Source organism: Rutidosis leptorrhynchoides, chromosome 1, assembly GCF_046630445.1.
Source record: "Rutidosis leptorrhynchoides isolate AG116_Rl617_1_P2 chromosome 1, CSIRO_AGI_Rlap_v1, whole genome shotgun sequence".
NCBI lineage: Eukaryota > Viridiplantae > Streptophyta > Magnoliopsida > Asterales > Asteraceae > Rutidosis > Rutidosis leptorrhynchoides.
In genome coordinates, this window is record NC_092333.1 from 15,952,990 (window position 1) to 16,025,078 (window position 72,089).

At 33.4% G+C, this 72,089-nt stretch overlaps 2 protein-coding genes and 1 long non-coding RNA gene across 21 annotated transcripts; 2 read left to right on the forward strand and 1 right to left on the reverse strand.

The window, feature by feature from the left end:
• Positions 1–21,882: 21,882 nt before the first annotated feature.
• Positions 21,883–28,948, reverse strand: LOC139856933 (dnaJ protein ERDJ2A-like). 3 transcript variants are annotated; one of them, XM_071845658.1, is made up of 12 exons: positions 28,821–28,869; positions 28,586–28,637; positions 26,869–27,098; positions 26,687–26,782; positions 26,026–26,146; positions 25,821–25,927; positions 25,502–25,719; positions 24,833–25,010; positions 24,618–24,737; positions 24,004–24,090; positions 23,163–23,273; positions 21,883–22,897 (listed from the first exon to the last, which is right to left on the reverse strand). In XM_071845658.1, exons 3-12 carry the CDS (start codon positions 27,052–27,054, stop codon positions 22,103–22,105), a joined length of 2,019 nt encoding a protein of 672 aa, XP_071701759.1. In that variant the 5' UTR covers positions 27,055–27,098; positions 28,586–28,637; positions 28,821–28,869; the 3' UTR covers positions 21,883–22,102. The 3 variants fall into 3 exon arrangements, with proteins under 3 accessions (XP_071701759.1, XP_071701745.1, XP_071701753.1); XM_071845644.1 differs by lacking the exon at positions 28,586–28,637 and having other exon boundaries at positions 28,821–28,948; XM_071845652.1 differs by lacking the exon at positions 28,821–28,869 and having other exon boundaries at positions 28,478–28,602.
• A 788-nt stretch (positions 28,949–29,736) lies between these two features.
• Positions 29,737–34,707, forward strand: LOC139856950 (uncharacterized). Of its 16 annotated transcripts, none has more exons than XR_011762258.1 (11): positions 29,737–30,412; positions 30,549–30,602; positions 30,707–30,734; positions 30,972–31,042; positions 31,424–31,509; positions 31,676–31,826; positions 31,919–31,971; positions 32,081–32,140; positions 32,421–32,509; positions 33,509–33,656; positions 34,347–34,707. XR_011762258.1 is itself a non-coding variant. In XM_071845691.1 (6 exons), the coding sequence occupies exons 1-5, from the start codon at positions 30,225–30,227 to the stop codon at positions 31,467–31,469; spliced, it is 387 nt and encodes a 128-aa protein (XP_071701792.1). In that variant the 5' UTR covers positions 29,737–30,224; the 3' UTR covers positions 31,470–31,509; positions 31,676–31,903. The 16 variants fall into 16 exon arrangements, 2 of the variants coding, with proteins under 2 accessions (XP_071701792.1, XP_071701799.1); XR_011762261.1 differs by having other exon boundaries at positions 31,925–31,971; XR_011762272.1 differs by having other exon boundaries at positions 31,676–31,814.
• A 1,959-nt stretch (positions 34,708–36,666) lies between these two features.
• Positions 36,667–39,348, forward strand: LOC139857003 (uncharacterized). Of its 2 annotated transcripts, none has more exons than XR_011762294.1 (9): positions 36,667–36,814; positions 36,914–37,019; positions 37,108–37,227; positions 37,608–37,651; positions 37,801–38,014; positions 38,106–38,185; positions 38,731–38,808; positions 38,887–38,979; positions 39,198–39,348. It is a non-coding gene; the product is annotated as an uncharacterized lncRNA (long non-coding RNA). The 2 variants fall into 2 exon arrangements; XR_011762292.1 differs by having other exon boundaries at positions 38,892–38,979.
• The last annotated feature ends 32,741 nt before the right edge of the window (positions 39,349–72,089 follow it).

A 72,089-nucleotide genomic window follows, 5' to 3' on the forward strand; every position in this document is an offset into this window, starting at 1 on the left:
TCGGCATACGACTTTTGTCTATCTTGAGCCTTTTTCAAATGATCCCGAATCATATCAATCTTGCTATTCGTCTCTAAAACCAAATCGGTACTCCCGATTTCTCTTTGACCAATTTCATCCCAACAAATCGGAGTTCGGCACCTCCGCCCATAAAGCATCTCATAAGGTGGCATCCCGATACTAGTGTGATAACTATTATTGTACGAGAATTCCACCAAAGGCAAATGCTCGTCCCAACTACCACCAAAGTCAATGATGCACGCCCGTAACATATCCTCCAAAGTTTGATTCGTACATTCGGTTTGACCGTCCGTTTGAGGATGATACGCCGTGCTTAATTTTAATTGCGTACCCATATCTTCATGAAACTTTTCCCAAAACCGAGATGTAAAACGAGTATCTCGATCCGAAACAATAGATATAGGAACCTCATGTCGCGAGACCACTTCCTTGATAAACAACTTAGCCAAGGCCTCCGACGATATTACTTCTTTAATGGGAAGAAACAAAGCACTTTTCGTCAATCTATCAACTATCACCCAAATCGAATCAAATTGGGTTCTCGCCATTTTAGGTAACTTCGTGATGAAATCCATGGTAATGTGCTCCCATTTCCACTTCGGAATTTCTAACGGTTGTAACTTACCATACGGCTTTTGGTGTTCGGATTTTACTTGCAAACACGTGACGCATTGCTCAACATACTTCACAACATCACGTTTCATGCCCGGCCACCAATAATCCTTCCTCAAATCGTGATACATTTTCGTCGCGCCCGGATGAATGGAATACTTTGATTTATGTGCTTCATCAAGTAGCACCAATCGGAAATCACCCATCTTAGGCACCCACACCCTTCCTTGAAAAGACAACAACCCACGCGAACCCATAATAATGAATTCTGATTGCCCCACAATTCGTTCCGCATGCTTGTTGTGAACGTAAGCCTCTATTTGAATCACACCAAGTTTTTCAAGAAAATCGTTAGTAATAATCATACGTAACAATCCCAATCGTAACGCCGGGTGATTACTCTTTCGACTTAACGCATCCGCGACCACATTCGCCTTGCCCGGATGATAAAGTATTTCACAATCATAATCTTTCACCACATCCATCCACCTACGTTGGCGATAATTCAAATCTCGTTGATTGAAGAGGTGTTTCAAACTCTTATGATCCGAATAAATCGTACTCTTGACACCATACAAGTAATGGCGCCAAATTTTCAACGCATGCACAACCGCCGCCAACTCAAGATCATGAGTCGGATATCTCGTTTCGTGTTCCTTTAATTGTCGCGAGGCGTAAGCAATGACTTTACCTCTTTGCATTAGAACACACCCGAGCCCATTTAACGAAGCATCACAATAAACCGTCATGTCTTCCACTCCTTCCGGTAATACTAACACCGGAGCTTGACACAACTTCTCTTTTAACAATTGAAAAGCAATTTCTTGTTCGTTCTCCCAATTAAATCTCGCGTTCTTTCTCGTCAATTTCGTCAATGAAGAAGCGGTCTTAGAAAAGTCTTGGATAAACCGACGATAATAACCGGCCAATCCGAGAAAACTTCGGATTTCCGTAGGCGTAGTCGGTCGTCCCCAACTCTTCACCGTTTCTATCTTCCCCGGATCTACTTGAATGCCGTCTTTGTTCACAATGTGGCCAAGGAATTGAACCTCCCTTAGCCAAAATTCACATTTGGAGAACTTAGCATACAACTTCTCCTTTCGTAACGTCTTCAATACTTCACGCAAATGACGTTCATGTTCGTTCATACTTTTCGAGTAGACTAGTATGTCGTCAATGAACACAATCACCGACTTGTCCAACATAGGTTGGCACACTCGGTTCATAAGATCCATGAATGCCGCCGGTGCATTCGTAAGACCAAAAGGCATAACTACGAATTCAAAATGTCCATAACGCGTTCGAAAAGCCGTTTTCTCGATATCTTCCTCACGGACCCGCATTTGGTGATAGCCGGACCGTAGGTCAATCTTTGAGAAATACGTTCCACCTTGGAGTTGGTCAAACAAATCGTCAATCCGAGGTAATGGATAACGATTCTTGATCGTCACTTTATTTAACTCCCGATAATCAATGCACATCCGCATACTTCCATCCTTCTTTTTCACGAATAAAACCGGAGCGCCCCATGGCGAAGCACTAGGTCGAATAAAACCCTTCTCAAGCAACTCTTGGGTTTGATTTAACAACTCTTGCATTTCCGTCGGCGCTAAACGATAAGGAGTTTTAGCAATGGGAGTAGCTCCCGGAACCAACTCAATGCGAAATTCAACTTGTCTTTCCGCCGGAACACCCGGTAACTCGTCCGGAAAAACATCTTCGAATTCACTAACCACCGGAATTTCACGAATAGGTGGTGGCTCATCACGAGTATCAACAACATGGGTAAGAAAAGCCATGCCACCACTAACAAGGAAACGACGTGCCCGTGCAAAAGTGCATATCGGCACAAGTCTTCTCCGTTTATCACCGTGAATAATTAACTCTCCCCCACTTGGGGTCTTCACACGAATAAATTTTTCATGGCATACAATATCGGCTCTATTATGATCGAGCCAATCCATACCAACCACGATATCAAAATCACCCAAAGTCATCGGGATAAGATCAATCTTAAAGTTTTCGGCACCAAAAATGACGTCACAATTCTTACACACATCAACCACTAGCACCGTCTTGCCGTCCGCTATTTCGACTTCTACCAGACGACTTAACTTAGCTAACGGTCTATTATGTTTAGGCACAAATTTTGGAGACACAAACGACAAATTTGCACCGCTATCAAATAGAATCCTTGCCGGATTAGAATTAACCATAAAAGTACCTGAGACAACCTCGTTCGATTGTTTGGCTTCATCATTGGTCATCAAATAGTTGCGACCCCTATCCGTACCCGCCGCCTTCTCTAGACGCTTAACATTATCGTTTCGCAAGTCGGGACACTCCGGCTTCTTATGCCCTTCTTTACCGCAATTAAAACAGGTGAGCTTGTTTCCGGAAGATGGTTTCGGACAATCACGAGCCATATGACCCGGTTGCCCACAATTGTAGCACGAAAAAGAAAAACCACCGGAAGCGCCCTTCTTCACGCTATTGACACTTTCGGAACCCTTCTTGTTCTTGTTCTTCTTGTTTGAAAAGTTAGAATGACTAGAACCTTCAAACTTTCTTTTAGAAAAAGTGAAATCACTTCTCCTTGGAACCTCCGGCTCAAAACCCCGAGCCAATTCAAATAACTCTTCAAAGGACTTAGCCGCTCCTCGACTAATCTTACCCTTATACTCATCATTCATGGTACGGTAGAAATCTTTCATTAGCTTGTGATCGTCACCCACATATTCCGGACAAAAACGAGTCTTTGCCAAGAAGGTAGACTTGAGAGTAACCAAGTCCATTGAACCTTGTTGCAAATTGTGCAACTCGTCCCGGATTCTATCAAGATCGGAAGAAGTTCGGTATTCTTTGAAAAATTCCTTCTTAAACTCTTCCCACGTCAAACTCATACATTGCTCCTCAACGTACAAATTGATTTTATCATCCCACCACAACTTAGCTTCTTCCTGCAACATACTAGAACCATACCTCGCCTTCTTCTCGGGAGGACATTCCGCGGTACGGAAAGCTCCCTCGATATCGGAGATCCAACATGTACTTTTTAACGGATCTCGCACCCCATTAAACATCGGGGGTTGAGCATCCTTAAAATTTTTGAAATGGAAGTCCCGCCTTCCATTCCCACCGTTACCATCACCCCCTTCACCACGAGGACGAATGTTTCTAGCTTCTAATGCCTCTTCGATCGCGGCATTCATTCGCTCATTTATCATTTCCGTCACTTGCCCATCAACCGACTCTTGGAAAACCTTTCGAACATCGTCGAGAAAATCCTTCTTTAGCCTCTTAAAGGTGGCCTCAACCTTGGCCGTGAGTTCAACATCCTCACTCGTACTTCCGTCATTGGTGTCGTGTCCATTTCTCATCTTCATTCTATAAAACGAAGTAAATTAAACAACGAAACGAAAGGACTTAACACATATGCATAATCATATATACTACACTATCCCATCTTGCTCAACAATCGTCGTACATCGCTCGTTTGACACGATTTGAACCCGTAACAATGGTAGCTAATCATTGTTACGCGAGCACGTCGCATTAACTTGCTAGTACAACGCCTATCTCGCTTGATGATTGCTAAAACAACACACAACAATTAGTGCAAGGTTAATTCACATAAACCCTAGCACTAACAATTCCCGTTCCGACCCAAAGTCCTACAAGTCCCGCATAAAGCGCACATACAATAAAGTCTAAGTCTAGGCACCTATCTCAAGTTGCCTAAATCCCTTAGACCATGCTCTGATACCACTTGTAACATCCCAACCCGTATGCAATCAAAATATGCAAAAAAAAAAAAAAAATTTGTTGTACAGCATATTGGCGCGGCGCGCCATATACCTGCGCGGCGCGCCAAATGGGCCTGTCCAACTTTTTCCTTTTTGCGAAAAAGATCGCCCACTTCCCGACATATTTAGACAAAACGCTTTTAACAACATATTCCCATAAGTAAAACTAACACGATTCAAACATAAAATAAGTTTTACAAAGCGGGGCCCACATCGGCCGTTTTACGAGTTTAATACATAACGAGAGTTTCGACCGCAAAAGTTTAAATACCAAACGACCCTACGAGCATGGTGTTTGGGGTTAAACTACCCAAGTTTCGGTCAAACTCCAAAAGCTAACACAATCCAAAAAGCGTCCCCTAACAATAAGCGGGATCTCTAATCCAACCGTATGCCCTTACCCTTGTCCACGCCGGAACCTATAAAATGGTAAACAACGAGAGGGTAAGCTAACGCTTAGTGAATGCAATAATTATACACATACATATATAATATATTTACTTGCAAACACTTACACGCATACCGTATACATGCTAGCAAACACAATTAGCTTATCGTCATAAATACAAGCTATAACCTCCAATAACCAAGCTAGCATAAAAATAGCATATTTAACTTGAACAAATATAATATGCTTACACTACAACACAATAACCATGGTTAACCAATCGTATAAGGGAATGGCGCCCGTGAAAGGCCATCGGAGTTCACAACATCCATTAGTATACTTAGCACCTCGTATAACTAACCCCCGGGTGGCATCTTAACACCTCGATACTTCACCCTCGGGTGGCGTCTTAACACCTCGACACTTCACCCTTTATTATGGAGTGGCGTCTTAACACCTCGACACTTCACTCCTAGGTGGCATCTTAACACCTCGATGCTTCACCTCGAGTGGCATCTTAACACCTCGATGCTTCACTCGTCACGTGAAACGTGGTGTCTTAACACCTCGACACTTCACATCTCACGCTACAACAAATAAATACATTATATACCTACGCATATAATTATTCCACTCACCTTAGAGTCTTTTGCGAAAGATAACCGAGCTTGCAACTTCAATGTAACGTACCTATCACATTTAGCACATAATCAATCACAACACAAGTTGGTCAACCAACTTACTCCCCATTCTAGTGCCATTTTGACCCAAGATGCAATTCTGACCCATTTGCACCCCTAACCCTAATGTTTGGGTCAACACCAACAAAACCCTAACACTAGTCAAATATGGTCTTAAACACTTTATAATCACAAGTTTAGTGTGTTCTCATACACATTTAACAACCTAGGTCGCCCGAGACCCATTTGACCCATTTCGAGGTCAACACTCCCATTTGGGTCACCCACAACCCAATGACACCCACTATCATTAACTACAAAAGTGCTAGTGATTTACTAAGCCTTTAAGACCCATTTACACACTTTAACTTTTCAAAACCCTAGGTTAGTCATCTTTTGGGTCTTCATGACCCAAACTTACCCAAAACCCTCAAATCACTAACAAATGGGTTTTAAGTGCAACACTAACCCAAACCCTAACCCTTAACACAATTTAATTAAAGAAATTAGGTTTTAAAACTTACCAACACAATCACCACGTAGCTAGCGACTAGATGAACAACTTTAGAACTCGCACTAATACCCGATTCAACCTCTTTCTTCCTTTAATGGAGCTCTCTCACTCTAGAACCTCCTCTCTCTCTAGGATTTAATGGAAGATGATAAAGTAGATGGAAAAGGAGTAAATGAGGCTCCACCAACTGATCTAGAGCCTTTAATTCGGGTCTCCATGTGTAATTACCAAAAAGCCCTCAAAATATCTAATTTAAAAAGGAAATGAGCTGTCACAGACCATCGGCGCGGCGCGCCAAAATCCAGCGCGGCGCGCAAAATGCCCAGGTCAGATTTCTTCTTCTTTTTAAATTATATAAAATGAAACCCACAAATCAAGCATCCTATTTACACATATGTACGATGAAATATTTGGGTCTTACATTTCCGTCGTACATCGGGGGTTTAGTCCTCATGAAGCTCTTAAGACAATGCTCCATTTCACCACTACTCCGAGATTCGGAATACTTCTTATCCATTTCTTCTCGAAACACGCCCATTTGCTCCGCAACGGCGGCCGCAACTCTAGCGTTAAACTCTACGTCGTTCGTCTCGATCCCGTTTCCCGTCGCCATTCTAAGGAATGTAAAGCGATTAGATCACGAACGTATATAACACACACACAATACCGCCCTATCTTGCTAAACACTCCTCGTACATCACTTGCTAGACACGATTTGCACCCGTAATAAGGTTTGCAAGTCCTTATTACGCATACACGCCGTATCGGCTCGTTAGTACAACGACCGCCTCGCTCGATGATATATGCAAACGCAAACATAAACAAAACACAACGCAATCACATATTAATAATATCCACATATTAATATAAACGTTAGTCCTCCTACAAACAAGGCACTAACTATAACCCATTCCGACCCGTAATCCTACATGTCCCGCACAAAATTAAGCACACACAAAAGTCTAAGTCTAGGCACCTATCTCAAGTCACCTAAATCCCTTAGACCATGCTCTGATACCACTTGTAACTGTAACGACCCGGAAATTTCCGACCAAATTTAAACTTAATCTTTATATGAATTCGACACGATAAGCAAAGTCTGTTATGTTGCGTCTCAAAATTTTTGAACTATTTTTATATATTCAATTGACCTTCGACCAGTTCCGACGATTCACGAACCACTAATTGTAAATAGATACATATATATTTAAATATATATATAATAATTTGAAATATTATTTGAAATAATAAATGATTAAATTGTTGGAAATAAATATGTAAAATAATATGCGATGTAATGAAAATTATTATTATAAATATATAGATATATATATAAAAGAATATGTATACAAATATTATTTGTAAATATATTAAATTATATTAAATCTAATTGTTTAAATTTTTATAACATATATTTATGTGGTAAGACTTGTTATTTAAAAACTGATTATATATATAGAGAGAGAAAATGGAAAATGAATGATTTCGAGCTTAATTGATAAACGTCAGAAACACTCGGTTGTCATTTCTTTAGTGTTCGTATAGATATAATACATATATACGAAGTATTAAAATAAAAGTTGGACTGTAAATCGATTACGAAGATTTTAGGTTTGATAAGAATATTTTTTACCTTTTTAGATTAAATTTTAGTACTCCGTACATATTAATTGGAACAGAAAATAAATAATAGACGAACCTTTTTGATCAGGTTTCAAACAGTTAATGACCAAAATAAATAAATGAATATAATATAAAAATTTAGAATTTTTAGGAAGACTTTTAGATATTAAATGTTTAGCAATGTACCACGATATAACACCCGGCTAAAAGTGTCGGCAGTGTAATAGTTTCATACCCGTGATATTAAAATTATGAACCATGTATACTGTGCATTCTTTGTTTCTTTCCACTAAAAGAATCCACTAAAAGAAGTTATTTATATACTTACATTTACATTTCTGCATTTAAGAATTATCACATCAAACAAATTAACACCTTCTAACCCCATGATCCCCTAGCTCCACCGCTGATAACCCTTACCATCCATCGGCCAACAACAACCGAAAACAACCATCACCTTGATCACACTCACCGCCACCTGCTACTTGCTTCATCGTGTTTCTATTCTTGCTTGAACGTTAATCATCACCATGGAAGTATCACAAACCATCGACAATTCCTGCAGCTACTGCTGCATCATAAGTGTTTCTGTTATACTTAAACCAACCGTCGATAAACCCATTTTAAAACACTAAGCAGCTGCACGTTTTTTTTTCTGTTTTTATTACAATCTTAAACGAAGGAGAAAACGATAAGCATGATGAAGATGAAGAGAGCACAGTATGTTGATAACGATTAAGATGATGTTGATGATTATAAATGGTGACAGTAAATGGTGATGTACGATGATGGTAAGTTGATGATGATGTGAAGATGGTGATGACACAGTAACGTAATGATGGTGAAGACATTGATGGTGATGCTTTAATGATGATGACGGATGATAAAGATGATGATGAGGTTGAAGACGATAACGATGATGATCAAGATGATAGTGAGACGATGAGATATGGATAATGATTGTGACATTTCTGTTGCAATATATTTTTTTTTCTCGAAGGTAAGATGATAATCATAATGATGATTATGATAAGGACGATGTATGGATGATGAAACGAAATGAAGAATGATGCTACTCTTAAACGATTACGAATATGATGATGTGATCGTAATGGTTGAAGAGATGATGATGATATAAATGAAGATGGTGATGGTGGAATGAAGATTAATGATGATGACGAAGAAGACGATGAATAGTGTTCAGTTATGATGATGCTATGTGGATGCCGTATGATGATGAAGGATCGAGCTATTTCTCTTTATCTTTCTGTCGAACTCTACAACCCCCACTTGCTATGATTCGGTTCGTTTTTTTTATTTATTTATTTATTAAACCGTAAACCCTTTTGGTTTTAAAACAAGCTGGGTCTTTAAACTGTAAATTAAAGTGGGCTGATTGATCAAACTATCGAAGTGGGTTGAGGTGGGTTGAAATGAGTTATGGCCCAACATCAACTGATAGTTATACGGGTAATATACTTTAGTCGGAAATATAATTCTGAAATGAAACAAACAGATGGATGGTTGGAGAGTTAGCGGGTGAGCGAGAGGTCTTGGGTTCGAGCTCGTGCAACGACAATTTTTTTGAGATTATTACTCTAAAGGTAGTATTATTTGTATTACTATAATTATTATTATTATTATTATTATTATTATTATTATTATGATTAAATATTATTAAAGTAATACAATAACATGATAATTATAATACAAAATAGATCAAAGACATAAATTTAGAACAATATAATATGGCTATAGCTATTATAATAAAAACGACGATATAATAATATTGCTAAGATACTAGGATAATTATGATTATGGTCATGATCATTAAAAAAAATATATATTAAATATAAATATATGAAACTCTTTATTATTATTATTATTATTATTATTATTATTATTATTATTATTATTATTATTATTAATATTATTATTATTATTATTATTATTATTATTTATTAGTATTATTATTATTTTCATTAACATAATTTTTATATAATTTAATTTACATTATCATTATTATTATCATTAATATTATTATTATTACAGTATTATTATTACTACAAATAAAATGGCTATTATTATTATCAAAATTATTATTTTCATTATCACTATTAAGATTATTATTATTAATTTACTAAATAAATATTATATAAATATATTTATTACATATAACATAACTATATTGATATTTTTATAATAAATACTAATTATTTACCTAATGTATATAAAATAAATATAGTTAATTAAGTTATTAATGAAACATATAAGTTAATAAAATAACAATTAATAATAATATATAAATTGTTCGGTCACGATTATATGTGTTAATACATATATAAATGATATAGGTTCGTGAATCCGAGGCCAACCCTGCATTGTTCAATTTCGTCGTATGAATATTTTTACTACAAAATATCGTACAGTGAGTTCATTTGCTCCCTTTTACTCTTTACATTTTTGAGCTGAGAATACATGCAAAGTTTTAATAACTGTTTTACATGATTTATATGCGTGAGTTCATTTTCTCCCTTTTACTCTTTACATTTTTGGGCTGAGAATACATGCGCTGTTTTATAACTGTTTTACAACTGCTTTATTAAATGCTTTTGCGATCTATATTTTTGAGATACATGAAATGCTTTTATAAATGTTTGACGGGATAGACACAAGCAAAACATTCCTCGAATGAATTATTATACAGACTGCGGTTCTGTGGATTATTATTGAATTAGTTGGACGTGATAATTGCCACTAATTGTTGTGAATATTTTCCCCTGATTATTATTGCTTGGTAACCTAAGAATTAGAATCGGGTATGGCCCTAATTCACGCGAATCCGAAAGATAGCTACCGGGTTTAACACCCCCACCCAGAATGTTCACTAGACGGAAGAGCTAGTGGGCGTGGTGTTTAGTACTTCGAAGTTTATATGATTATTATACAGACGAGATGTTCTATTTTGGGGATATTATTGATGCGCATTATATGTTAAGGTCGGTTACCATGTTGAGCAATAAAATCGTAATGAATGTTGTGTATCGAGAGAATGATTTTATACGCAGGTTATGTGTATGTTATTTTGTACACGAGATATGTGTACGGTTATTAAAATTCGCAAGGCAACCTACGGGGGAGAAAAGGGTACGTCCCTCCTCTGCCAAGCATTTATGAAAAATGATTTCGTACACGAGATAGGTGTACTGTATTTAAAAATCTTGTGGTCTATCAAAATCACTGAATTTTATTGTTTACAATAAACCTATGAACTCACCAACCTTTTGGTTGACACTTTTAAGCATGTTTATTCTCAGGTATTAAAGAAATCTTCCGCTGTGCATTTGCTCATTTTAAGGACTTTACTTGGAGTCGTTCGTCAGTACCTCGCACTGGGACCAAATGTTGATGTGTTCGTCCAGGTGGATTAGGACGGGCCACGACAGTTGGTATCAGAGCGGTGGTCTTAGCGAACCAGGTCTTGCCTTAGTATGTCTAACTGATAGTTGTTAGGATGCCTTAGCAAGTCTGGACTTCGACCTTAGTTGCCTATTATAAGTTTTGCTTATCATTTCTTGTCGGAAGTTACCTGCTTATCATTCTTTAGTCTAGACACGTCTTACTGCCTTAGTTGCATAGATAGTGTATAGACAAATTCATACCTTAGCGTATCTGTTAAATCATATCTTAGCGTATCTATTACTGTAAACTTTGCCTGATAACTTTCGAAAGTTCCTCCGTAATCTACGGGATCTTTTGTACTATATATATAGGTATTCTATGTAATTAGAATATCATCCGATAGCCGAAAATCATTTCATATCGAAAAATCCTTTATTCAATCGTACGAAATGGAACTCGCCGCTAGTTCGAATTCCTCGGATTCCGACAGCTATTCCGACATGGATGTCCACCTGAGCTCTGAAAGCAGTGTAACCGGAATGAATCAACCAATTAGCCATCATCAATTCTGGATGAATTGGGGATGGGTTCGAACTCGACTTAATCAATGGAGACGCGAAGAAGGCGATCCTTTCCACCAACCAAATTCACCTCTTGGCGAAGAACCCGAAGCGCTTACCGGCGAACCTGTCTGAAACACTATTTTCACCCTCATTGCCAGGATATCACGCAACGATTATATGATATCCAAAATCCTAAACCTTATTCATCCGCTCGTTCCAACCGCCAATTATCCCGGGGTAATAGAAGAAGTCAATGAACTTCGTGCTCGAGTAATTAATTTGGAGAATATGGTGCAAAACTTACCAGCTTCAGCAACATCACCATCACCAACAGTACCATCAACACCACACGCCTCAACATCTCATTCTGTACCTCGAGCATAATCATCGTTCTACGTACCGTTCTAACTACTTTATCTTCCTTCTATATCGCTTACCTTCGTTCTGCTTGGCGATTATGTAATTTCTAAAGTTTTAGAGATTATATATCCTCGTTCTAACGTTAAATCAAATGAGATTAATATAATATTAACTCATTAAATCCATGATTACATCTGAAGAAAATATATATGTATGTGTATTTTCATAAAGATTGTGATTAAAAATTCTTTTGTACAAACTGTTAATGGTGAAAATATTTTAACGAGTAGGTAATACCCGAGGAATATTTAGATTTCACATTAATAAGTTACATTGTACATTCTTCCAATATGATTCAACAGTCATTTACTATCCTACTTACATCCACAGATATACGTATCCGTTCACCGCGGAATAACCATTTTCATTCAATTTCATATTTGGATTTTGACATATCAGAATCCAACAAGTGGCATAATGAAGAAAACATTGGACAAAATAAAATTTGTTAGAAACAAACCAATTAACTATGAGAAATTTTGTTAAGAATCCACGCTAACAAAATCCTAGCTAACTGTTCCTATATCCGTATTGACTATTTCCTTATTACATTTTATTTATTGTCATTTTAATTATCGCAATTTATTTATCGCAATTTTAATTCTCGCAATTTTATTTATCGTCATTTATTTACTGTTATTTATTTTACGCACTTTAAATACGTCAGATCAATCATAAGACACATTGTACACAATACGTTGAGATCACTTCAAAGACAATAGTTGTACAATGGGTTGTGATTGAATCTTAGACAATATATATACAATATGTCGAATAAATCGTAAGACACATTGTACACAATACGTTGAGATTACTTCAAAGACAATAGTTGTACAATGGGTTAAGATTGAGTCCTAGTCAATATAATATGAATTATTGGACTATATTTGGACTACTAACATTGGACAATTAAAATATATTAAAATATTGATTATAACATATGAAACTAAACATTTCTTCAAGTTTGCCACTTGATGTCATCTTAAACCTCATTTGTATCTTGACGATTACAATCTTCGTTCAAAACCTTCAAATTCTTGAAAACACCTCGGATTGATAACCAATAATTCAGATTCGTTAACCTTGAGAATGCTGACGAAGCAGCAAAAGCTATAGATGGTCTTAATGGTCAAAAGCTTGATAATAAGGAATGACGTATTGGAAAAGCTCAATTTTGGTATTGAAGAACAAATTGAGCAAACCATGAAGGAGACTGTGGACAAATTCCACGGACTAAACTCGTACATAAAGAATCCAGATAATTCTATATCCGATGAAATCTCTAGCGAATATCTTGCTCCTTAATGATTCTAAATCCTTGCGGAAAAGTTTCTGCATCATCCTTTGATTCTATCTGTTCTAAAATTCTAGGTTATCATCGTATCTTTCGTTATAAATATCCTCGATATTTCTGAAGATATCTTCATAACTACTCTTGTCCGAAATTATTTATCTATTCGCGCTATCTGTGTTACATCATAAAGGAAACTGTTTTAGTTTCTAAATTTCTATAAAATTCGAGTTTAAATTATGAATGGTATCTGGAGAAGTGTTGGGAATTGAAGCAAGAGTTAGTATAATATAATGACGCCTGGCCAACGTGGTTATATTACAGTAAGTCATGCTGAATTTCTAATGGAACGTGATGATGGATCACAGATCACACCCTCATCATGTGCCATGTTACATAACTCTTTCATTCTATTTAGCCTCTAAACATATCAAGAAAATATTTTCTTGATGATTCTGTCTATTCCGTAACTTCTGGTAATCTAACAAATCAAATCGTGCTATTACAATTCCTTCCTGCTTAGAACATTAATTATGTTCATTTCGAAACTTCATACTTACGAATTCTGGACCATTATTCGCTTGAAGGAATGGTGAAAATTATGGAACGGAAGAAGTTAATTTATAGTGAAATATCAGACAAATAAATCGAGGCGGGTTATCGCATTTAATCAAAATTTCTCTAATCATATCTTTTATAGATTTCAAAGATTTCTCAAAACCCCTTGAATCCCGGAAATCAATCGTGACTACGTCAAAAGTTAATACAAAACTTTATTTCTTCAATTCACTCTTTTGTGATAGTTTCACCCATACTCTTCGAGTAATCGAATTGTTTATCCATATTACTCGATGATGTTAAAACTCTATTTATCAACTCATATTCGTCATAAAAACAATTTTATTGTTAACCATGACGATCTCACTCAAATTTCGGGACGAAATTTCTTTAACGGGTAGATACTGTAACGACCCGGAAATTTCCGACCAAATTTAAACTTAATCTTTATATGAATTCGACACGATAAGCAAAGTCTGTTATGTTGCGTCTCAAAATTTTTGAACTATTTTTATATATTCAATTGACCTTCGACCAGTTCCGACGATTCACGAACCACTAATTGTAAATAGATACATATATATTTAAATATATATATAATAATTTGAAATATTATTTGAAATAATAAATGATTAAATTGTTGGAAATAAATATGTAAAATAATATGCGATGTAATGAAAATTATTATTATAAATATATAGATATATATATAAAAGAATATGTATACAAATATTATTTGTAAATATATTAAATTATATTAAATCTAATTGTTTAAATTTTTATAACATATATTTATGTGGTAAGACTTGTTATTTAAAAACTGATTATATATATAGAGAGAGAAAATGGAAAATGAATGATTTCGAGCTTAATTGATAAACGTCAGAAACACTCGGTTGTCATTTCTTTAGTGTTCGTATAGATATAATACATATATATGAAGTATTAAAATAAAAGTTGGACTGTAAATCGATTACGAAGATTTTAGGTTTGATAAGAATATTTTTTACCTTTTTAGATTAAATTTTAGTACTCCGTACATATTAATTAGAACAGAAAATAAATAATAGACGAACCTTTTTGATCAGGTTTCAAACAGTTAATGACCAAAATAAATAAATGAATATAATATAAAAATTTAGAATTTTTAGGAAGACTTTTAGATATTAAATGTTTAGCAATGTACCACGATATAACACCCGGCTAAAAGTGTCGGCAGTGTAATAGTTTCGTACCCGTGATATTAAAATTATGAACCATGTATACTGTGCATTCTTTGTTTCTTTCCACTAAAAGAATCCACTAAAAGAAGTTATTTATATACTTACATATACATCTCTGCATTTAAGAATTATCACATCAAACAAATTAACACCTTCTAACCCCATGATCCCCTAGCTCCACCGCTGATAACCCTTACCATCCATCGGCCAACAACAACCAAAAACAACCATCACCTTGATCACACTCACCGCCACCTGCTACTTGCTTCATCGTGTTTCTGTTCTTGCTTGAACGTTAATCATCACCATGGAAGTATCACAAACCATCGACAATTCCTGTAGCTACTGCTGCATCATAAGTGTTTCTGTTATACTTAAACCAACCGTCGATAAACCCATTTTAAAACACTAAGCAGCTGCACGTTTTTTTTTCTGTTTTTATTACAATCTTAAACGAAGGAGAAAACGATAAGCATGATGAAGATGAAGAGAGCACAGTATGTTGATAACGATTAAGATGATGTTGATGATTATAAATGGTGACAGTAAATGGTGATGTACGATGATGGTAAGTTGATGATGATGTGAAGATGGTGATGACACAGTAACGTAATGATGGTGATGCTTTAATGATGATGACGGATGATAAAGATGATGATGAGGTTGAAGACGATAACGATGATGATCAAGATGATAGTGAGACGATGAGATATGGATAATGATTGTGACATTTCTGTTGCAATATATTTTTTTTTCTCGAAGGTAAGATGATAATCATAATGATGATTATGATAAGGACGATGTATGGATGATGAAACGAAATGAAGAATGATGCTACTCTTAAACGATTACGAATATGATGATGTGATCGTAATGATTGAAGAGATGATGATGATATAAATGAAGATGGTGATGGTGGAATGAAGATTAATGATGATGACGAAGAAGACGATGAATAGTGTTCGGTTATGATGATGCTATGTGGATGCCGTATGATGATGAAGGATCGAGCTATTTCTCTTTATCTTTCTGTCGAACTCTACAACCCCCACTTGCTATGATTCGGTTCGTTTTTTTTTTATTTATTTATTTATTAAACCGTAAACCCTTTTGGTTTTAAAACAAGCTGGGTCTTTAAACTGTAAATTAAAGTGGGCTGATTGATCAAACTATCGAAGTGGGTTGAGGTGGGTTGAAATGAGTTATGGCCCAACATCAACTGATAGTTATACGGGTAATATACTTTAGTCGGAAATATAATTCTGAAATGAAACAAACAGATGGATGGTTGGAGAGTTAGCGGGTGAGCGAGAGGTCTTGGGTTCGAGCTCGTGCAACGACAATTTTTTTGAGATTATTACTCTAAAGGTAGTATTATTTGTATTACTATTATTATTATTATTATTATTATTATTATTATTATTATGATTAAATATTATTAAAGTAATACAATAACATGATAATTATAATACAAAATAGATCAAAGACATAAATTTAGAACAATATAATATGGCTATAGCTATTATAATAAAAACGACGATATAATAATATTGCTAAGATACTAGGATAATTATGATTATGGTCATGATCATTAAAAAAAATATATATTAAATATAAATATATGAAACTCTTTATTATTAGTATTATTATTATTATTATTATTATTATTATTATTATTATTATTATTATTATTATTATTATTATTATTATTATTATTATTATTATTATTATTATTATTATTATTATTATTTATTATTAGTATTATTATTATTTTCATTAACATAATTTTTATATAATTTAATTTACATTATCATTATTATTATCATTAATATTATTATTATTACAGTATTATTATTACTACAAATAAAATGGCTATTATTATTATCAAAATTATTATTTTCATTATCACTATTAAGATTATTATTATTAATTTACTAAATAAATATTATATAAATATATTTATTACATATAACATAACTATATTGATATTTTTATAATAAATACTAATTATTTACCTAATGTATATAAAATAAATATAGTTAATTAAGTTATTAATGAAACATATAAGTTAATAAAATAACAATTAATAATAATATATAAATTGTTCGGTCACGATTATATGTGTTAATACATATATAAATGATATAGGTTCGTGAATCCGAGGCCAACCCTGCATTGTTCAATTTCGTCGTATGAATATTTTTACTACAAAATATCGTACAGTGAGTTCATTTGCACCCTTTTACTCTTTACATTTTTGGGCTGAGAATACATGCAAAGTTTTAATAACTGTTTTACATGATTTATATGCGTGAGTTCATTTGCTCCCTTTTACTCTTTACATTTTTGGGCTGAGAATACATGCGCTGTTTTATAACTGTTTTACAACTGCTTTATTAAATGCTTTTGCGATCTATATTTTTGAGATACATGAAATGCTTTTATAAATGTTTGACGGGATAGACACAAGCAAAACATTCCTCGAATGAATTATTATACAGACTGCGGTTCTGTGGATTATTATTGAATTAGTTGGACGTGATAATTGCCACTAATTGTTGTGAATATTTTCCCCTCATTATTATTGCTTGGTAACCTAAGAATTAGAATCGGGTATGGCCCTAATTCACGCGAATCCTAAAGGTAGCTACCGGGTTTAACACCCCCACCCAGAATGTTCACTAGACGGAAGAGCTAGTGGGCGTGGTGTTTAGTACTTCGAAGTTTATATGATTATTATACAGACGAGATGTTCTGTTCTGGGGATATTATTGATGCGCATTATATGTTAAGGACGGTTACCATGTTGAGCAATAAAATCGTAATGAATGTTGTGTATCGAGAGAATGATTTTATACGCAGGTTATGTGTATGTTATTTTGTACACGAGATATGTGTACGGTTATTAAAATTCGCAAGGCAACCTACGGGGGAGAAAAGGGTACGTCCCTCCTCTGCCAAGCATTTATGAAAAATGATTTCGTACACGAGATAGGTGTACTGTATTTAAAAATCTTGTGGTCTATCAAAATCACTGAATTTTATTGTTTACAATAAACCTATGAACTCACCAACCTTTTGGTTGACACTTTTAAGCATGTTTATTCTCAGGTATTAAAGAAATCTTCCGCTGTGCATTTGCTCATTTTAAGGACTTTACTTGGAGTCGTTCGTCAGTACCTCGCACTGGGACCAGATGTTGATGTGTTCGTCCAGGTGGATTAGGACGGGCCACAACAGTAACGACCCAACCCGTTAACCAACCAAAAATGCGAAATAAAATTTTTTTTTTTTTATAGGAAGGGTGCGCGGCGCGCACCACCCCTTGTGCGCCGCACAAGGCCTGATCAGTTCTGATCAAAATGTCGTTTTCCACGCGAAAAGATCTCCCGCTTCTCGACACTTTTAGACGAAACAAATTATCATAACACGTCAATATTAGTAAAACTAAGAGTTTCCAACAATAAAACGAGTTTTACGACACCGGGCCCACATCGGCCCGTTTTACGAAGTACGTATAAAATACCATTCTCGACCATATGATTTTAATACAAAATAAAGACCGAGCATGGTGATTGGGGATACGCTACCCAATCCTAAACAATCCAAAAGTACGTCTTCTAAAGCAACTACACAAGTCCACTACTTCCCACGCATACCCGAGCCACCGCGTCTATGCAAATCTATAAAAATGTAAACAACGAGAGGGTAAGCTAACGCTTAGTGAGTGAGAATATACTACATACATATATATGTATAAAATGGACACGCCACACAAATAATCAAATAACGCATACCGGAGCATCCAAGCATAAAGGCAAGCTAATCTAAGCATACCGTACGATCACTAATCAACAAGCTAACAACAATAAGGTAAGTTCACCAACGACGATGTGAACAACGCCAATAAGCTACACCCGGAGGGTTAGCTACATCACAACAATATCAATAACATATATATATATATATATATAATATTCAACGAACCTACAACCCAAGGTTAACCACTTAACCTTAAACATACGAAGGTTGGCCGAACAACCCGAGCCTTAGTGAATTCGCACAACCCGAGATTCACTTCTTCACTATTTCAACAACCGAGGTTGGCCGAACTACCCGTGCCTTAGTGAATTCGTACTACCCGAGATTCACTACCTCATCAATAAGATGACCGAACAACCGAGTCATCGTGAATACGCGCAAACCGATATTCACTACCTCCAAAATAAGATGACCGAACAACCGAGTCATCGTGAATACGCGCAAACCGATATTCACTACCACAACAATAAGATGACCGAACAACCGAGTCATCGTGAATACGCGCAAACCGATATTCACTACCACAACAATAAGATGACCGAACAACCGAGTCATCGTGAATACGCGCAAACCGATATTCACTACCACAACAATAAGATGACCGAACAACCGAGTCATCGTGAATACGCGCAAACCGATATTCACTACCCCGAGGGTGGTAACCCAAAACGCATAAGCGTACACCAAGACTCAAAACTCCAAGAGTCCATCATCCACCTATATGTGAAGTGATCTCTATAACCGAGAACCGCTTCACCCGACCCGCACCCATCCTACACATACATATGCACATAGGATATTAACATTCACCTTGTCGCCTTGATGAATGCTACCGAAAACCGCAACTCGTCAAATGGAAAGTACCTATTCCATTATCACAAATACAACAACAATAAACCCGATTACTAGCATCACTAAACTCACTTCAAGAGTTTAAATGAGTTTCTCTACAATTCAAGTTCAAACCCTAACTTGAATATCAAAATCAAACAATGAAATTCGGAGTTTGAACTTACTAATACTACCACAACGTAGCCGTGAACGAGGTGAACAACTTTAAAACCCGAGCTTTTGATCAATTTGAGCTTCTTCTTCTCCAAATGGAGCTTCCTCTCTCTAGAACCCTTCCTCTCTCTCTAGATAGTTGAGAGTGTGATTGTGGATGTGAAAATGATCCAACAATGGATCCAATCCCAGCTGATAAGACCTCAAATCCAGCCTCAAGTGAAAAGACCAAAATGCCCTTCATTTAACTCAAAAAGAAAAAGTCAGAATTCTGTCGCAGGCATAGTGCGCGGCGCGCTCACCTTATGGTGCGCGGCGTGCACACTGGTCTGTGCAGATTCTGAGCTTTTCGATTTACGCTACGCTTTACCCACTATACGTACATCATTTAAACTCTAATGTACAATAAATATTTGGGTGTTACACTCTACATTCATGTGGTTAATTGTGTAATATTCATTTGATCTTCATGCATATTCGTATCCCAGGGGTCTCACATTTGATATAAGAGCCTATCATACAATGAAACGTATGAAGATCCTTGAATATGTACGCATTTGTATGAAGATTCCTCCCAAAATCTTCAAATCTATATCATCTTCATCATGAAGATATGAAGATCTTCGTAGGTTTTACCAAAAATTTTTACAGAAAATCATAAAATTCCAAACGCACAAAATCTTCAAATCTTAATCCAAAACACAAAATATATCCGAATAACATTTTCATCCGAAAATCCATCCGAAATTTTTTATCATTCGGATTCCGAAAACACAACACCAATTCCGATTTATATTCATTTTACATTCTATTCAAAATCAGAATCAAACAAATATTATTTCAGATTAATATGTACACCAATATCATTCTCGTTTCATCTTCATTACATGAACTCAATTTCTCAAATCTTCATGTGATGTTCAAAACAAGATCTGAACATAGGTCATAGTTCAACAACTAAATCCTAACTGATGCAGAATATGGTCCCATTAATACTAATAATGGGTTTTGTAGTATTGGGCCAATTTTGTTGAATAATTATTTTGGAGAGACAGGAGTTGGGCCACCTATTGGGCTCATGGTGTGACTATTGCATGAAGTCAACAAAACAGATAAGCTGCCGACTTGCAATTTGATTAGGATGATTTTTTAAATTTCATGTTTATCTTCTATTTCTTAGTGTTTATCTCTTTTTATCTTTAGCATATAAATCGTTTTAGTTGAAACGAATTATTCAGTTGATATTTGGTTATTATTATTTACGTGAAATAATAAGCCGTTTGGCTTCTTGTTTTATTTCTATCCAATTGTTATTTTCTGTTTGGCCACGATCTTTTACATTACTAACATTCGTGCATAATCATATCTCATTAACATCAACATGCTTTGGGCAATTTGGAGATTCAGCAAGAACCGAATTATTGCTTCAGTCATCACTATGCTTTGGGCGATTTGGATGAACAACATTGTTTTTAATGATTCTTTTTGTTCTAGAAGTAGTCTTTTTGATGTTATTAGATTACTTACTTTTCGTTGAATTAAGAATAGAGGTCATTTAGTTTCCAATTGGTACTTATGGCTTGGTATGCCTTTGTAATTTCTCTCTTAGCGCCTTACTAGGGAGCGTTTTATAACATAATCATTCTTTGGCCATTAAAAAACACATCAACATAATCAAGCAGATTTGATCCGTGTTCTTCGCATAACCTAAGGGGTAGCATAACCTACAACTAGGGTTAACTACCCATCTACCCAACATGTCTCAGGTTCAAACCATAAGAAGGTATAATTTATCTGCAAAACAAGTTGCCCCTTTGCGGCCATGGAGGTTCACGCACGATTACGGACAACTCACAAAGCGAGTAGTAAGTAGTTCACATAGCAAGTTGAATCAATCCGGACGAAAGGGGAAAAATAAAGGTTTAACCCGTCAACGTTTTCAAGCAATACAAGATGGATGTCTCAAAGACTTAAAAGAGTATCTTTTATTTTGGAGCACAACATATTATTTGTAAATGTTTTCAACATATTTCTATCAAATTTTAAGAGTCAAACAAAATAAACTCATATGAGTTGTAAAAAAGGAGAATCTAATTATGTAAACACAAAATATAACTTATAGCTAAAATAGTACAAGTTAAAGTAAGAAAAGCAAGTACAAAAGGAAGCTAACTCTAATCATCTTTGTTGTCAGAATCATCATCATCACCATTTTCTTGAGCTTCTTCATGTTCAACATCATCTTCATCATCACTATATTCACTCTCATCATCATATTCATCTTCCTCCACATCTTCTTCTTCAACCCCATCTTCATTCCCTGCACCCTCATCCACCTGAACGCCACCCCTTGTCCCAGCTCTTGTACGTTTCAAAACCTTTAACTTGATATTCATCTTCGTATCACACCCAAGCCACGAGTCACTCAAGCAATACAAGGTCAGATTATAAGTACCCTCTTCAGGAGCCATAAACCGACCTATAACCAATCTCGAACCGTTCCTCACTTTCTCAATTGCTTCCTTAACAGCATAATTAAGTTCCTTTGGGCTAGCTCCGGCCCATTCCTTTGATTCACGGATCACTTTTGGAGCAGCGATTAAAGCTGCAGATTCATCCATGAAGCTGACTTTTTGTGATATCCAGACACTGTTGGAATTTGGGTCGGCTAAAAGTAACCAAAAGTTTTCTTCTTTGTGAAAAGGGTAATCAGGGCAATGTGGTAGGGCTCGAACCTTGTGGTTGTTACGGTTAAGTGTGACCCAACCTCGCATTGTAACTATGTCACCCTCTTGTATTGCTTCTTCACCTTCGGTTTCACATTTGATGTCAAATGTGATGGATGGCATCATTTCTAGAACTGTTTCTACGTCTTGGGATTGGGATACCGAAAATCCGGCAACCTTTGTTAGTAATTCTGCACGCTCTTGTTGGTTTAAGTCTCGGAAATCCTCAAAAGTACGCACTTTCTGCTAGCGAAGAAAGGATAATGAGAGATTACAACCAAAGATATATGATACGTGTGGCGAAATAGGCAGGTAAACATAGTTTAAGTCAGAACGGGGAATCCTTTTTAAATTTTTTGAAAAGACGATGTCTTAAATATGAGAAGGAGACAAGTCTTTCTTATTAAAATAATAAGATAATAATTTTTAAATAAAGAATTGTCTAAATAATTAAAAAATATCCTTTAAATAAAAAAGTTTAAGATATAGTTTCATGTTTAAAAAATACCTTTCTAGCAAGCTTTTTAAGGACAGTCTCACTGAAATGTGGTAATTGCAAAAAAGGGGCTATTCCTTCAACAGACCCTCCAACAGGTTTTCTTGCACTGAGTGGCACTGCCTACATGTAACATCGAGAAAATAATAAACAATTGCAATGGAAAAGCTGAAATAAATTATAAATAAATAAGACTATAAGATAGAAACAAAAGATCTTATTTTTTTCTACAGTAAGTTTCAAATGAAATGTAAAGGACAAGGACATAAGAAGTGTCACATCGTTTGGCATCATTACCAACTAAGAGTGCTATAAACACCATGTCAGATACAGAGTTATATAAAATGAGAGTTATATAATCACTAAGTCATCTTGGTGATGGTACGACAAATGAACAGATTCAATAAATTATTAGTATAATTTTTGAACAACTAAAGGTGTAAACTTACAATGAGTATAAGTTTACTTTTGTACAAGTATAACTTTCGACAAACTATGTATAGGATGTTATGTAACCAATCGTTTTATATAACCATCTCTATTAGAGCAAAAGATGCAACTACTTTAACGTTAATAAAATCTCTCTTTGTAGATATCAAACTGCTAACCAAGAAAATGTAGACAGCAGACAAACTTAATTGTTTGAAAACTGAATCTTTCAGGTAATCTGCCCTTCATTCAGTTGTCGTTTTTATATATTTCTGAACTATGTTTTATATTAAAACTGGCGTGGCCTTCTTTGCTTTTCTTTGCAACTACAGAATAAGCTTCATTATAACGGTCGGTAACTAGATAGGTGTGATATTTCTATTTGTTATTTGGAAATAAGAACAAAAGTGTAAGCAAACACCACCTGTATGATACACTGTGAGAGCTCGACCACTCCGATTGCAGGTCTCAGCCACCCATGACCATGTGGGGGCCGCTGTAAAACTGCCATCTACAACAAGAAAGATATACCTTCAATTATAAAAAATTGCCACAAGATTTAACCATAGATATATAGCATCTTAATATGCAATAATAGGAAAAACGATACCCATAAAAAAAAGGTGAATAAATATTGGAACTTTCAAACATTAATGATCTTAGTATATCATTTTTACTTGACACATAAGGTAACCCGGGATTTTTGCTGATGTGGCAGATATAAACCTTGCCATGGCATCTGCCACATCATCAAAACTAGATATCACCAGTTTACATGTGATAAGAGGTCATCAACACCAGTGCCACGTTAGATACATACAAAAGCATTAATCAAGAGTTCAATACACAATTAGAAATTAATAAATTTTGGTACATATGGGTCAAGTTCGATGCATTTCAAACACTTAACCTTGAAAGAATTCTAAAAGGATGAAAATTCTTTGTTGGCTATTGTTATCACGTCATGTTAAATTGTAAATGAAACATAAGAAAGACATCACATGACCTTTTTCAAAGATACAGAAAAAGTAGACAAACCTTCATTAACTCTTCAAGAAGGCGAGGAGCAACCTCAAGTATACGTCTAAAATCCTGCTGCAAGGATGGAGATAGACATCCTGTCTCACGGGTTAGTTGAGCTTGAACTAATAGCTCGGTCTGTAGTCAAAAGTTTGTAAGCAATGTTAATAGCAAGTATCAAATATTTTATAACACACAAAGAGGGCTAACGATAGACAAAAATGAAAAATAACCTTCACTAAAGCTGGATGTTGTTTCCAAAACTTAGCTTGTTCTTGCTTAATGTTTTTAAGATCCAAATTCAATTCACTTCTGACAAGGACAAATAGTCTCTGAAGGGGTTCTCCATCGCTTCTACGAACTGGAATTTCCATGTATTCGGCGGCTTTTATAAAAACATCCATGACTTTGCTGTAAACAAAAAAAAAAAAGCAAATTAAAGCTAAATGTAGACATTGAATTAGATTGTACATTTCAAAAACATACGAAATCAAATAACCATATGTTCGAGCGTGAAAAATTCTAACTATTATAGGCATTAAAGATACATACGTCCAAAATGACATCTTTATTAAGAAATTGAGACACTTTTTACATGAGAATTAACAAAACCTACCAAATTATGTTAAAAGAACATGTAAAAAAGTCAATTTATGCTACATAGTTACACAATCAATTTTGTTGCAGCTGTAATGAAACTGAGTATTCAAAACTGAGTATCTAGCCCCAATACAATCAGATGACTAGAAAAAATAAACATGTTAATCCAAACATTTAGAGCTGATTTCTGTGAATTTTAGGTCACAATAAGATATGATATTATATATCCATATGAAAATACAAGCACCACCAAGTCAGGAACCGTCTAATTGTAAAGTATGAGAGTCATAAGTAATTAGTACCTAGGAGCCAAAGACGGCTTCATAAGATAGAAATATGCAGATAATGTGTGCTTCAAGACATAGTTTCCGGTATATTTGGATGACCTAGATAGGTACATAACAGCAATCACCAGGGGCAAAATAATGCAAACCCCAACTATCCCAAGTAGATTTATTGCGCCTGACTTCCCATCAATGTTCAGTAGAAACTGAGGGAGGGCAATACCCATTTGAAGCCCCTGTAAACATAAGCATAAACAATTATGATCAAAACAACTTATCATATATACCCAATCTTAGAATTCAATAAGAATTATAAAAAGAAGTCAACAAGTTATACCTGTCTACCATCAGGATGACCATATTTCTCAAAATTCTCGCGTGATATTGGGTCAGTTAGAGCCTGATAAGCCTTCGATATGAAATCCACGAAATATTTGTGGGCCTCTACAGAAGCAAAAAGAAAATTTTATCAACTTTATGTCAATAACATCAAGAAATGTTTCCAGAATGGATAATTTCAAAAACTAAGAAGACCCGTCAACCTGGATCCGGATTTTTATCTGGATGGTACTGAATGGAAAGTCTCCGATACGCCTTCTTGATTTCGGAATCCGTAGCTCCATATTCTAATCCAAGAATACTGAATGGTTCAAAAATTTCTACCTGTCAAACAAGAAAAAGGACGAATATGGATATTTAATGGCATGAACATAAAATGACTTAAAAAAAAGCTCCCTCATTCAGCACTTATAGATATCCATGCTATAATAGAATACTAGTTTACCACTTCGTAATGCAGCGTGTGTTTTCAATAAAAAGATATATGCATATTAGCTTTAAATCAATAATGTGTCTACAGACAATATGAATGTTAACCTTTTTTAAACAAACATAAACAATGTAAATAATAAATAATATATAAAAATAAATAAATATCTCAAATAATTATATAAAGATTATCTTGACAATATCGTTAAACAATAATCTTATTCTTGTTATAAACTTATATAATACTAGAACAACACTTGATAACATTAATAATATGTCAATATTTCATTTTAATGGCAATTAGAAATGTTGTACTTAAATATATATTCATTCTCCGTAAATATATTTAAGACTGATTACCTATTGATCGCTAATATAATTTAGATTAGGGGTTTTCAGCTTCACGAGTGTCACTGTGAATAGTTTTCAGATTACCTCATGGCTGCTACTTATTATGTGATAGGCCAACATCACCATGATCACCCAAAGCAAAACAAGAGTCAAGTTGCTATATGTTGAAAAGTTCGATATCTGTTAACACAACCAATAAAAAAAATCAGGAGATGCATTAATTAAAACCTAGCAATAATAATTTAAAGGTTGGTTAAAATACTGACACGCCTAATAACGGACTTGTGATATTTCCCAGACTGCAAGCAGACTGAACATTGGCACTTGGTGATCCTAGCCTTCTTTGTAGCTAAATGATACAACTGGAATATAGTGTATGGTACTAAAGGCAGAGCCAATAAAGAGAAGATAAAGATTGGGAATAGTGTATTGTTCTCTTCTGACGCAGCCATAGTGAATTCTTCTTAAAAAGTTAGGGCTTTCCCAGGTTATGACCCTGCAATCGATAGCATACTTAGGATCATTAATGATTAATAAGTAATAATAATAACAATAGCAGCAATGATATTACTATAAATGTTAGAACGGGTGGTACACATCAAGTCTTAGCAATGATTGAATTAGGGAAAAGACATGTGCACGGTGAACACTGGACCACGTATTCCCTATTTGGGAAAATATAATGTGCTTATACTAGTTTGAAATTACTGACAGTCCATATAAGATAGATGCATTTCTAAACACCTATTAATGTGCTATATTTCAGAAGGTATCTAAGTAGTATCAAACGATTAATCTTAAGTACTCCTTGATGAATCGTATGTAGTGTTTTCTTGTGAGACACTGATGCATGAGAGTTGGCGAAGAATTAATATGAGCACTGATAAATGGAAGAATAATTAGAAATGGATTCTCCCTAGACAGAAATCGGAATTCTCTTAGATATAATTATATGATGTCACTCGAGGAATAAAATAGAAAAGTATATCTCATTCAAGTTGCATGAAGAAAATATAAATATAAATATGGTAATAAAAAAAATGGTAGAATGAAAATAGAGAGAAACGATAAAATAGAACCTAATCTAAAAGGATATTTTATCAGTGATGAAGTACTAAGCGTCTAAAATTGTGAATTGTGAATAAGATTAATAAAATTAGCTAAAGTATGCTTTTAATCAATTTGTAACTGTAGGATTTTACCTTTCAATTGAAGGTATGTAACTATACTCATTTATATCATCAGTTGTCTGTATATTTGTAGCAGGTGTGTTAAAACATCGATATCATAATACCATAAAACATAAAATCATGCCAAGACTTCTAATCAACTTATATTTCAAAAATCTTATCAAGCTGCAGTCTTCCTTCAAGAAAAAAACAATCAAAAGACTAGAAACAATACCCTTACGTAAGACTAGTAAAACAATCCTGTATTCTTTTAAAGATCATTCATTATTATCATTAGTCCTGTAGCGAAGTTTTCACTTAATCATAGAATCAGATCAAGTGACTGTCTTCCGTCACTATGAACTGTATTCATAACGCACTACAACCTGTATTCATAACACACTAAGACCTATATCATTATTAATCCACTAATCCTAATCTACACAATAGCATTGATCTTTTTACACCTTACCTTACTCTGATGTATCCTATCTGTAAGCAACAAGGAAACATATACAGCCTTCATTCTATATCTAACGACAAGCAACAACCTTCCATGACAGCATTATTCAAACAAAAAACAAAATCTATAGATACCCTAACTTGTGAGATCAACCTAATTACCAACTTAGATCATATTCATATCTATACCTCCATATTTTATTGAATGTAACCCTAAAATGCACCAAAAACAGAGATAACATACCAAAAAGTATCAGCTGCTTTGTGCAGGTATCATACTAGCCTCTACACATTCAATGAAGGTACTAAACTTGATCCGGTACTCAATTATTTCGAAATTGAATATACTTACACAGTTTTAAGTCAGAATTGCTCAATTTCGTATTGAAATTCAATCTATGCAACTGCAATAAAGAGCGATTCGAGTGCAAATTACACGTTTATAAAAATGCAAGACACGATAAGAATGATAAGTAAAGGAACCTATATGAAAACGAAGATGATGAATGAAGTTATAAATCAGAAAATTGTACAGATTTATGTAAGTAGGGATGGTGAAAGTGATTTGATTGATTGATTGATTTTACCTTTGTAGAGTTTTGAGTTGGTGAAGACTTGAATTCGTTGTTACGGGAAAGAGCCCTAACTCAATTTGTTGTTCAGATCTTACGTAACAAAACAAACAAAACGTACTTTTGAGTATTTAGTATACAGAAATAGAATAAAAATAATTAAATAAACTATTACGGAGTATTTTTTTAATATGATTATATTCTAGTTCTAGTGCTAATTCTAATTCTAATTCTAATTCTAATTCTAATTCTAATTATAATTCTAATTCTAATTTGTAAGTTTGTAAATCACTAAATATTATCCTTATAAACTAAAAACTGTAGCTCCCTTTTCAAAAAACATCAAAACGACATTCCACCTCTCCCTTAAAAAACTCCTTCCCTCCCACGAACTTCTTCATTTTCTCCAAAAAAATCACCGCCATCTCTCTTACTCACCACCAAGGTTGCAAAATTCGCTATTCGGGGATTAATCGGTCGGGACTTTGAAAGGATTAATCGGCAATTCGGGGATTAATCGGATTGTACTATATACATTTAAATATTAAATTTTAAAAATTATATGTGTAACTATAGAAAAAAAATCATAAATATAAAAATAATTTTTAACATAATTGTCTAAAATTGTTCACTTTGCTTCAAAACTATAAAATTCTAGTTTAAATTAATGTTAAAATGTTAACCATTTTTTACTTTAACTGACTTTGATTACCAAATTTGATTTGGATCCATCAATTGACGTTGACCGTTTAATTAAACGAATTTTTGAAAATCGAAACGGATTGCTTCTAAAAATAATTAATAGAGAATTAATCGACGAGTAATCGGGTTTTTTAAAACACTGCTCACCACCACATCTTCACCTACTCTTTTCTTATTTAACTCTCTACCCAGTCCCCCCAAAAACCTGTAGCTCCCTTTGCTAAAACCATCAAAACGACATTCCACCTCTCCCTTAAAAACCTCCTTCCCTTCCACGACCTTCTTCATCTTCTCCAAAAAAATCATCGCCATCTCTCATCCTTATAAACTAAAACACCCCCAAAAAACTGTAGCTCCCTTTTCTAAAAACATCAAAACGACATTCCACCTCTCCCTTAAAAAACTCCTTCCCTCCCACGACCTTCTTCATCTTCTCCAAAAAAATCACCGCCATCTCTCTTACTCACCACCACATCTTCACCTACTCTTTTCTTATTTAACTCTCTACCCAGTCCCCCCAAAAAACTGTAGCTCCCTTTGCTAAAACCATCAAAACGACATTCCACCTCTCCCTTAAAAACCTCCTTCCCTTCCACGACCTTCTTCATCTTCTCCAAAAAAATCACCGCCATCTCTCTTACTCACCACCACATCTTCACCTACTCTTTTCTTATTTAACTCTCTACCCAGTCTTTACACAAATTTGTATCTTGAACTATGAATCTCAAATCTCAGGCTACTTCATCTCAAACGCTCATCGTCGCCGCTGCCGTTTGCGTCGCCGTCACCGCTGCCGTTTGCATCGCCATCACCGCTGCCGTTTGCGCCGCTGTCGCCGTTGTAATTGCTATCAACGTTTTTCATCAATCACGCTACTCCGCTCTATTTCACATACATACCAACAGGTAGATATATGTAGGGTTTGTAATCTATAAACTATATTTCTTAATTTTCACTTAAAACTACACACTATTTGCTTAATTCGTCATTATAGACCATTAATGTATCCCTAATTTCATCAAAGTTTTTTAATTTTATTAGTTATGCCCAGATCCAATACTCCGAGAAGTATTTCGATGATACATGTGAATACAGGTAAAATATTTGCTATCAATTCACTTAAAATGTTATCTTATTTGATTTTGAATAATTTGCTTTGAAATTATGATTTATTGGCATGTTGTTCTTCCACTGCGAAGCCTCTCCCGAAGTCCACTATTAACTGAGGTATAACAATATACATATAAATATATGTTTTTGTGTTTACATGTAAGGTTTGTAAGCGTGAAATTTTGTTCTATAAAGTTTATCATTCATGAGGTGCGTTTTTAGTCTACCTAGGTGTCTATCTGCAACAAGTTGTTTGATTGATTTCCTTTTGATTGTTGTTGTGCTTACATTGTTTAAGTTACAATATGTAATTATCTTCCTTTGTAGGTTGCTTATTAATGCTATGTGCTTCAGGTGATCGGTGATAAACGAAGATGTACTTTCTACCCTTCGATTTCTTTCTCACTTTTGGCTCTCAAAACGTGGTATAAAATCCATCCCGACCTTTCATGATTCGGTAGGTTATGTGCAAATGTCCTATAAGAATGCAAATGAATGGGCTCGGTGTTAAGAACGACCCTGGTCTGAGCTGGCCTGAAATTGGGATCCGGGTTCATGAATTTGGTGCAGGTGGACTGCAACATTAAAAAAAGAAACTTTTCAATGATCTAGAGGGGTTATTTCAAGATCTAAAGGGGTTAGGTTATGTAACAAAAACTAATTTTCGATACATCCACTAATTCATCTCAAGATTTTGTTGTGTTTGATAATTCTACAATTTGTTGCTGGATAATATGTGTTGGATACATCCGATGATAGTTTTATAATTTGTTGTTAATTGCACGTTATTTTCCTTTTTTTTGCAGCCTGAAGGTTCGTAAGTTATTTTTCCTGCCGTGTGCTTACTTTTGACTGGAATCGTTTGTTGCTCTCATCCTATAAGCATTTGAAGGTAAAAAATTCTTTCCATCGGATTTGTGTTTTTTTGTAGTTTGCATTTGTTTTGGTTGTTTTATTATGTAATTTATTTATGATTACAATAAAGTTGTTGTTTATAAACTTCGCTTCGAAGGTGTTTGTGAATAATCCTCAAAGAAATTTTGTACGTATAATATTAGTAAACGGAATCTGCAAAAGAGTTTTATTCTGGAGGTGATATTTGAATGGTGTTCAACTGATCTGAATCTTCTTTTGTCGATACAACGATCAGTGAGGGTGCACATACTAAAGCTTATGAGGGCAAGTCAACTACATATGGTAATTCTGAAGGTGTGTTACTTTTCTGTTATTTTTTCTGGGGTCACTTATACTGTATCGTTTTCCTATTTACAAGTGTTGTGTTAATTTATGCTAATTGGTAGCAATAGCTTCTGGGGTAATTTGCTCCCTGATCATAATGAAGATGTTACCAAGGGTAATTTAGAGTATTTGTTATTTTGGTAATGTTTTTTTTTTTTTGTTTCTTATATAACTTCCAGCTGCTAATATCTTTTATGTTATGTTTTTTTTTTTTTTTTGAATAGGAATGTTAGCTTCTAGCTCTTCAAGTCTCGATAGCAGTCTTGGAGTGTTCAATTCTGAAGGTATACTTCAGGTTCTAACAATAACACAATTTCTCACATTCTACATTTTAGGGCAACATATATATCTATTATTGATGTCTTTGAACATTAACCCTCTTTAGAATTCTATCTCATGTGCGTTTGTTTCTACTGCTTATGTTATCGCAAGTTCATTTCTTATATATCTGTTTGTAGTTATCTGTGTTAGATTACTAGCCATAAGTAGTTCGTAGTAGGATATCAAATATGCTGATCTATCTACCGTTCTATATTATAAACACATAACATGCATATTATTCAGGCAATAGTTGTGCTGTATTGAACTTCTGTCGACAACTGCATATCAACATCTTATTATTAATACTCCGTAATCGAAATCATCAACCTCAGGTGAGCAAAAAAAACTCTGATATGCATACAATTATATATATATATATATATATATATATATATATATATATATATATATATATATATATATATATATATATATATATATATATATATATATATATATAGAACACATTGAGAGTAGATTGCATTAATATGAGATAACTGACTTTCTGCCTCTAATGTGATTTCTATAATTACTAATATACCGGATTCGTTCACGGACCTCTACCCGGACCACTGCCCGAATGGATGTGTTCCCCGGGTACCGTCGATCAGGTTCGGGTTTCCGCCCGAACGTGTGTGTTACGTGCAAATGATGAGGGTCGTTGAAATAAATGATCTACTGATGTCAAAAAATCGCCGTTCAAAAATAAAATAAAAAATAGACTTCAAAAGTATTTATGCATATTATGTCTTTCTCTTATAACATTTCTTGCTGGCAAACTCTCATTTACCATTGATATTGATATTGTTTGAATAATAGTGTTATAATTAACACTTCATTGTTCCAATGTTTCCGCTACCGTTTTTTTTACTATAGTCTTGCTCATGGATAAATCACCGCCTTTAACATTATATTCATGGTACCATGTCTACTATAAGCCATATACATAATACAATATACGGATTGAATATTGGTGCTCATAGGACGTACGAATTCAGTGATAATACTCTTTAGTGGAATTGTTTTATTTTATGCTTAGGAACTTTGACTGATATAATTATTTATCGTTGATAATACTGCGTTTTTGTGCATGCATTTGTTGTTTGTTAGCTTCATGTATGGATTAAATATTGGTCTTTCTTTTTACCATCCTTTTCATCCCTTTATTTTTTACATTCAATTACCCTAACAAATCAATTGACCGTTAACCAACCGAAACAGCTGGAATTTTAACTGACCGTTAACAGACTGGAATAGCCTCTTAGAAACTATTTGAAATACATTATGAATATAATTATAACTACATCTTATTAACCTTTTGATCTTTACAGAATTGAACAACCAAAAGCTATATGCAACCTTCGTCCGAATCACAAGTACAAAAAAATAGAAGTGAAGGTGTATCAACCCGCAACGCTAAACTACCTCACAGATCATTACGTACTGATGTCTGATGTCTGTTTGCTTCTGGATATCCATGTAAGTTATCTACAAGAAATACTTTAGGACATTCGAATTGTAATAAACATACTAGGATGTAATTTTGCCTAAAAACTAAATCAGTATTGCCACTGATGGGTCTCTAAGTTTTAATATTTCCATTCGTATGTTTCAAATGACATTTCTTTAGATATCCTTTGAAAAAGATTGTACTCCGTATTACATAAGATTAATTTGTCATATATCACGGTTTGCACGTAAGGGAATTCCAGAACTTAGAGTGGATAATGATCAAAAACATGCTCCACAAATGATATATTAAATTCGTCCAATCCTCAAAGTAAGTCAAAAATATTTGTTGCTTTATGTTAATTTTTTTTTTTTAGGGAATATGTTATTCGGGCTACTACTTTGCCCATATTGAAAAACCTAAAGCTGTGCCATTTATGTTACTTTAATCTATTATACAATCACAATATAATAAAGTTGCAGTCACAGTACTTTCCTTCTAATTTGCAGTAGGTTTAAGACGAGTTGTTTTAAAATGTTGTTACAAGACTTGATAGTGATTTGTAGTGTTAAATTTTAAAATTTTCACCATCAATTGCATCTATAAAAGATTATGTGGTTTCTTGGTATCTATTGATTGTAATTGTAAACTGTAATTGCATATGTATCTATGGGCTAAACTTTAGATTTACTAATTGCTTCATCTATTGATTATTGTAGGTATTTGAGCGATAGACACAAGAACCCCAACCATAAAACAAGAATCCGAAAAGAATCCAGATCTGTGAAGAATGTAACCCCCATAAAGCGACAATAACCAACCCAAGGAAAAAAAGGAGTGAAGCCGGAAACAAATGCCATTAACCAACACTACATATTTTGTCGTAGCCACTTTCACTTTGTTAATGTAAACACTATTGGCCCCCTTTAGCCACTTCTAATTTGTTACTGTAAACGGCCAACAAAAACACCAACAGTATCACAAATCAACTGCATCAAAGGCGAACCTAAATGTGCCCGCCGCAACGCGCGGGCCGTTTATAATCTAGTTTGTAATGATATACAACTTTTTTTTGGAAAGCTGAAAGTTATATTAGAAAAAGCCCACAAGCAGCGAGCAAGAACATACACCAAAAATTACATAAAACTGATTGAGAAACACCAAATGGCCAAAGGCCATACATACAAATCATCCTGGAACAACAAAATTAACTGGATCAATTCTCCAATCTTCAAATGACCCGTGGAGCACCTTAGATCTACATGAGATCCATAAATGAGACAAAGCTTTCAACTTCACTATGAGATCTTCCATTAGAATCGTTTGTCTTGAAACGAGATGGGAATGCACCAAACTATTTTTCCACTTCCAAATCAACCATAATAGGATATATCATGTTGCTAGAAAGACCTTGTTAACATTAGACGGACCAAATTGATAATTTGCTGCACTCGTGGCATTTTGAACACCATTAGACTGTTTTCAACCCTGACTATGATGTCAAAGGCAAGTAGTGTACTTTTTGATGATGTGACAAGGTAAGAGATGAAGTTAAATAAAGGGGAGTGTCAAATTTGAGGGTTAAATTTGTGAATGGGTGATGTGGTAAAATATTATTGGTAGTTGGGTATATAATTTATTAATTAATAATATATAAAAATATGTGCTGAAATCTGATTGGCTGAAAATTATTTGACACATCCGTCAACTTATCGACTGACGCCCGGGACGTCAAATTTTGACGCCGCGTTAGGGGCGTCAAGGGCATCAAACTACTTGCCAACTGGGATGACGGGAGAAATCTGACGCCTGGTTAAAAACAGTCTTAGGAATTGAAACGAATTACTTTTACCCCATCAAGATAACAAATTTCGCCATAGAGGAGTTATGAATTTGCAATTCACAAAGAGGTGATCAAGACTTTTTTTTTTTTTTTGAAAGGCAAGGTTAGGTGATCAAGACTTTCCTCAACACCTTCACAAAAAGGACATAACACTGACTCCATTCTAATGCCACGTTTCATCAAATTTGGACGAGTTGCGAGTTTCCTCGGTGCTAATTTCCAAATGCAAATATTGACCTTCTTCGGTAAATATGAAATCCATGTTGCCGAAGACATTGGGTTATCATCCTCAAGAATTTTATTATCAATTAACGACGATAGAACATTCACCTTAAAACCTCCATTCATGTGAAGCTTCCAACCCCAATTGTCCTTTTTAACGGATACCTTAGGCGCAACAGATAACAAATCATTAATCTTGCTTAATTCATCCAATGCCCTTCCTCTAATTGTCAGACGCCAATCCCAAACACCAATTCAACCAATGTCTCCATTTGATGAACATGTGTGTTGCACGACAGTTGTATAAATTAGTATTCAATAATGTTAGTATTGATACTTATCAAATGTATAATACAATTACAATGAGAAACTCATTAATTACGGATAACATTTGTATAGAAAACATTAGTATTAATTACTAACGAATAGATTATGAGTCCGACTGTTGAAACCATTTAACTTCAATTAAGAAATAATGGATAAAACGCAAACATGAGCACGTAAAAAAGTTATTTTAAAATCGATCATTAATAACATACATCAGATGTATGATAAGCTGCTTTCAAAATTATAAAAAAAAATAAATAAAAAAATAAAAAATTCTGAATCTACACAATGAATACTATTCTCAAAAATTTTTATTTTTTAATTTGAAGCTATAGAACTAAAGATATAAAAAAAAAATCACTTATCCCCTTATCCCCAAATTAGTGCTTATCCATTGATCTCTCCCACATATATATATATATATATATATATATATATATATATATATATATATATATATATATATATATATATATATATATATATATATATATTGTAAAAAGTTCAAACGAGAACCACAAAAAAGGCGAGAACTGCGAAAATTTTTAATTTATAAAGATTTCTATACATGGGAAGATTGAATCACCTATAAATGTTGATGGAGTTGTTCTGGTTCCATCTTTTGTAGTAAAACTGTCTGGGTAAGGGTTTAGCAGCTTCGGTGTGGTTGAAAGAACTGTTCTGGTTCCTTCTTTGTATTAGGTAATTTATGTTTTGAGGTATTTGTTGTTTTTGATAGGTTTTTACAGTCACTACACTTCTGCAAAGGTGCGTACACGGGCTTTTCACTTCTACGTGAGTCATAATTTGTTAAATTTTCAACTTTGAGAAAATAAGAAACGGGTTGCAAGTTTTGCTTTTATTTGATAAGCTTCGTTTAAATTGAATTTTCAGAACTTTGAGAATCCACCACTGACTCTCTTTCGGGTAGGGTTAAAAAGTCAAATCAATCTTCTCAATCAGGATCTTGATATTAACAGTTGACTGAATTGCATCAACTGTAAGTTATGTTTTTAACATTTAATGTGGCTTATCTGACGATGTTTATATTTTGGGATGCTATGAGTTATGTCTTTGCAAAATTGTAGGTCTTAGAGGATTTGCTTCCAAAGGTTATGACAGTTCCTTCATCTTTTGAGACTGTTGGGCATATCATTCACCTAAATTTAAAAGAGGAATATATCCCCTATCAGAATCTTATAGCAAAGGTATTTGTCAGAGTGGTTGTTTCAACCCATTAAAGAAATTAATTAATTCTGTTATATCTACGGGTTGCAAATGGGTAAAATTTCATTGGAACTGGTCGAATGGGCTGAATTTGAAAGTAACTTGAAGGGTTTATAAATGAGTTTTTAAACTCTTAAGCTACTATCATACAGAATTTATTTAGGCTTTCTTCAATGAATTAATGTCATCACTGTCGAATCTTAAATTATTAATGAAGCTCAGGTAAAAGAGAAAAGAATATATAGGTCAAATCGAACCAACCCAAATTATTTATTCTAACATTAATACCCATTACCTGGCCACCGAACTCGCGACAACCAATGTGTTTGACTGAACATTTATGATTTACGTTGTTTGCTAGGTTGTTTTGTTCATCCAGTGCTATTAGCTTGATCTATGTCAAAGGTAAAACTATCATGATATAAGTCATAAGTCAAAATGTACATGTGTTAAATTTTAAAAGAGACTGTGTCAATATGATATTCATGTATGTACTTTTGACATAAATTTCCATATTGTAACTTTGTTAATATGATACTGATGTATGTATCTAGGAGCTTCCAGTGGTATTGGCTCAGAGACATCACTACAACACTGGTTCTTGCGTTGCACGGTGTACATGCGGTGTACATGTGTTAAAGAAAGTATACTTGCTGAAACACCTAATGTTAAAGTTCAGGCAATGGAGTTAGATCTCACCTCTCTAGCATCCATAAGAACTTTTGCATTCGAGTATTGGCCATCAGGGCTTCCTTTAAACATTCTCGTGTGAGCTACATTTATCGTTCTATTTTGGTCTATATCCTTTATATCGATATTGACAAATTGAAATAATATGTTTGTTTCCTGCTGTCAAAAGTAATAATGCAGAAGTCATGACTTCAACTTTCACACTCTTAAAGTACAAGATTGAACTACAGTTCACCCCAAACCATTTAGGTATCTTTTTTTTTTTTTTTTTTTTTTTTTTTTTTTTTTTTTTTTTATCTAGAATCAAAGTTAGAAGTGGCATATGAGATATGGGTTGGGTGATGACCTCATAAATGTGGGTTAGACAGGTAATTTTGTTGAGTTGGTTTGTTTGGTTGACCCAAAATGTTTCTTCGTCAATAGGGACCTTTTATAAACGCTTAATGTTGCCACATGAGTTGGGTAACCGATTCAAGTTATGGATTGAAATTAGTATGGGTCAGGCTGATCAAAATCAAGTTTCTCAAATATCTTGAACATTTTGAATCCAGCAGTAGAATTGAATTCTTCTACTCGATACCATGAAGAATTCTTCGCGGGGTGAATAAGAAAAGGAAGGAAGAATAGTTAATGTGTCATCCGTGGGTAATTAATTTGCAAAAAAACAAATCGACTTTGACAAAATCAATGATCAAGCAAGGTGCACAACCAAAGTTCATTGCAACTAGGTGTAGACAATGTTTAGTGTATAGATATAGATAGAAGAAAATAATTAATTTTATTATTTAATTCAGTTATGGCCCGATACGCGCCTATGGAGTGTAAAAGCTGGCCAACGTACTGCACGTGAATGAGCTAACAAGGTTGTTAAGGTAATGTTATTTAATTAAATATTCATATTCATATTTAGTTTTATTAGGTCCATTCTTATCATATTTACATAACTCAAGAAAAGCATGAAGAAGAAGTAGATAAAACTGCAAACTTATTGCATCCTGGTGTCAATGTAACCAATCTAATACGTCATCACGCCTTTCTTCAAGGTAAAGATTGATTCTTTATCTGAACATGTATGTTCATTATTGCATATTATCCTTTTCATATTGTGTTCTTGAATCAGGTTTACATAATTAGGTCGCTAAATACTTTGTGAAAACCATCCCACAAGTTGGTGTTAGACCATTTGTTTATTCAATTCTTAACCGAGTAAATTTTCAAGAAAGTGACCCACATTCTACCTTTTTGAATTTTTGATTTTCAGGGGGCGGCAACTACATTTTATGTCGCATTGCACCCACAAGTGAGTGAGTATTTTGCAGACTGTAACAAAGGGAAGATGAGTTTTACCCGGTTCTTTTACACCCACAAATGTTAATTTACTTTGTTAGCATGTATTTAATCTCAAAATGGATTTTTGTGTTCTAAACGTGTTACATTTGAATATCAATTATTATTTCATGTTATTTCTATTTTACTATAAAAAAAATTTCTTAAAAAAACCCCGTTAATTCGCGGGTCTTTGCCTAGTATAATCAATTATATAGTTTCTCGTTCACATGTGCATATTTGTTTGTGAACATGTGGACATTTTATATAATTAACAGTTTAACATATAATTTTTTGTAATGAACATATGTTTGTCAATGAAATGAGCATTAATTAACATTTACATGTGAACAATTGCATTTAAATGTATAAAAACTATGAAATTAAGAAGTTTTCACAGTTCTCACCTTTTTTGTGGTTCTCGTTTGAACATGCCCCTATATATATATATATATATATATATATATATATATATATATATATATATATATATATATATATATATATATATATATATATATATAGGGGAAGGATCCAGCGCTAAGGAGCTTTTTTAGGATAAGGGGATAAGTGATTTTGTGATTTTTATATCTTTAATTCTACAGCTCCGATTTAAAAAAAAAAAGTTTGCTGGTATCTATTTTCATTGTGTAGATTCATAAAAAAAATAAATTTTTTTTAACTGGATCGTTAAGATGCATCTGAGGCATGTTATCCGCTGTTTGATGCATGTTAACTGCTTTTCATGCATCAGATGCATCTTAACAAAAAACAAAGAAAAAATGACTTTTGATTAAAAAAAACAGTGTTTAGGGTTTAGTAATTATGGTTTAGAAATTAGAAATTAGGGTTTTAGAGCGAGTTTTTAATATGAACGGTTTAGAGTTTAGAGTTTAGGGGTTAGGGTTTAGGGTTGAGGGTTTACGGAGTAAACCCGAAAATCCTAAACCCTAAACTCTAAATTGGGCTAAATCCTAAAAAAAACTCAAAAAAACCTCAAAACACGTTAACATGCATCAGATGCATTTTAAGCTCCTGTTGAAAAAATAAATAAATAAATAAATAAATTTATGAATCTACACAATGTCAGTAGATCACGAAATTTTTTTTTTTTTAAATTGGAGCTCTAATGTAAAAGATATAAAAATCTCATTTTACTTATCCCCTTATCCCAAAAAAGTCACTTATCCCTTGATCTCCCCCCCCTATATATATATATATATATATATATATATATATAAAATCCCCTGCTAACCCGAGTGAAGATTCAAATATTTGTCCTACATTCATTCGTGAAGGTACTCCTAATGAGTTGAAGACCATATCAACAGGTCTTCCATCTTGCAAATAAGGCATATCCTGTCTATACAAAATTTTCGAGATGATACCCTTATTTCCATGTTTTCTAGCTACTTTATCGCCTACTTTGATTTCACTTTTCTGTAAAATATATACACGAATACTTTATGTTGTTTATCTCTCTCTCTGTCTTAGAACTTTGGATCCATCTCACATCAATAACTCGACCCCTACCGCCTATAGGTAGTTTTAGACAAGTTTCTTTTAAAGTATATACCCGCTAGCCAAGTATGATTCGTAACAATCTATCTTCCGGAGCATACGATGATTCTTTCACCATTTGGGGTGTTAATTTACCCACTAAAATATCACATGTTTCCACTCAAGATCCCAGCATTACAATTCCACTTTTGTATAAATTTCGAAGTAAATGGACTTTTAAATGCGGTATTTCATTAGTGACCCTTTCGGGGCCTTGGTTAATATGAATTTCATATTTATGTATGTGAAAAGAAGTATAAATATCTTCATATACTGAGCGCTCACTAATAAGTACTGTATCTTTAAAATTGTAACCTTCCCATGACATATAAGCTACTAATATGTTTTTTACCCGAAGCAAGTTTGCCACCAACTGTAACAACACCATAGGCTAAAATTTGTCCCTTTTTAAAGCAAGTATCCCCATTAACAGATAAATGGATCTTTTGAGTATCAGTATAAAGAATCTTTCCCTCGTGTTCGGCTATAGTAAGAGCCTCTGAATCTAGAGTCGTCTGGCCTTCCAATCCAGTTCCAACAATGCACTTCTCGGATTGAGAAAGAGGGACTGCTTGACGTGTAATACCCTGTCAGAATCCACTAACGGTGTATTAACTCCGGTCCCACAGTTTAGCGGTCACGCCCTCTATATGAGACGTTTCCGAAAAGTATTCGCATTAAATATCAAAGTAAAGTCATTTATTAAAGAAATGTAACTTAAAAGTAGTTGACATAAACGACCAACGTAAGTAAAACCCAAAGCATCATTTAAAACATTGTTTTCCATGCGAATATATGTTCTTGAAATAAAAGTGATAAAACATGCTGGACATCATCCAGTTCTAGCAGCAAACAAGCATGACAACTTCTGTAAAGCGGAATCACTACCTCTATGGACCTGAGATAAAAACATGCAAAACATCAACGAAAACGTTGAGTGAAATCTACAGGTTTAGTAAAGCATTTCGTAAGTTAGGCCACAAGATTTCTGGAAAACTTCGTAAGAAAAGCATACATTATCATGAGCACTTGATTATAAAACTTTAACCCGCGGATAGCTAGGCTACACGTCTTCCCTTTACCCTTTCTAAGCATACACCGATCAAGTGTACAAGTAACAACAAAATAAGCAACCGTTATGTTGGGGTGAGGTTTGTCAAACCTAACGGTACCGTCCCTATAAGTCGAGCTTACATAAAGTAATTAATATAATCAAGCTAAGGGATTTTTGATCTGAACTCATATGTATATCGTTTAGTTACTCGTGCCTAATATGTAAAACATTTGTAAAAAGCATGTTATCTCATCCCTGTAAAAAGTAGTAGGGACTGTAGACTCACCTTAGCAAAAGCACTGAATTCTCTTAGTAAAATCGTATTGTAGTCGAACAATCACAACCGAACAACGCAACCTAGTCAAATAGGTCATCTTAAGTATACATATAGGTCACACTATGTCAACCCATAGTGTACGCAAAGTCCTAGTGCTCAGACTGACTCAACAAGCAAGTAAAAGTCAACTAGTCCAAGCAAGTCAACAAAAGTCAACTCGGTCAAAGTGGTCAACTAAAGTCAAACATCTTAGTAGGTCATGTAATCATGGTCAACATGTCAAACCTGGGTCAAGTAACACGTTACAGCTCATAGTTCAGCAATTTGCACATTAGCAGTTCATCGCATATCCTTAAAATACGCGCATCATAGAAAGAAACGAGTATAACTCTTAGCACATAATTCAAGAAATCATGGAAAACTCCAGATCACAACTAGACTCAAAATCAATTCCAAAAAGTTCGGCCATTGCCTCATACGATATCTACAAGTTGGATATCAGAAAAGGTCTAGTTATGGTTTACCAAATCAGTTTCTGCTAGCGAGTCAGTTTTGAAACATTTCTCATAAAATATAGAAAATAGATTTTGACGAACGGCCAATTGAAGCTTACTCCTAACACTTCAAAGTTTTAGTGATAAAATAATCAAATACTTTCATGTAGCCAATTTGTACAGTTAATTCAATCTTTACAGACCCTTCATTTTTAGTCAACAAACAGACATATCATTTGGTCAAGCTTATAACTCATGGCAAATCACGTTTTCAGAAGTTAGCATACAAATGAAGTACATCAAGGAACATATAAACTAACATATTCCAGAAGATCAAAGCCTCAATCAATTTCTACTTTACTCTAGATAATTTTGTTTAACTTTAAAAACAGATTCAGCACACTTTAAAACTCAATTCTTCGTTTTAACGCAACGAGAGCATTACAAAAGCTTTTGACGCAAATCTTAAGTCCAACATGCATGATTTTTCACAAGGAATACAATGGTACACTTTTCATTAGCCAAATCACAAAGCGTATAAGTCAGAAAATTCGGATTACATGAAAAACCCTAACAAAACTTCGATTTAGCATATCTTGAGCATACGATAACGAAATCAAGCAAAATCAAAGTCCAAATTCAATAATTTTTTGACCTCTATCCATCTATACACATTATAAGATCAGTCCATATGTCAATTTTATCAGATCTATAAGATACAAATTCATTTTTCATGCAAACAACATCAATTGATCAATTAAACGATAAACGACAACACAAAACATCATTAATTGAGCACTAGACTTGATTACACTATGTAATTGACAAAAATATTGATTTAGAAAAATTAGGGTTTGTAAATATACCTTTCTAGCACAATCAATGCACAATACTAGATGTAGAACGATACAACGAGCAACTTTGATGCACAAAACTTTGTCTAATTTTGAAGATTGATGATGATGGTGGTGGGTTGTATGTCGACGGCCAAAAGGGGAGGGGGAGAGCAAAAATAATCGACTAGCACAAGTGGGGGAATGAGGGTTTCAAGCCTAATGCTTATTATTTATAGTTAGGGCCTTTAATTAAGAAAGCTAATGACCCAATTAACATGTTATAGTCCAAAACAAGTCCAAAAGGGAAAGGGGGAGTGGGTTCGGCCGAATGGCCCATCTAGGGTAGTCTCGGGCTCGTTTTGCTTAATTACTCGTACGCGCGTGGTCCGTTTCGAGTGCCGTTAACCGTACCGGGTTTCCGGAACGTTAACTAGTCGTTGAAACGCAATCACCGGGTTTAATTCATTAAATAAATAATAAATTAAATATAATTTTTCATAAAGTCAATATTTATTGAAAATAATTATTTTGTCGTTTTTCTGAGTTCCGTAAACTGAAAAGCTTTCTAGGCGATTAACTTAATCGTAACGTTTTCTAGTTATTTCGCTATCCGAAATAAGTTCACAAATTAATATAACATATTAATTCAAGTAATCCAATAGGATCAAGTATGCATTTAATTCTGTTAAACACACAAAGTCTACGTAAACACCGTAAAATACTTAACGGACAAGTAACGATAGTAAACGGAAAAAGTCGGGTTGTTACATTACCCACCTGTTATGAAAAATTTCGTCCCGAAATTTTAGTGCACGTCCGCCGTAGTCTTCTCCTCGGGAAACAGTTGCGGATACTTTTGTCTCATCTGATCTTCACGCTCCCACGTGAATTCTGGTCCTCTACGGGCGTTCCATCGAACTTTAACTATCGGAATTTTGCTTTGCTTTAGCTGCTTGACCTCGTGATCCATGATCTCAACAGGTTCTTCAACGAAATTAAGCTTAGGATCAACTTGTATCTCATCCAAAGGAATTACCAAACTTTCATCTGATAAGCATTTCTTCAGATTAGAAACGTGGAAAGTGTCATGAATCTCGCTGAGTTCTTGTGGTAGTTTCAGTCTGTACGCTACCGGTCCAGTTCTTTCAGTAATCTCAAACGGTCCAATATATCTCGGACTTAGCTTGCCTCTTTTACCAAAACGCACTACACCCTTCCAGGGTGATACCTTGAGCATAACTTTGTCTCCAACTTGAAATTCCAAATCTCGCCTTCTAACGTCGGCGTAACTCTTTTGACGACTTCGCGCCATTTTCAGTCTCTCTTGTATCTGCACAATCTTCTCAGTTGTTTCGTGTATAATCTTAGGACCAGTCAATTGACTATCTCCTAACTCAGTCCAACATACAGGTGATCTGCACTTCCTGCCATAAAGTGCTTCAAAAGGCACTGCCTTTATACTTGCGTGATAACTGTTGTTATATGAAAATTCTGCTAACGGTAGATGTCTATCCCATCCAATTCCAAAATCAATAACACAAGCCCTCAACATGTCTTCTAGTGTTTGGATGGTTCTCTCGCTTTGTCCATCAGTTTGAGGGTGATACGCTGTACTCATGTCTAAACGAGTTCCCATTGCATCCTGCAATGCTTGCCAGAATCTAGATGTAAATCTGCTGTCTCTGTCAGAAATAATGGATATCGGCACTCCATGTCGAGAAACCACTTCTTTTATGTAGATCTGTGCCAACTTCTCCATCTTATTTGTTTCTTTAATTGGTAGGAAATGAGCTGACTTTGTGAGACGATCAATGATAACCCAAATCGTATCATAACCTCCCACAGTCTTGGGTAACTTAGTAATGAAATCCATAGTAATACATTCCCATTTCCACCGGGGAATCTCTGGCTGTGTCAGCAGTCCTGACGGTTTCTGATGTTTTGCTTTTACCTTAGCACGCGTTGAGCACTTACCAACATATAGCAATATCAGCTTTCATGTTAGGCCACCAATACAGTGCCTTAAGATCTTGATACAACTTGTCGGATCCAGGGTGAAAAGAATATCTTGTCTTGTGTGCCTCATCTAGCACTAGTTCCCTTAATCCTCCAAACTTCGGTACCCAAATTCTGTCCATAAAGTATCGGGTTCCATCTTCTCGAATAACAAACTTCTTATCTGCTCCTCTAAGTGACTCAGTAGCAACATTCCCTTCTTTCAACGCCTCTAGTTGTGCATCACGTATTTGAGAAGTAAGGTTCATTCGGACTGTAACGGCCCGGAAAATTTCGACTTATTTTGAACTTGAATCTTCATATGAATTGATATTTCCAACACGATAAACAAAGTCTATTACGTCGAGTCTCAAAAAAAAATTTGAACTATTGTCATACATTCAATCAGCCTTTGGCCATTCCCGACGATTCACGAACATTATTTGTATATATATATATATATATATATATATATATATATATATATATATATATATATATATATATATATATAGATGTGTGTATAATAAATCGAGAAATGGTAATAAAACATTAAACGATTTGATTGATATGAAAATAATGAAATACATTATGAGTTAGAAACATTAAAGAAGTATTGAACATATAACGTTATACTTATTTGTTTCAGATAAACATCTACGTAATGAAATGTGTATATATATAGACAAAGTATATTGGATACATATATATAAGCGGTTTCAGTACAATTAGTAAAATATAGTAACATTCGATTTTTACTAAGTAAGTTTAATACAGACTTATGAGGATTCAAAATAAACATAAGTTCTAGTAATAGATTATGTGATTTGAATATAATTAGTTTTAGAAAACTGAACTTTATAATATCTATTTGATTTAGTGTCAAAAGTACAAGAACATTTTTCAGTCTAAAGGAACTTTGTTATTAAAAACGTTTTATAATGTAATTTGAATATGTATATAAAACCTAATTAAAGTTTTGTGTTATAAATATTAAATTACAAGTACATATATTATTGTTTCAAAAATATAAAACGTTTTGAATATATAAAAGAAAACAATATTAAATTTCTGGTAATATATATATAAGGATTTAAAATAAATAATATAAATGTCAAAAAGTAGAAATATATTATAAACTTTAAGATTATTAAAGTTATTATGATTATCTTTTATTGTTATAAATTTTAGAAATTATATATAAACAATTAGAGTGTCACGTCTTCTTTAAAAATGAATATAACTTTTATAAATATCTAGCACCACTTTTGACAATTGTGACCAAACCATTATGATAAAGATAAAGGTTTTAACGTTATCTTAAACTTTAGAATCTTTCTAGAAACCTTTTGACAAATTATACATAATAATGGTCCGTGATTCAATAAAATATAAATATATATAACGAGGAATAAAAACGTGTTTTAAAACTTGTAAGATATTAAAAATAAACGTTGGAGCATAAATGAATTATATCAATTTAAGTTTTAATGTGCAAACGTTAGGTGATATAATAATTTCTATTTTTTTTCAACGATCTTAAAATATAAATAATGAACTTTGAAGATAATTAGTTTTGAAAAACTGAATGTATTAAATCATTAAATAAAGATTTTAATTATATATATGTATATCATGTTTGAATAATAAGACGTACAAAATATATATTTCAAAACGTCAAATATAAATATATTATTAGAAATATTAAGTTAGTTATAAAACAATTTGATTATATTTGGTTTTTCATAATAAAAACTTTAAATAATAATAAATTTATTATAAATAACAAAGAGATGATTTTTAGACGCAAATGACCAAAATACTTAAATGTATAGGTTTCACTTACGGTGATATAGTTTATAAGCGAAGAAAGTCTAACTATTAATAAAGGTACAAATCGCGAAACGTAAAGTACAAGTTATTAAAGCGTACGAATTAACGTTTGAAAAACTGGAACCGAGACATAAGTCGAGCGTGAACGTACGAGTCATCGGAACTAAAATTACAAATCAATTATGCACGAGAATAAAATATAATATATATATATATATATATAATTAAATAGATTAAATATATAAATATATATTTAAATTAATAAAACTGTCGGCACAACAAACAAATGAATATGAGCTGGAAACTGAGCCCATGCGATCGCATGGCTCCAAGCCTCAAACCCCATGCGATCGCATGGGGGGGTAGGTGGGATAAGATGCTTATAAATCGAATTCGTTTTGAGTCTGGTTCTTCACATCTCTCCCGATCTCAATCTCAATCTCTATATATATTTATATTATTATTATTATTATTATTATTATTATTATTATTATTATTATTATTAAGATTAATATTATTATTAATCTTATAGTTAGGAGTATTATTATTAGTAGTATTATACATAAAATATTACGACGAAGTGCTGTCCGAGTGATTTAAAAATGGTTTTTCGAGTGAGTCAAAGCAAAGGAAATTATGGGTTATTGCTAAGGAAGTTATGGGTAATGTTCGTGGGTATTGTTCGTGGGGTCAATCTAGTGTTTATCCGTCCTGTTGAGTCTACGTACTTTCCTGCAATATTGAATCACAATATTGATACGTGAGCATTCATATCTTATCTTTTATATATTAATAGTGTATCCGTGACTAGTGCTCGAGTATATATGTTTATGCATGCTTGTATGCTTTAATTTCGTCGTTAGATAGTTTATGATGAATCGCGAATTTAATACATATGCTACTGATATAAAGTATATGATATGCATGTCGTTGGAAAGCTGGCGAAAAATTAATAACTTTTCATTTAGAAATCGCGTGATTTCGATGAACGGATTAAAAGATATGGTCAACTGAATTATGTTTGACGTTAATTGAAATTGCTTTTGAATCTGCAATTAATATTTAAAAAACTTCTTTATGAGATTGATAAATTGGATTTTTAGATATTATTAGTCGAATAAATGAATTCCTATATAGGGCACGTCTCGTTTTGTTGAACAATTGACAAAGTTGACTGTGTTATCATATTTTAAAGCTTTATAAAAACTATAGTCTGATTTTACAAAGTATTAGGAAACTATGTGAAATGTTAAAATAATTTCGATTGCCATGATCATTCAAATATAATATAGCTTCTGAAATAAATAATGGTATAACTTTATAGCAAAGAGAAACTATCGGTTTTGTCCGTTTTCCATATCAAGTCCAGAATATTTTTCTAAAAATCGTCAAAGTATGTCAGTTGGTCATAATTACATTTTCTTAAAAACTAAATTCAAATCCTTAAAATGTCAAAACCACAACAGTCACTACGTGTTACTCAGGTCGAGTTAACTTTTGAAAACTTTTGTTTAGTATTCTGGATATAACGAGAAACTTTTAGCTTTGACCGTGTGTCAAACGAGATTACACTGATTTCTCTAAAAATTACCGAACTTGACTGTTAGTCATTTAGATAATGTTTTGAGTTTTATAAGCTATCGATTCATTCAACTATCAAGATTTATACTGTGGTAATATAATTATATAATAAACATGTATAGATTTTAAAAGTCATGTTTTGGTTAGATTGACTTTTTGAAATGACTTTTGTTAACTTTTGCATGTCGGTCTCGAGCATTAGGATTGTGATACACTATGACCTGACCTAGCTTGTTAGATAGTTATTGAACAACATATACTTAATATAGGTTCGTGAATCCGAGGCCAACCCTGCATTTGTTCAGTGCCGTCATATGCATAATTACTACGAAATACTGTATTGTGAGTTTCATTTGCTCCTTTTTTAAATGCTTTTGCAATATATATTTTTGGGACTGAGAATACATGCGCTTTTATAAATGTTTGACGAAATATACACAAGTACTTAAATTCTATGGTTGGATTACTATACCGAATATTGCCCCTTAACTTGGTAACCTAAGAATTAGGGAAATGGCCCCTAATTGACGCGAATCCTAAAGGTAGATCTATGAGTACTGACCAGCCCCAGTTAAAGAAATTTGAACTGCTTTAGTACTTCGATTTTTAAATGGTGATTGCGATTGCCGGTATATAGCATACTTGCGAGTATGCGGGGAATATTCTATATGCATTATGTTAATGTCGGTTACCAGGTGTTCATCATACGAATGATTTTATACACTTGTGAGTGTAAGCTTATTTATTAAATGAAATCTTGTGGTCTATTAAAATTATGGAAATGATGGATTATGATAAACTAATGAACTCACCAACCTTTTGGTTGACACTTTTAAGCATGTTTATTCTCAGGTATTAAAGAAATCTTCCGCTGTGCATTTGCTCATTTTAAAGATATTACTTGGAGTCGTATATGGCATATTTCAAAAGACGTTGCATTCAAGTCAATTGAGTTCATAAAGATTATTATTAAATAAATGACAGATTAGTCATTTATATTTGAGAAAACATGTTTATAACACTGGTATAGTGTGGATGTATTTTTGGAATGGTATGCGTACCTGTTAACTTTCGTTGAAATGAAGGTTTGTCTTTTAAAAATGAATGCAATGTTTACAAAACGTATCATATAGAGGTCAAATACCTCGCAATGAAATCAACTATTGTGAATCGTTTATAATCGGTATGAACGGGTCCTTTCAGTTGGTATCAGAGCGGTGGTCTTAGCGAACCAGGTCTTGCATTAGTATGTCTAACTGAATATTGTTAGGATACATTAGTGAGTCTGGACTTCGACCGTGTCTGCATGTCAAAAAGTTTTGCTTATCATTTCTTGTCGGAAATTACCTGCTTATCATTCTTAGGAAATTACCTGCTTATCATTCTTAGGGAATTACCTGCTTATCACTCTTAGCCTAGACACGTCTTACTGCATTGATTGCATGAATAGTGTATGGACAAAATACATATCTTAGCGTATCTGTTACTGTAACCTTTTCCTGACACATTCCGTAAATTCCTCCGTAATCTACGAAAACTCTTGTACTATATATAAGTATTCTATGTAATTAGAATATCATCCGATAGCCGAAAACCAGTTCATATCGAAAAATCTTTTATCTAACCGTACGAGATGGAACTCGTCACTAGTCCAAGTTCCTCGGATTTCGACAGCTATTCCGATATGGATACCCACTTGAGCTCCGAAAGCAGTGTAACTGGAATGGATCAACCAATCAGCCATCATCTATTCTGGATGAAATGGGGATGGGTTCGAAATCGACTTAATCAATGGAGATGAGAAGAAGGCGATCCTTTCCACCCACCAACTTGCGCTATTGGTGAAGAACCTGAAGCACTTACCAGCGAACCAGTCCGAAACACTATCTTCACTCTCATTTCCCGGATATCTCGCAACGATTATATGATATCCAAAATTCTAAACCTTATCCATCCGCTTGTTCCAACCGCCAATCATCCCGGAGTCATAGAAGAAGTCAACGAGCTTCGTGCTCGAGTAGTGGCTTTAGAGGGTATGATGCACAACTTGCAGGCATCACATGCATCACCGACACCAGCAGTACCACCAACAACATAAGCCTTAACAACACGCGCCTCAACATCACAATCTATACCTCGAACATAATCCTCGTTCTATATATCGTTGTACGTACCGTTCTACACCCTCTAGCTTTGTTCTACATATCTCTCTACATCAATACGTCCCATAAACACCAAAGAATACCAATAACCATAAACGATGAAGTATTGATTCATAACTTCATTTCAGATTAGATACCCCGCGGCGATTATGTAATCTCTAAAGTCTTAGAGATTATTTATTCTAGTTGTAACTATAAATCAGATGATTGGAAGAATAAGAATGATAGAGGATGGAGTAGAAACCCTGACAAGGATGATACATAACTTACAAGCTAGACTTGTTATACAAACACCACCAGCAGTACAGCCATCATCACCAGTAGAATCACCAGTACCAGCCACACCTGTAGCATCACAAGCACCGCAAGCTCCATAACCACCACAGATATCAACACCTTAATCAGAGTTATGAAATATTAACTTATTCTTTCTGAAGAATTTATATGTATCTTATATATATGAATTTTGAAACCATAAAATATCTTTTCGTACTAAGCTACTGCGTATGAATTTTCAAAGGGTAGATACTACTCGGTTAATTCATATTTCTAATACGCTATGATGTGTATTCCTCGTTAAAGACTCAACAATCTTAACTGAAATCTCTACTTCAGCTTAATAAATTCCATGTCATAATAAACCAAGTGTATTATTCAAATGCATGTTTGATTTTACACTTTCATTTTCGATGTACTCGAAACTTTCTAGAAAACATCATTCGTGCCTTGCGAAGTTCACAAGAATTCCACGAGCATCAACCTATTTCACCAAGGAATGTCAATAGAAATAATTAAGGAAGTATTATTTCATAATGTCATTCACCTAGTAGAAATACTCCGCGAAGATTTTGTAATTTCTAAAGTTTTAGGGATTATTCATTTCTATTTCCAATCGAAAATCAAATGAGTTTAATATTATATTAACTCATTAAATCTATATTACATCTGAAGAAAATATACATACATATATTTTCATAAAGATTGTAAGTAAAAATTCTTTCGTACAAACTATTAATGATGAGAATATTTTAACGGGTAGGTAATACCCGAGAGATATTTAGATTTCACATTAATATGTTATACTGTATATTCTTCAATTTTGATTCAACAGTCATTAATTAGACTACTTACATCAACAGATAGATGTATCCGTTCACCAAAGGAACAACCATTTCCGTATTCTGATTTTGACAGATCAGAATCCAAGTCAAGATTTAACAGAAGACATCACTCTTAGATTCCTACATCTTTCAAAATCATACTTTGAATTCAAAACTGTATTGGAACATCACTCTTATTCATAAAACCTTGAAATATATTCATTTCATTCAAAATCCTAAAGGATTTCATCTTGAACATCATATTTACATTGACAATTACAATCTGCGTGCAAACCCAGCATGATTCTTGAAAACACCATAATTGTTAAAATCGATTGGATGAACCAATCACACGCTATCGATGAAAAGAAAGATTTATGCATACAATTATGCACTTGGAAAACTCTCGGAACTTAAGTAAAAGTTTAACACGTATCTGTGCTAGCTCCTTTGGCATGGTTATTACCGAAAATAACTTTGCAATTCCTTTTCAAAATAGCCAGTTCTGTCACAGCTCCAGCAAGTCAACTTCGACTTTTCGTTCGAATTAACCTTATTATAACCTTGATATATCTGCTTGCTCTTTTATTGTTACCGGGGAACCTTTTATATTCCACCATACTACCAGCAGACGTACCAGCAACCTCGTTGCTCCTTGGCTTAAATCTCTCCGAAAAATCATTATATTTATTTATTGAAACCCTATCATGTACTCATCGGCATTTTGTAACGATAATTACCATACCAAATACCGGGAGGCATCAATCATTATTGTAACGGCCCGTCAAAATCCCTTATGACGCAGTACGTTATTCACCAGTTTCATCGCGAGGTTTTGACCTCTATGTGATACGTTTTGTAAACATTGCATTCTTTTAAAAAGGCATTCCATAAATTAATATATAAATTCTAGGTTTTCGACATCTGATGATTTCTACATATAGACAATCACCGTTTAAATGGTTTACAATAATACATCCGTTGACAATACAGTCAAAATAAGGTACATGGTAATAGTTTGGTGAATGCAAAGTTTTCTTGAATAAAGCATGTATGACTCCAAGCACATAACTTGTATCACGTATAAGCAAACAGCGGAAGACTTCTAGAACCTGAGAATAAACATGCTTAAAGTGTCAACACAAAGGTTGGTGAGTTCATAGTTTTAATGTTGCGCATAATCTGTATATCAAGGTGGATTACAAGATTTCAGTTGTTTCAACCGAAACGTTTATCAATAGTTTTAATATTTCACATCATCTGTATGTAAAGTTAAATCACAAGATTTCAGTTGTTTCATCCGAAACATTTATCAGGTTGGTGAGTTAATGTTTCACATCATCTGTATATAAAAGTAAACCACGAGGTTTCAGTTGTTTCATCCGAAACATTTATCAGGTTGGTGAGTTAATGTTTCACATCATCTGTATATAAAAGTAAACCACAAGGTTTCAGTTGTTTCATCCGAAACGTTTATCAGGTTATAAAAGTGGACCACAAGATTTCAGTTGTTTCATCCGAAACGTTTATCAATAGATTCTACGTAACAGAGCACTTTGGTAACTAAACTTAACGTATACATAATAAGTACCCCTGTTTTAACATACATGCAACCAACATGTACAATACACGCAATCCAACGTGTACTAAACTCAAATAGCATACGTCCGCTTTTATAGTTCAGGCTAGGGTCTCTATACCTGAAACGGACGGGGATGTCAAGTCCTATGGATCCATATACAACTATTCGCGCCCACCAGTTCTTATAACCGACAGTTACTAGTTACCAAAGCTAAGGGATTTTCGGTTCAAACTCAGTGTAGAATTTAGTATGTACTTGTGTCCATTACGTTTAAAATAAAGTGCATGTATTCTCAGCCCAAAAATATAGAGAAAAAGGGATCTATGAAAACTCACATAAAATCAGTTTTAGTATTTGTATCCATTTCATAAAACAGTTATAAAACAGCGCATGTATTCTCAGCCCAAAAATGTAAAGAAAAAGGGAATAATGAACTCACAGTTTTAATATTGATATTCAATATTGCAGGAAAGTACGTAGACACATCGGAGATGATAAACACTAGGTTTGATTTCACGAACATACCCATAACCTCCATAGCTATAACCCATAATTTTCTTAGCTTTAACTCGCTCGAAAAATCGTTTTGAAAATATTTGAGCAGAACCTCGTCGTAGTATTTTATGTATATTATTATTTTTGTATCGTAATAATAATAATAATAATAATAATAATAATAATAATATATATATATATATATATATATATATATATATATATATATATTGAGCGAGAGATCGATAGATAATGGATTCAGCCGAGAAAAATTCTGGCTTTTATAGGCCAGGCTTGTGACCCACAGCTCCGCGATCGCGGAGCCTTTGAGGGTGACTGGGCCGCGATCGCGGAGTGCCCAGTTCCAGCTCACCTTGATTTGTTTTCTTCCTCGTCGACATAATTTTTTATTTATATATAATTTATCTTAATTAATTATATATTATATTTTATTCTCGTGCGTAGTTGGCTTGTAACTTTAGCTCCGTTGTCTTGTACGTCGATGCCCGGTTTATGTCCCGGTTCCGGTTTCTCGAACGTTACTTCGTACGCTGAGAAAACTAGCATTTTACGTTTCGTGACTCGTACCCTTGTCAAAATATAGACTTACATTACCAATAAACTATATCACTCAAAATGTAACTTTAACGTTCGAGTGTTTTGGTTATTTGCTTCTTTAAATTACCTTCGCGTTATTTATTAAAATACATTTAATAATATATTAAGTCTTTATATCAAGTCGTTTTAAATCTAAGTTTATATTACATTTTATCACGTTATAAAACATATATATTATCGAAATCGTTATTCAAATAAGGTTATTTTAATAATCAAATTCTATTATATCGAACAACGCTTTTGTACGTTTGAAACAAATAAGTTTAACGTGAGATATTATACATTTAACCTCTTGTTAACGTTTTCAATTAATATGTATATATATATATATATATATATATATATACATTTCTATTTACACATAGTTGTTCGTGAATCGTCGGTTACTAGTCAAAGGTCAACTGAACATATAACAATAGTTCAAAATTTTGAGACTCAGCCTAACAGGCTTTGTTTATCGTGTCAAAATCATTAATCGTTTAAAGATTAAGTTTAAATTTAGTCGGAAATTTCCGGGTCATCACAGTACCTACCCGTTAAAGAAATTTCGTCCCGAAATTTGGTGAAGGAAAGTTTGATAACGAAGATCAGGATATTCTCGTATCAAAGAATATGATATAATTTGAATTCTCATCATGAATTCGATTGTTCATAAAATATCCTCATCAAAAGGATATAATAGAATGGAGTGTTTTGTATACTTTGAATGAGTCGAGTTCCATTTATGAATAGCGTGAGTTCAATAAATATAAAGTTTTTCATCTGTGCGAAAATATGGATATAACAATTCGATTACGTGAAGAGTATTAATGAAGCTATCACAAAAGAGTGAAATAAGGTAATAAAGATTCGTCTTAACGTTTGACGTAGATATGGTTGATTTCCGAAATTCAAGGGATTTTTAAGCAAATCTTCGTAATCTGTATAAGATTTGATTCGTCGGGATTTAAGGAAATTAGGATTTTCTTTGGTTAAAAGCAATAATCTGTTTTGATTGCTCTGTCGGATATTTCACTATAAATTGACTTCTTCCGTTTCATAATTTTCACCACCCTTAAAACTTTCTTCCCCATTTCTTATTCCAAAGTTTGTGAAATGCTCAATCCGGTTCTGATTCTGAACATTATTCTGGTTATTGCAACTATTATTCTTCTTTTCCAATTGCCACCAGAAGAATCTGTTTACTTCTATTATGCCCTAGGGGTTATTGTATTTATCATTCTCCCGTGTATCTATATTGCTATTCGCATAGACATACACGGTTTATGATCTTTCTTGTTTGCTGCGATTTATACTCATTTTTCTATTTCGGGGCTTCATGCGTTTGTTTTCTCTGCTTGCCATTAAGCTCAGCAAGTACTGGTCCAGAATTCGTAGGTTTGGATCTCAGGATGAACATGGCTAATATTCTAAGAAAGAAATGGTAATGGCACAATCTGACTTGTCAAATTACCAGAAGTTACGGAAAAGACCGAATCATCAAGAAAAATTATTTTCTTGATATGTTTATAGATTAGATAGAATGTAAGAGTCGTGTAACATGACACATGATGACGGTATGGTCTGTGAATCATCATGTTCCATTAGAAACTCAGCATGACTTACTGTAATATAACCACGTTGATCAGGCGTCATTATATTATACTAACTCATGCATCAATTTCCAACATTATTTCAAAATCATTCATAATTCAAACTCGAATTTTTCAGAAATTTAGAAACTAAAACAGTTTCTTTTATGATGTAACACAGATAGCGCGAAGAGATAATTAATATCGGATCAAAATAGTTACGAAGATTTCTTCAGAAACATTGAGGATATTTATAACGAAAGATACGATGATATCTTAGAATTTTAGAATCAAAGTGTGATGAAGAAATTCATTCACAATGATTTAGAACAAGTAATGAGCAAGTATTCGCTAAAGATTTCATCAGATACAGAATCATCTAGATTCTTTATGTACAAGTTTAGTCCTTGTGATTTGTCCACAGTCTCCTTCATGGTTTGCTCAATTCGTTTTTCAGTATCAAATTTTCTGAGCTTTTTCAGCATGCTATTCATTATTATCATACTTTTGACTGTTAAAGTCGTTTACAGTTTTTGCTGCTTCATCAACTTTCTCAAACTCGAAGAACAGATTTGTAGGTTAGGGTGCTTTTCAGAAGTTCAGGATTAAGCTCATAAGTCCAGAAGATAGACGTTATATATATAGATATATAATTGATGACGTAAAAATGTTGCGAGGTTCGAGAATAATGATTGATGATTCCCGGTGTATGGTATGACAATTATCGTTACAAGACGATAATGAGTACATGATCAGATTTCAAGGGATTTATATAGTGATTTCCAGAGAGATTTAAATTGCAGAGTGACGGAGTCGTTGGTACATTTACTGCTAATATGGTGGGATATAAAAGGTTCCCCGGTAACAACAATAGAAAAGGGCAATCGTATATGTTAAGGTTTAATTAAGGATTATTCAAATGAAAAGTTGAAGTTGACTTGCTTAAGTTGTGACAAAACTGGATACTTGAAAAGGAATTGTAAGGTTATTTTCAGTAATAATAATGCCGAATGATTTATCACAGATACGTGTTAAAGTTTTATTTAGGTTTCAAGAGCTTTCCAGATGTATGATTATAAGTATAAATCTTTCTTCTCGTAGATATCGTGTAGTTGGTTTGTCTTCTCGTTTGTTCATTAGTTGAGGTGTTTTCAAGAATTTCGATGGGTTTGAACGCAGAGTGTAATCATATGATGTTCTAGTACAGTTTTGAACTTAAAGCATGGTTTTCGAAGCATGGTTTTGAAAGATGTAGGAATCTAAGAGTGATGTCTTCCGTTCAAGCTTGACTTGGATTCCGATCTGCCGAAATCAGAATATGTAATCGAGTTCGTATGGAAATGGTTGTCCTGATTTTTGAAGAAATGTATATCGTTATAAGAAAAATGAATATAGTTAATGATTATTGAATCAAAATTGAAGAATGTACAGTGTAACACATTAATGTGAAATTTATATATTTCTAGGGTATTACCTACCCGTTAAAATATTCTCATCATTAATAGTTTGTACATGAGAATTTTTAATTACAATCTTTATGAAAATATATGTATATACATTTCCTTCAGATGTAATATAGATTTAATGAGTTATTAAACTCAATTGATTTTCGGTTGGAACTAGAAATGAATAATCTCTTCTATATTAGAGATTACATAATCGCCGCTGGATACTTCTCCAATGAAGTGATGTGTCGATACTTCATCGTTTATTGTTGTTGGTATTCCTTGGTATCTATGGTACGTATGACGTTGATGCTCGTGGAACAGGTTGTGAAGTTGAGGCATGTGTTGTTGGTGGTACTGGTACTGTTGTTGGTTGTGCTGCTGGTACTGGTGGTGCTACCGGTGCTGCCTGTGATGCCTGCAAATTGTGCATCATACCCTCTAAAGCCACTACTCGAGCGCGAAGCTCGTTGACTTCTTCTATTACTCCGGGATGATTGGCGGTTGGAACGAGAGGATGAATAAAGTTTAGAATTTTGGATATCATATAATCGTTGCGAGATATCCTGGAAATGAGGGTGAAAATGGTGTTTCGGACCGGTTCGCCGGTAAGTGCTTCAAGTTCTTCACCAAGAGGTGAACATCATATTTACATTGACAATTACAATCTGCGTGCAAACCCAGCATGATTCTTGAAAATACCATAATTGTTAAAATCGATTGGATGAACCAATCACACGCTATCGATGAAAAGAAAGATTTATGCATACAGTTATGTACTTGGAAAACTCTCGGAACTTAAGTAAAAGTTTAACACGTATCTGTGCTAGCTCCTTTGGCATGGTTATTACCGAAAATAACTTTGCAATTCCTTTTCAAAATAGCCAGTTCTGTCACAGCTCCAGCAAGTCAACTTCGACTTTTCGTTCGAATCAACCTTATTATAACCTTGATATATCTGCTTGCTCTTTTATTGTTACCGGGGAACCTTTTATATTACACCATACTACCAGCAGACGTACCAGCAACCTCGTTGCTCCTTGGCTTAAATCTCTCCGAAAAATCATTATATTTATTTATTGAAACCCTATCATGTACTCATCGGCATTTTGTAACGATAATTACCATACCAAATACCGGGAGGCATCAATCATTATTGTAACGGCCCGTCAAAATCCCTTTTGACGCAGTACGTTATTCACCGGTTTCATCGCGAGGTTTTGACCTCTATGTGATACGTTTTGTAAACATTGCATTCTTTTAAAAAGGCATTCCATAATTGAATATATAAATTCTAGGTTTTCGACATCTGATGATTTCTACGTATAGACAATCACCGTTTAAATGGTTTACAATAATACATTCGTTGACAATACAGTCAAAATAAGGTACATGGTAATAGTTTGGTGAATGCAAAGTTTTCTTGAATAAAGCATGTATGACTCCAAGCACATAACTTGTATCACGTATAAGCAAACAGCAGAAGACTTCTAGAACCTGAGAATAAACATGCTTAAAGTGTCAACACAAAGGTTGGTGAGTTCATAGTTTTAATGTTGCGCATAATCCGTATATCAAGGTGGATTACAAGATTTCAGTTGTTTCATCCGAAACGTTTATCAATAGTTTTAATATTTCACATCATCTGTATGTAAAGTTAAATCACAAGATTTCAGTTGTTTCATCCGAAACGTTTATCAGGTTGGTGAGTTAATGTTTCACATCATCTGTATATAAAAGTAAACCACGAGGTTTCAGTTGTTTCATCCGAAACGTTTATCAGGTTATAAAAGTGGACCACAAGATTTCAGTTGTTTCATCCGAAACGTTTATCAATAGATTCTACGTAACAGAGCACTTTGGTAACTAAACTTAACGTATATATAATAAGTACCCCTATTTTAACATACATGCAACCAACATGTACAATACACGCAATCCAACGTGTACTAAACTCAAATAGCATACGTCCGCTTTTATAGTTCAGGCTAGGGTCTCTATACCTGAAACGGACGGGGATGTCAATCCCTATGGATCCATATACAACTATTCGCGCCCACCAATTCTTATAACCGACAGTTACTAGTTACCAAAGCTAAGGGATTTTCGGTTCAAACTCAGTGTAGAATTTAGTATGTACTTGTGTCCATTGCGTTTAAAATAAAGTGCATGTATTCTCAGCCCAAAAATATAGAGAAAAAGGGATCTATGAAAACTCACATAAAATCAGTTTTAATATTTGTATCCATTTCATAAAACAGTTATAAAACAGCGCATGTATTCTCAGCCCAAAAATGTAAAGAAAAAGGGAATAATGAACTCACAGTTTTAATATTGATATTCAATATTGCAGGAAAGTACGTAGACGCATCGGAGATGATAAACACTAGGTTTGATTTCACGAACATACCCATAACCTCCATAGCTATAACCCATAATTTTCTTAGCTTTAACTCGCTCGAAAAATCGTTTTGAAAATATTTGAGCAGAACCTCGTCATAGTATTTTATGTATATTATTATTTTTGTATCGTAAAAATAATAATATATATATATATATATATATATATATATATATATATATATATATATATATATATATATATATATATATATATATATATATATATATATATATATATATATATATATATATATTATATATATATATATTGAGAGAGAGATCGATAGATAATGGATTCAGCCGAGAAAAATTCTGGCTTTTATAGGCCAGGCTTGTAACCCACAGCTCCGCGATCGCGGAGCCTTTGAGGGTGACTGGGCCGCGATCGCGGAGTGCCCAGTTCCAGCTCACCTTGATTTGTTTTCTTCCTCGTTGACATAATTTTATATTTATATATAATATATATAATTTATTTTAATTAATTATATATTATATTTTATTCTCGTGCATAGTTGGCTTGTAACTTTAGCTCCGTTGTCTTGTACGTCGATGCCCGGTTTATGTCCCGGTTCCGGTTTCTCGAACGTTACTTCGTACGCTGAGAAAACTAGCATTTTACGTTTCGTGACTCGTACCCTTGTCAAAATATAGACTTACTAAAACGACCCGTTCATACCGATTATAAACGATTCACAATAGTTGATTTCATTGCGAGGTATTTGACCTCTATATGATACGTTTTGTAAACATTGCATTCATTTTTAAAAGACAAACCTTCATTTCAACGAAAGTTAACAGGTACGCATACCATTTCAAAAATACATCCACACTATACCAGTGCTATAATCATGTTCTTCTCAAACATAAATGACTAAACCTGCCATTTACTTAATAACAGTCTTTCAGAACTCAAATGACTCGAATGCAATGTCTTTTTGAAATATCCCATGTACGACTCCAAGTACTATTTTAAAATGAGCAAATGCACAGCAGAAGTTTTCTTTAATACCTGAGAATAAACATGCTTAAAAGTGTCAACCAAAAGGTTGGTGAGTTCATAGGTTTATCATAACTTTCATTTCAATAATTTTAATAGACCACAAGATTTCATTTTTCAAAAACATACAGGAATAACCATCTGTATACAGGAATAACCATCTGTAAAAATCATTCATATGATAAGTTGCCTGGTAACCCACATTAACAAAAATGCATATAGAATATCACCCAAATGTACAGGAATAACCATCTGTAAATACAGGAATAACCATCTGTATATCCATACAAGTACCATCTGTATGTTAATCGAAGTACTAAAGCATTCTATTTTACAGAATGGGGGGTGTCAGTGCCCATAGATCTATCTTTAGGATTCGCGCTAATTAGTGCGTACACTAATTATTAAGTTACCAAGCTATAGTAAGCAGGGGTGATATTCGGTATAACAATTCCATCATAGAATGTAGTTTCAAGTACTTGTGTCTATTTTGTAAAACATTTATAAAAGTAGCGCATGTATTCTCAGCCCAAAATATATAGAGAAAAAGGGATCTATGAAAACTCACAATACTGTATTTCGCAGTAAATATGCATATGACGGCACTGAACAAGTGCAGGGTTGGCCTCGGATTCACAAACCTATATTAAGTATATATATTTATATGTTGGTCAATATTCGTCTAACAATTTAGGTCAAGTCGTAGTGTATCACAATCCTAATGCTCGAGATCGACATGCCAAAGTCAACAAAAGTCATTTAATCCGAAAAAATTGATTTTCAAAATCTATACACGTTTATTATATAAATTAAATATAGTCATTTTATATATTTAAATATATATCAGATTTTATTAGAGTAAATAATACAAGTCATTTATTATAAAATAAACTTTATTTTAAAATTTATATATGATAAAATATACTTTTATATATCTCCAGTAATAAAATTTATAAAGTTCACTTAATATCATAAAAATATAGCGGTATGATTTATTATATTACGTGTGGTAAAAATATATTCGTATCACATATTTATTTGATAAAATAATATTGATAATAATAATAATGAGTAAAAGTTGTATTATTTTGTAATAATAATTATTATTATTCTACTAATAATAATAATAACAATATTTATATTTACTGATGATATTAATTATAAACTGTTAATTCTAATCATGATAATTTTAATGATAACGGTACTTTTTAATATTAACAGTAATAATAATAATAAAATAATAATTCTATTCAAAATGATAATTTTTAATAATAATAATACTAAAATGATAATAATAATGATATTTTATAATAACAATGATATTTCTATTAAAGTGATAATTTTAATAAAAATGATAGTTTTAATATTAACGATACTTTTAATAATAAAAATAATAAAAATGATATTTTTATCAAAATCATAATCTTAACAATATTTTAACTGAATTACTATACTTATACTCATTATTTCTTAATCGACTTGTTTAATAGCTTTTAGTCCTCATTTATATCGCATTTATAATAATGATAATTATAATAATTATTCGATAATAACGACGATAGTAATAATAATCATTTTAATAATAATACAAAAATTAATAATAATTCACTTGACCATATCTTTTAATCCATTCATCGAACACACAAAATTTCTAAATGAAAAGTTAATAATTTTTCGATAGCTTTCCAACGACATGCATATCATATACCTTATCTCAATAGCATATGTATCAAATTCGTGATTCATCATAAACTATTTAACGACAAAATTTAGCATACAAGCATGCATAATCATATAAACTCGAGCACTAGTCAGGGATACACTATAATATATAAAAGATAAGATTATGAGTGCTCACGTATCAATATTGTGATTCAATATTGCAGGAAAGTACGTAGATGCAACGGAGATGATAAACACTAGGTTTGACTCACGAACAATACCCACGAACATTACCCATAACCTCCATAGCTATAACCCATAATTTCCTTAGCTCTATCCCGCTCAAAAAACCCGTTTTAAATAACTCGCTCATGACCTCGTCGTAATATTTTATGTATAATACTAATAATAACGCTTTCTCCTAATACAATACCAATAATAATAAGATTAATATTAATAATCTTAATATTAATAATAATATTAATAATATAAATAACACGGAGGGAGTAATATGTAAGCTGAGTGTGTGTGTTCAGAATCAATTTAATCGACATTTAAAGAAATAAAACTGGCCAGCCATCCCATGCGATCGCATGGGCTTGAAGGCCTTTGGCCATGCGATCGCATGGCCTCTCTTTCCAGCTCACAAACGCATAATTGAGGGCTGCCGATATAATTTTAATATTTAATATATAATAATTTATATATAAACTAAATATTAATATATAAATATTATATTATATTCTCGTGTTTAGGTAACTTGTCATTTTAGTCCCGTTAATTTTACGTTGGCGTTTGGCTTAGGTCCCGGTTCCGGTCTTTCGAACGTTGTTTCGTACGCTTAGAAAACTAGCTCTTTACGTTTCGTGATACGTATCCTTATCAATAATTAGACCTAAACCACCAATAATTTATATTAATCTAAGTGTAACTTAAACGTTTGAGTGTTTTGGTCATTTGCTTCTTTAAATCGTCGTCTTAATATATATAATAATCTTATTTTTAAATCAAAACGTTTTACGACAAGTTAATATTATATTTTATCACTTTGTAAAATACATATGTATATATTTCATTTAAAATATAAATTTGTACATATTATATACATTTAAAATATTTGTTTAATAATAAAATATTAAATTTTTAGAAACTAATTATATTTCAATGATTATATTAAATATTAAAAATTGTTATATCTCATGACGTTTACACTTTAAAACTTAAATTGATATAATTCATTTGTGCGCCAACGTTTATTTTAACCTCTCCAACGTTCTAATGAACTTATTTAAATATTAATCGAATCAATAAACGAATACCACTATTGTTTACAAAATATTTTGAAAATTCATATATATTCAATAAACACGTTTTTAAATTCATATTTCATTTTATCATAAGTTATTTATATATTTATATTTAATTGAATCACGGACCCTTATCATTACTAAATTGTCAAAAGGTTTCTAGAAAGATTCTAAAATTTAAGATAACGTTAAATCCTTTATCTTTATCATAATGGCTCAGTAACAAATTGTCAAAAGTGGTTCTAGATATTTATAAAGTTATATTCGTTTTAAAGAAGACGTGACACTCAAATTGTTTTATATAATTCCTAAGATTTATAATAATAAAAGATAATGATAGCAACTTCAATAATCTTTAGGTTTTATAACAAGTTTCTACATCTCGACATTTATATTATTTATTTTAAATCCTTATTTATATATTACAAGAAAATTAATATTGTTTCTTATATAAACGTTTTATATTTTTGAAACCATAAATATATGTACTTTAATATTCATAATATAAAGTTTTAATTAGGTTTTTCATACATATTCAAATCACCTTATAAAACATTTTAGTAACAAAGTAATTTTAGACTGGAAAACGTTTTCGTACGTTTGAAACTAAATCAAATAGACATTATAAAGTTTAGTTTTCTAAAACTAAATATATTCCAATCACATAATCTATTACTAGAACTTATGTTTATTTTAAATCCACATAAGTTTATATTAAACTTGTTTAATAACAATCAAGTGTTATTATATCTATTAACTGTATTCGAAACCACTTACGTATATATTCAATATACTCTGTCTATATATATATTCCTGTTTCACATAACACGTTTCATTACGTAGATATTCATCTGAAACAAATAAGTATAACGTTATACGTTCAATACTTCGTTAACATTCTCAAGTCATATTCTCATAATAGACTTCATTACATTATCAATCAAATCGTTTAACGTTTTACTAACGTTTCTCAATTTATTATTCACACCCACATTTATATATTTATGTATATATATATATCTGATTACAAATAATGTTTGTGAATCGTCGGGAATGGCCAAAGGTTAATTGAATGTATGACAACAGTTCAAAATTTTTGAAGCTCAACATTACAGACTTTGCTTATCGTGTCGGAAATATCAATTCATATGAAGATTCAAGGTCAAATTAAGTCAAAATTTTCCGGGCCGTTACACTTACATTACCAATAAACTATATCACTCAAAATGTAACTTTAACGTTCGAGTGTTTTGGTTATTTGCTTCTTTAAATTACCTTCTCGTTATTTATTAAAATACATTTAATAATATATTAAGTCTTTATATCAAGTCGTTTTAAATCTAAGTTTATATTACATTTTATCACGTTATAAAACATATATATTATCGAAATCGTTATTCAAATAAGGTTATTTTAATAATCAAATTCTATTATATCGAACAACGCTTTTGTACGTTTGAAACAAATAAGTTTAACGTGAGACATTATACATTTAACCTCTTGTTAACGTTTTCAATTAATATGTATATATATATATATACATTTCTATTTACACATAGTTGTTCGTGAATCGTCGGTCACTAGTCAAAGGTCAACTGAACATATAACAATAGTTCAAAATTTTGAGACTCAGCCTAACAGGCTTTGTTTATCGTGTCGAAATCATTAATCGTTTAAAGATTAAGTTTAAATTTAGTCGGAAATTTCCGGGTCATCACAGTACCTACCCGTTAAAGAAATTTCGTCCCGAAATTTGGTGAAGGAAAGTTTGATAACGAAGATCAGGATATTCTCGTATCAAAGAATATGATATAATTTGAATTCTCATCATGAATTCGATTGTTCATAAAATATCCTCATCAAAAGGATATAATAGAATGGAGTGTTTTGTATACCTTGAATGAGTCGAGTTCCGTTTATGAATAGCGTGAGTTCAATAAATATAAAGTTTTTCATCTGTGCGAAAATATGGATATAACAATTCGATTACGTGAAGAGTATTAATGAAGCTATCACAAAAGAGTGAAATAAGGTAATAAAGATTCGTCTTAACGTTTGACGTAGATATGGTTGATTTCCGAAATTCAAGGGATTTTTAAGCAAATCTTCGTAATCTGTATAAGATTTGATTCGTCAGGATTTAAGGAAATTAGGATTTTCTTTGGTTAAAAGCAATAATCTGTTTTGATTGCTCTGTCGGATATTTCACTATAAATTGACTTCTTCCGTTTCATAATTTTCACCACCCTTAAAACTTTCTTCCCCATTTCTTATTCCAAAGTTTGTGAAATGCTCAATCCGGTTCTGATTATGAACATTATTCTGGTTATTGCAACTATTATTCCTCTTTTCCAATTGCCACCAGAAGAATCTGTTTACTTCTATTATGCCCTAGGGGTTATTGTATTTATCATTCTCACGTGTCTCTATATTGCTATTCGCATAGACATACACGGTTTATGATCTTTCTTGCTTGCTGGGATTTATACTCCTTTTTCTATTTTGGGGCTTCATGCGTTTGTTTTCTCTGCTTGCCATTAAGCTCAGCAAGTACTGGTCCAGAATTCGTAGGTTTGGATCTCAGGATGAACATAGCTAATATTCTAAGAAAGAAATGGTAATGGCACAATCTGACTTGTCAAATTACCAGAAGTTACGGAAAAGACCGAATCATCAAGAAAAATTATTTTCTTGATATGTTTATAGATTAGATAGAATGTAAGAGTCGTGTAACATGACACATGATGACGGTATGGTCTGTGAATCATCATGTTCCATTAGAAACTCAGCATGACTTACTGTAATATAACCACGTTGATCAGGCGTCATTATATTATACTAACTCATGCATCAATTTCCAACATTACTTCAAAATCATTCATAATTCAAACTCGAATTTTTCAGAAATTTAGAAACTAAAACAGTTTCTTTTATGATGTAACACAGATAGCGCGAAGAGATAATTAATATCGGATCAGAATAGTTACGAAGATTTCTTCAGAAACATTGAGGATATTTATAACGAAAGATACGATGATATCTTAGAATTTTAGAATCAAAGTGTGATGAAGAAATTCATTCACAATGATTTAGAACAAGTAATGAGCAAGTATTCGCTAAAGATTTCATCAGATACAGAATCATCTAGATTCTTTATGTACAAGTTTAGTCCTTGTGATTTGTCCACAGTCTCCTTCATGGTTTGCTCAATTCATTTTTCAGTATCAAATTTTCTGAGCTTTTTCAGCATGCTATTCATTATTATCATACTTTTGACTGTTAAAGTCGTTTACAGTTTTTGCTGCTTCATCAGCTTTCTCAAACTCGAAGAACATATTTGTAGGTTAGGGTGCTTTTCAGAAGTTCAGGATTAAGCTCATAAGTCCAGAAGATAGACGTTATATATATAGATATATAATTGGTGACGTAAAAATGTTGCGAGGTTCGAGAATAATGATTGATGATTCCCGGTGTATGGTATGACAATTATCGTTACAAGACGATAATGAGTACATGATCAGATTTCAAGGGATTTATAGAGTGATTTCCAGAGAGATTTAAATTGCAGAGTGACGGAGTCGTTGGTACATTTACTGCTAATATGGTGGGATATAAAAGGTTCCCCGGTAACAACAATAGAAAAGGGCAATCGTATATGTTAATGTTTAATTAAGGCTTATCCAAATGAAAAGTCGAAGTTGACTTGCTTAAGTTGTGACAAAACTGGATAATTGAAAAGGAATTGTAAGGTTATTTTCAGTAATAATAATGCCGAAGGATTTATCACAGATACGTGTTAAAGTTTTATTTAGGTTTCAAGAGCTTTCCAGATGTATGATTATAAGTATAAATCTTTCTTCTCGTAGATATCGTGTAGTTGGTTTGTCTTCTCGTTTGTTCATTAGTTGAGGTGTTTTCAAGAATTTCAATGGGTTTGAACGCAGAGTGTAATCATATGATGTTCTAGTACAGTTTTGAACTTAAAGCATGGTTTTCGAAGCATGGTTTTGAAAGATGTAGGAATCTAAGAGTGATGTCTTCCGTTCAATCTTGACTTGGATTCTGATCTGTCGAAATCAGAATATGTAATCGAGTTCATATGGAAATGGTTGTCCTGATTTTTGAAGAAATGTATATCGTTATAAGAAAAATGAATATAGTTAATGATTATTGAATCAAAATTGAAGAATGTACAGTGTAACACATTAATGTGAAATTTATATATTTCTAGGGTATTACCTACCCGTTAAAATATTCTCATCATTAATAGTTTGTATAGGAGAATTTTTAATTACAATCTTTATGAAAATATATGTATATACATTTTCTTCAGATGTAATATAGAATTATTGAGTTATTAAACTCAATTAATTTTCGGTTGGAACTAGAAATGAATAATCTCTTCTATATTAGAGATTACATAATCGCCGCAGGATACTTCTCCAATGAAGTGATGTGTCGATATTTCATCGTTTATTGTTGTTGGTATTCCTTGGTATCTATGGTACGTATGACGTTCATGCTCGTGGAACAGGTTGTGAAGTTGAGGCGTGTGTTGTTGGTGGTACTGGTACTGTTGTTGGTTATGCTGCTGGTACTGGTGGTGTTACCGGTGCTGCTTGTGATGCCTGCAAATTGTGCATCATACCCTCTAAAGCCACTACTCGAGCGCGAAGCTCGTTGACTTCTTCTATTACTCCGGGATGATTGGCGGTTGGAACGAGAGGATGAATAAAGTTTAGAATTTTGGATATCATATAATCATTGCGAGATATCCTGGAAATGAGGGTGAAAATGGTGTTTTGGACCGGTTCGCCGGTAAGTGCTTCAGGTTCTTCACCAAGAGGTGAATTCGATTGGTGGAAAGGATCGCCTTCCTCTTTTCTCCATTGATTAAGTCGACTACGAACCCATCCCCAATTCATCCAGAATTGATGATGGCTAATTGGTTGATTCATTCCGGTTACACTGCTTTCGGAACTCAGGTGAACATCCATATCGGAATAACTGTCAGAATCCGAGAAACTTGAACTAGTTGCGAGTTGCATTTCGTACGATCAGATAAAGGATTTTTCGATATGAAATGATTTTCGGATATCGAATGATATTCTAATTACATAGAATACCTATATATAGTACAAAGATTCCGTAAATTACGGAGGAACTTTCGGAAGCTGTCAAGTAAAGGTAACAGTAACAGATACACTAAGATATGTATTTTGTCTATACACTAGTCATGCAATCCATGCAGTAAGGTGTGTCTAGACTAAGAATGGCAAGCAGGTAATTTCTGACAAGAAATTATAAGCAACAACTTTTATCATGCAGACATGGTCGAAGTCCAGACTCACTAATGTATCCTAACAATAACCGGTTAGACACACTAATGCGAATTCTGGTTCGCTAAGACCAACGCTCTGATACCAACTGTGACAACAGTTGGGGACCACGTCCCACCCAGTGCCTGTCCTTCGGTGACCACTGAGTGTATCTCAGACACTGATTTTACGGCCCGCCTCTCGGCAACGTACAGCCAACCCTAATAGGGACCGCAAGGGGCAAGAGCCAATGCTTCGTCACAGGTAACACTGCGAGAACCCCCTCTACGATTAACCCGCTCATAAACGGCATTAAACCAGCTCTGATGCCAACTGTAACGGCCCGTCAAAATCACTTTTGACGCAGTACGTTATTCACCGGTTTCATCGCGAGGTTTTGACCTCTATGTGATACGTTTTGTAAACATTGCATTCTTTTAAAAAGGCATTCCATAAATGAATATATAAATTCTAGGTTTTCGACATCTGATGATTTCTACGTATAGACAATCACCGTTTAAATGGTTTACAATACTACATCCGTTGACAATACAGTCAAAATAAGGTACATGGTAATAGTTTGGTGAATGCAAAGTTTTCTTGGATAAAGCATGTATGACTCCAAGCACATAACTTGTATTACGTATAAGCAAACAGCGGAAGACTTCTAGAACCTGAGAATAAACATGCTTAAAGTGTCAACACAAAGGTTGGCGAGTTCATAGTTTTAATGTTGCGCATAATCCGTATATCAAGGTGGATTACAAGATTTCAGTTGTTTCATCCGAAACGTTTATCAATAGTTTTAACATTTCACATCATCTGTATGTAAAGTTAAATCATAAGATTTCAGTTGTTTCATCCGAAACGTTTATCAGGTTGGTGAGTTAATGTTTCACATCATCTGTATATAAAAGTAAACCACGAGGTTTCAGTTGTTTCATCCGAAACGTTTATCAGGTTGGTGAGTTAATGTTTCACATCATTTGTATATAAAAGTAAACCACAAGGTTTCAGTTGTTTCATCCGAAACGTTTATCAGGTTATAAAAGTGGACCACAAGATTTCAGTTGTTTCATCCGAAACGTTTATCAATAGATTCTACGTAACAGAGCACTCTGGTAACTAAACTTAACGTATATATAATAAGTACCCCTGTTTTAACATACATGCAACCAACATGTACAATACACGCAATCCAACATGTACTAAACTCAAATAGCATACGTCCGCTTTTATAGTTCAGGCTAGGGTCTCTATACCTGAAACGGACGGGGATGTCAAGCCCTATGGATCCATATACAACTATTCGCGCCCACCAGTTCTTATAACCGACAATTACTAGTTACTAAAGCTAAGGGATTTTCGGTTCAAACTCAGTGTAGAATTTAGTATGTACTTGTGTCCATTGCGTTTAAAATAAAGTGCATGTATTCTCAGCCCAAAAATATAGAGAAAAAGGGATCTATGAAAACTCACATAAAATCAGTTTTAGTATTTGTATCCATTTCATAAAACAGTTATAAAACAGCGCATGTATTCTCAGCCCAAAAATGTAAAGAAAAAGGGAATAATGAACTCACAGTTTTAATATTGATATTCAATATTGCAGGAAAGTACGTAGACGCATCGGAGATGATAAACACTAGGTTTGATTTCACGAACATACCCATAACCTCCATAGCTATAACCCATAATTTTCTTAGCTTTAACTCGCTCGAAAAATCGTTTTGAAAATATTTGAGCAGAACCTCGTCGTAGTATTTTATGTATATTATTATTTTTGTATCGTAAAAAATAATAATAATAATAATATATATATATATATATATATATATATATATATATATATATATATATATATATATATATATATATTGAGAGAGAGATCGATAGATAATGGATTCAGCCGAGAAAAATTCTGGCTTTTATAGGCCAGGCTTGTGACCCACAGCTCCGCGATCGTGGAGCCTTTGAGGGTGACTGGGCCGCGATCGCGGAGTGCCCAATTCCAGCTCACCTTGATTTGTTTTCTTCCTCGTCGAGATAATTTTATATTTATATATAATATATATAATTTATTTTAATTAATTATATATTATATTTTATTCTCGTGCGTAGTTGGCTTGTAACTTTAGCTCCGTTGTCTTGTACGTCGATGCCCGGTTTATGTCCCGGTTCCGGTTTCTCGAACGTTACTTCGTACGCTGAGAAAACTAGCATTTTACGTTTCGTGACTCGTACCCTTGTCAAAATATAGACTTACATTACCAATAAACTATATCACTCAAAATGTAACTTTAACGTTCGAGTGTTTTGGTTATTTGCTTCTTTAAATTACCTTCTCGTTATTTATTAAAATACATTTAATAATATATTAAGTCTTTATATCAAGTCGTTTTAAAACTAAGTTTATATTACATTTTATCACGTTATAAAACATATATATTATCGAAATCGTTATTCAAATAAGGTTATTTTAATAATCAAATTCTATTATATCGAACAACGCTTTTGTACGTTTGAAACAAATAAGT

Bases quoted from the DNA above. Each gene is read 5' to 3' on its own strand.
- LOC139856950 (XM_071845691.1), top strand. From the start codon at position 30,225: ATGAATCTCAAATCTCAGGCTACTTCATCTCAAACGCTCATCGTCGCC. The intron at 30,413-30,548 runs GTAGATATATGT...TAATTTTATTAG, and splicing joins TTTCACATACATACCAACAG to TTATGCCCAGATCCAATACT. The intron at 31,043-31,423 runs GTATAAAATCCA...TTTTTTTTGCAG, and splicing joins CTTTTGGCTCTCAAAACGTG to CCTGAAGGTTCGTAAGTTAT.
- LOC139856933 (XM_071845644.1), bottom strand. From the start codon at position 27,054: ATGGCTGCGTCAGAAGAGAACAATACACTATTCCCAATCTTTATCTTC. The intron at 25,720-25,820 runs GTATAACTTGTT...TTATGTTTACAG, and splicing joins GTCATCCTGATGGTAGACAG to GGGCTTCAAATGGGTATTGC. The intron at 22,898-23,162 runs GTATTTTTTAAA...CTTCGCTAGCAG, and splicing joins TTAAAAAGCTTGCTAGAAAG to AAAGTGCGTACTTTTGAGGA.